We start from the raw sequence: 69,571 nt of genomic DNA on the forward strand, positions 1-69,571 counted from the left end.
GAGGGCTTCGGCTTACCCTGCGGGAAATCTTTATTTTCTTGGTGCACCCGTAGAACAAGTCTTCGAGGGAAAGGTAGAGATCCCGCTCGATCGGAGGATCCTGTTTTTTCACTCCACGCTCGCGGGCTTCAAAAACCATACGTTTCATTTCGGCAACGGATATTGTAGAATTCTAAGCAAGGGAAAAAATAGCGGAAGTCAGTTCGGAGCAGAGCGTTTCTCTCTTTGATTTTAAAGACGTACCAAAAAATCATGTAAGGGTCCAACCGTATGTTTGGTTTTTTTGCACATTCATTTTTATTATTGCTTAATAAACATACATAACAGCATAAAAAAAAGCATATAGTTAGTTACATAATCTAGTTTACATCTAAATAATTACACAAAGTGGGAGCATTCATAGATTTCGGTTTGTTCCGTGTCTAACTATAGAAATTCGGAGGCTATCACTTCAAAACTTATCATTTATTTGATATATATGGCAACATTTCTAGCTGATTATTATCCTCCGGACCATTGTTCAGTTTTTATGTTCAGTCAGGCTATCTAATACTGGAAAAAAAGAAAATTATAGACTAATTCCATGATAATTCTACTATTAATGTTAAAGATAAACCATTTTTCATTCGTAATCAATTGGACAAAAAACAACTTCAAGGGTCCAACCGTGTGTTAACGCTATTTACAGGTTTGCTCGGCATCTGTTGAAGGGCCTGCAGAACAGAGGGGTGCCGACAGTTTCATGTTGGAACTGAATTCCCGTGAGCATTGGGGGTTTGATTAGGATCAGGTTGAAGAAATGGGGTTTCTTTGTATCCTCCACCATACCGTGTTTCCCCTAAAATAAGACAGCGTCTTATATTAATTTTTGCTCCCAAAGATGCGCTATGTCTTATTTTCAGGGGATGTCTTATTTTTCTGTGTTCTGTTAAAGGCCGGCATGCTTCCAAACAAAAACTTTGCTATGTCTTACTTTCAGGGGATGCCTTATATTTCGCACTTCAGCAAAACCTCTACTACGTCTTATTTACTGGGGATAATAGCAGCAATTGACCATGCCACTTTGGCAGAGGCTGTTGATAAAATTATGGTCCTGTTTATCTAGATTTCCAAGGGTTCGCCACCACTGCCCTATAAGCATCTGATGAAGGGGATTCCAGTCTACATAGGCTTGCCAGCCTGAAAATGTGTTACTCTTTCAGCGGGGGAAGAAGAAGAGTTTGAATTTATACCCCACCTTTCTCTCCTGTAATGAGTCTTAAGGTGGGGGTATAAACCCTCCTCCTCCATCTCCCCCCCTCCCCCTCCCCTACCGCTGGCTACCGGGCCGAAAGCTTCAGGCTGGGCCGCTGAATACATGACGACCCCAAGCTCGTGTTGCTCAGGCCTACCATTAAAGGGGTTGTCTCCTCCAAAGAACTCCCGGAAAACTTTGTCAGGATTCCCGTGGAACACATAGCCATCTGTCCAGGGGGTGTCTTTCCCAAATTCCAATGGGATCCCTCCTTTGGGCCTTAGCCTCCAAACTTAAGGTGGCTTTGGCAAAAGCCCTTCTTCAGTGCTAAGGAAGAGACGAGATGACATCAAGGTTTTTTGATCTGGTTGCGTTGGTGCATAACTTATTGACACATTTCTATCCCGCCTTTCCTTCCAGTTCAAGGTAGCTGACGATAACCATGAAAACACCCCTAGCTAAAACCAAAAAGAAAATAGCAAACCCCAAATCTCCCTCCCCTTCCCCGCTGTAAAATATGCCCACAATCTCCTCGAAGGCTCTGACAAAGCTCTGACAAATCTCCTCAAAAGCTCCGGCAGCGCTTCTCGGCAAAATGAACTGAGAACCTGCCTCCATACGAAGCAGAGGCAGCACTTCCATAGAGATCTCCAAAGAGGGGCACAACACCTCTTGGGGTCAGCCATTTTACTTGCAAAGGCAGGAGCCACATGGAAAAAAGGTCTGTCTGACGGTAGCTGATGCACTGCGACATATGGAAGCATGGACGTAGGTATGGGGGGGTTCTCGGGTTTGAACCCGCCCTATTCATGTCCGAAGTTCCGCCCCTCCGTTTGTGGGTTTTAAAAACATTTTAGTGCTTTTTTGGTTTTTGGTCTGCAGGGGGCGCATTTTTGGGGCTAGCAGCACCAAACTTTCAGGGATTGTTTGGGGGACTCTCCTGATGATACTACCTGAGATTGGTGAGGTTTGGTTCAGGGGGTCCAACGTTATGGGCTCCCAAAGGGGGTGCCCACATCCTCCATTGTGAGGTGGGTGGGGCTGTGCGGTGGGTAGGGCTGAGAGAGCCCCGAGAAGCTGTGACTAGCCCGAGGTCCCCCAGCTGGCGTGTGTGGGAGTGCACAGGCTATCCCCAGATCAGCCTCCACAGCTCAAGCGGGAGAGCAGGGAATCAAACCCGGTTCCTCCAGATTAGAATGCACCTGCTCTTAACCACTACGCCACATTGAAAGTGATGCTGTTTCAGGGTGGGGGATGAAATACACTTTAAAAACAGCATCACTTTCAATGTTGCTTAACTAGGGACCCCAGATTCTCCCTTTAAGGTGGATTTAAAAGGAGAATTTGGGCTCTCTGGTTTAAACACCATTGAAAGTGATGCTGTTTGGGGGTGGATTCCAGCATCACAGCAGCTGCTGGGGGGGGGCGCAAAACTCAGATTTTGCACCAGGCTCCATTTTCCCTTTATGCCTCTGCCCAGAGGGGAGGGGCAGGGGAGGGCAGGGGAGTCTGCCATCCCCGGCCTCGGAGAGCTACTTTTATAAGCGCTAGGCCAGGGGCGGGGCTTGGGGAGGCGTGGCCATGCCCTAGGGGTGGGTGGGGGTGTGGCCCCATCCCCCGAACCCCTCCCCCATAAAAAATCTATACCTATGTCCCTGTATGGAAGGAAAGAGACCTTCAATATGTGAGTCCCAGATCAAGAAGGTCTTTAAAGCTCATAACCAGCACCATGAACTGAACTTGGAAACAAACTGGCAGCCAATGTAGCTATTTCAAAATGGGCAGCATAATATAATCTAGACCGGCCGGGGCCTATGGCAGACCACAAAGGTTGACAGGTAAAGCAGAGGGATGTTTACCTTCCAGGTGCACAACTACATGTGTTCACCTTCCTCTCTTCTCCTTTCCTTCTGTTCTCCCTCCTCATCCAACCCAATGTTATTTATTTTATTAATTCAGAAGATTTAGACCCTGCCTGTCAGCTCCACCGAAGCCACCGAGGAGGCTAACAGTAGCACGAAGCATTATAAAAGAAATTCAAAGGCAGAACTGGTGACTTCTTAGGGTTTCCATTTGGGTGCCAGAGCATTTGCTCGAGTTCCCGAGTTCGATTCCTGCCATCCCCAGTTAAGGGAAATGGTAGAAGTTGAGGTGAACTCTCTCTTGAAACTCTGGAGAGCCATTTTGTGAGCCTGCGGGCACCTTTGGAATCCTGACACTGGGTGGTGGGCACAATCACAAAATGGCTGCCACAGGGGGTGGAGTCAGCCACACAATCCCAGGGCAAGAGGTCATACATAACTCTAACAGCAATTCTTTGACCTCTGAGGCAGAAGCTCAGTTTAACAGGCTGACTTCTAAAATGAACATATTGTATTCTCTTAGTGTGGTGAGAACCGCAAAGGATTGCGAAGAGCTCCAAGCAGACCTTGATAAGTTAGGTGAGTGGGCTAAGAAATGGCAAATGCAGTTCAAGGTAGCAAAATGTAAAGTGATGCACATAGGGGCAAAAAATCCAAACTTCACATACACGCTACAAGGGTCAGCGCTATCAGTCACAGACCAGGGAAGGGATTTGGGCGTCTGAGTTGATAGTTCCATGGGAATGTCAACTCAATGCATGGCAGCTGTGAAAAAGGCAAACTCTATGCTGGGGATCATTAGGAAAGGAATTGAGAATAAAACTGCAAAGATTGTCATGCCCTTATATAAAGCCGTGGTGCGACCACACTTGGAGTACTGTGTTCAGTTCTGGTCGCCACATCTCAAAAGGGATATTGAAGAGATAGAAAAAGTGCAGAGAAGGGCAACGAGGATGATTGAAGGATTGGAGCACCTTCCTTATGAAGAGAGGCTGCAGCATTTGGGACTCTTTCGTTTGGAGAGGAGACGTCTGAGGGGGGATATGATTGAAGTCTATAAAATTATGCATGGGGTAGAAAATGTTGACAGAGAGAAATTTTTCTCTCTTTCTCACAATACTAGAACCAGGGGGCATCCATTGAAAATGCTGGGGGGAAGAATTAGGACTAATCTATTAGGTCGATCTATGGCTACCAATCTTGATCCTCCTTGATCTGAGATTGCAAATGCCTTAACAGTCCAGGTGCTCAGGAGCAGCAGCAGCAGCAGCAGCAGAAGGCCATTGCTTTCACATCCTGCTTGTGAGCTCCCAAAGGCACCTGGTGGGCCACCGCGAGTAGCAGAGAGCTGGACTAGATGGACTCTGGTCTGATCCAGCTGGCTTGTTCTTATGTTCTTATGTTCTCTTGCATACACGCAGCTTATTTTCATTCATACAATGAAGATATCTTACATATCTGCACAGCCAACTAGAAGCCCTGCTAGTCACCCACAAGCATTTGGTTGGCACCCGGAAAGGTATCTCAAGGGCACCACGTTGGGGAAACCCTGAAGTAGCCGACACCAGAGGTGGGATGCAGCCTATTCGCACCTATTCGGTAGAACCGGTTACTAAAATTTTCTCAGTTCGGAGAACCGGTTATTAATGATTAACTCCACTAGGGACAAGGGGGTAATCTCTGTCCCTGGGTACAACAAATCTCGTCAAGTGGGAGATGCAAAATCGCCCCCCAGGCCTCCCATGGCACCCCCCACGTGTGTATGAACTGTATGAAATAATACAATATATAGTAATTCTATTTTTTTTTGTTCATTTGGTATAAAGGTGGAGAAAGTATTATAGGTAAAATATTTTTCATTTCCTTTTTTCCCCTTGAAATTTATATTGGAAAGAGAGGCGTTTAAACTACTCTTTTAGATTAAGGATTTTGGATCTCTCCCTCTGTTAGTTTTCTTTCAAGTGGAAGAGATAAAGTAGTTATAGGAATCTGAAGGGGAAGTAGAAAGTAGGGAGGGAGGGAAATATGGGAAGGAGGGAAGCAGTATAGGATGTTTTAGTTGGGGGGTTGAGAGAGATCGACAATTAGGTAGGTTTGTAATATGTTAACAATTGTAAACAGTTTTTGGTTTCTCTCCTTACTTATGTTATTATTTAAAATCAATCAATATATATAAAAAAGAAATAATACACTACCTTTCGGTCTATTGCTTTTTTACTACTTTAAACAATCATTATTTGAATCTAGAGGCGGGGTGAAGGGGAACTGCATCTGGGGTGTGTGCGCCCTGCATCCTTGCCACTGGCATAATGCCCATTGGGAAAGGTGGGCAGCTGCCCAGGGCATCACCTTGTGGAGGGCATCAAAATGCTGGGTTCGTTTTTGGGTATTTTTAGTGGTTTTCCATTTTTGGCCTGCAGGGGGGGGAGGAACAGGCTAGCAGCACCAAAAAATTTCAGCATATCATCAGGGGAAGACTGTCCTTATGCTACTAGAGTTCAAGCGAGAGTTTGGTTCAGGGAGTCCAAAGTTATGGACTCCCCGAAGGGATTTGCTCCCCATTATTGACTTCAATGAGAGCTAATAGGAGAGATGGGGCTACGGTTTTGAGGGTACCTGCTTTGATACCCCTGAACCAAACTGCACCAAACTTGGGGGGAATCGTTAGGGTAGTCTTCTGATGAGACCCTGAAAGTTTTGAGACTGTGCCTTCAAAAACGTCCCCCCCCCCCGCCTGCAAACCCCATTGAAAGCAATGCAGAAAACTCAATGCAGAACAAAGATTCTTGGGCAAATTTCGGGATGTTCTTGCAGGGAGGGCATTCTTAGACGTATCATCACCAGAATTTCAGGGTATCATCTGGAGACTGTCATGATGGCACCCCCAAGGTTTGGTGCAGTTTGGTTCAGGGGGGCCAAAGTTATGGACCCTCAAAAGGGAAGCCCCCATCTCCTTAGCAAAGTAGCCAGGATGGGGTACCCCCTTTGAGGGTCCATAACTTTGGACCCCCTAGACTAAGCTGCACCAACAGAAATTCTGGGGGTACCAGGAGTGGAACAGTGGAAAATACCCTGAAGTAAGATACATCTACAAATACGCCCCCTGCAGGAACATCCCAGAAATTTGCCCAAGAATCTTTGTTCACATTGAGTTTTCTACTGTATTGCTGTCTGGGGGGGGGGGTGTGGTGGGGGCGGGTTGTGGGGTGTGGGGGGGGGGCGGGGGGGGGGGGGGGGTGGCGGGGGGGGGGGGTGGGGAAGGGGGGGGGGGTGGGGGGGGGGGGGGGTCGGGGGATGAATCCGGGGGGGGGGGGGGGGGGGGGGCGGGAGGGGGGGGTGGTGGGGGGGGGGGGGGGTGGGGGGGGGGGGGGGTTTGGGGGGGGGGGGGTGGGGGGGGGGGGGGGTGGGGGGGGGGGGGGGTGGGGGGGGGGGGGGGGGGGGGGGGGGGGGGGTGGTGGGGGGGGGGGGGGGGGGGGGGGGGGGGGGGGGGGGGGGGGGGGGGGGGGGGGGGGGGGGTGGGGGGGGCGGGGGGGGGGGGGGGGGGGGGTGGGGGGGGGGGGCTGGGGGGGGCGGGGGGGGGGGTGGGCAGCCCCTGCCAGCAAGGCCAATTGGCCATGCTGGCAGGGGCTGATGGGAATTGTAGTCCATAACATCTGGAGTGCCAAAGGTTTGCCACCACTGTTCTAGAGGATTCAGAAAAAAAATCAATGGCCTGCAGGAACAAATTAATTTAATTTTTAAAAAGGACGGCTTGAGATCAAAGCAGCTGTATCTTAAACTCAAAACGGGCCCAATGTTTGCTGAGAGAAGTACTTCGGAAATGCAATTCTGTAGGAAGGCAAGAAATGAAAAAATAATCCAGGCAGGCTTTACTAAAAGCATCCCTTTATTGAGGATTGCTGGCTTCAACTTTCCACCTCTAGGAACAGACAAGGTCGCAAGATGGATAAGCAAGCAAACTTTTGCCGATTCTAAAAAGGGACCTTAAGTGCCAACCCTCTTGCTGAGCTGCACACGGACAACAGATTGGCGCAAACTTCCAAACCCGTTTTTGTTATTCAGGTCTCCTTCCCAGGTAGTTAGCCGAGGATTTTTCTCTTGACGTGGCTGCTGGGCCTCGCACACACCTGTGCGTTCTGTTCACATTACTGCGCAAGGAGCTGGATACGTGGCACTGGCGTCTCTTCTCACAAAAAGCGTTTTTTCGTGCAGTCCCCGAACTATATCCTGCGTTCATCATCCGATGTTTGCGGTCCAGGACTGGCGGCTCCGATCCAGTTAGAGGTCCGAAAGATGGTACCTCCTCACCAAACCATCCCGGCAACAGGTGTAGATCTGCTTCTCCCAGGTAGCCACCTAGAAAGATCGTAGCAAAAGAGGTATCAGGAAAGAGTCAAGCTGCCTCCATTTCCGATGGGGGAGAAAGAAGAAGAGAAAAAGAGTTCGGATTTATTTCCCCCCCCCCCCCCCCACTCCCGTAGGAGACTCAAAGGGGCTGACAATCTCCTTTTCCTTCCCGCCTCCCCCCCAACAAACACCCTGTGAGGTGGGTGGGGCTGAGAGAGCTCTGTAGAGCTGTGACTAGCCCAAAGTCACTCAGCTGGCATGTGTGGAGTGCACAAGCTAATCTGGTTCACCAGATAAGCCTCCACAGCTCAAGTGGCAGAGAGAGGAATCAAACCCGGTTCTCCAGATTAGAGTGCACCTGCTCTTAACCACTACACCTCGCTGGCTCCCTTCATTGGGGTATCTTAGCTTTGAATTTAGACAGCTCACCCTCTGGAAATCTCACTGGTTTCCAACATGGTACTGGACTTCAATCTTGTTCTGCTACTGATTCCCACCTAAAACGGGCTTATGTAACAGGGCACTATTCTGCTTTTCTCTGGGTTGCACATGAGGAGTGTGGGTTCTACAGCCACTTTGCGTCACTGTGATAAAATTCGGCAAGTAGAAGAGTTTGAAGAAGAAGAAGAGTTTGGATTTATATCCCCCCTTTCTCTCCTGTAGGAGACTCAAAGGGGCTGACAATCTCCTTGCCCTTCCCCCCTCTTGTCAAGAAGATGCACCCTGTTTTTCTCAACCCTGAAAGGTCTCAAAGCAGCTGACGAACTCCTTCCCTTCCTCTCCCCACAATGGGCATGGGGTGGGGTGCAGAGGACCAGGAAGGGGCTGGGAATGCTGACAGGGCTCTGTGGGGCTCACGATCACCCAACAGGTTTCCTGTGGAGGTCGGGGAAGCAAATGGCTGTTCACCAGGTGGGAGATGGGCTCAGTTATTGGAGTGGGGAATCAAACCCCGTTGTCCAGATCAGAGTCCACCATTCTTAACCACGACACTGTGCTGGCTCTCCTCTTTGGCCAGATAATCGCCCAGAGGAAGGCTCTTGCGTTTTGGGCCAGCAGGAGAAACTGAAGGGGGTGGAATTGATGCCAAGCTGTGGTAATCCCTTGGAGATTCTGTGTGGCCAGCCATCCTATTGACACTGCCGGTAGTCTGACATAATTTCCAACTCTGAAGCTGCTGGGGATGTGTACACTCTCCCTCCAGCTGTCCGGGCCCTGCGGGATCTTGGCGATTTCCGCAGGGCCTGTAAGACTGAGTTGTTCCACCGGGCCTTTGGAAAGACCAGTCGCTGAATTGTGCCCCCTCTGTTCTCCTGTGAGGGTCCCTTTACATCTTTGGGACCCACCATGCCCCTCCCTCTTCCCTCGTTAGGAGGATTTTTAAGTAAGGGTTTTGCGGGACGCCAATTTCATGTAGCAATCGCTGTTTTAAATTAAATTAATAATTTAGAGTTTATGGGGCTGAGTTCTTAATGTTAGGTATTTATTGGTTGTTATTTACTCACCCCCTTGTTATTGTATTTTATGTTGATGTTGTACACTGCCCAGAGCCCTCCAGGGATGGGGCGGTATACCAAATTGAATAAATAATAATAAATAATAATAATAAGGCCCCGTGGCTTCCCTAACCCTCATAGTGATTAGACTAAAGAATACTCTAGGGAGCAGCAGTGGCATAGTGGTTAAGAGCAGGTGCATTCTAATCTGGACAACCAGGTTTGATTCCCCTCTCTGCCACTTGAGCTGTGGAGGCTTATCTGGTGAACCAGATTAGCTTGTGCAACACATGCCAGCTGAGTGGCTTTGGGCTAGTCACAGCTCTACAGAGCTCTCTCAGCCCCACCCACCTCACAGGGTGTTTGTTGTGGCGGAGGGGGGGAGGGGGGAAGGAAAAGGAGATTGTAAGCCCCTTTGAGTCTCCTTACAGGAGAGAAAGGGGGGATATAAATCCAACTCTTCTTCTTCTTCCATTCATCCTTTTAGAGCTGAGCATCGTTTTTCCCCCTTTTGTTCTTGTTCAAAAGTACTTTTCTCGAGCGAAGATAACTGCTTTTTAAAACTGCACTGTACCTTGTAAACAGGGTCACAGTCTGCACCAGTGAACTCTATGATGTGGTCGAGATCTTGCTGTATAATGAAACAGGTTCCGTCACCTGGAAACAGGCACAGGGAAAGGCCGCAGTTTAAAAACGTTAAGATTCTTCTGTGGTTTGTGTCCAAAGCCTTACATTTTGCCCACCAAACATCCCGAGATCCACAGAAGCCGAATACCCAAAGCCCACTATATCCTTAAAAGAATCTGGCTTAAGCACCCCAAATTCACTGTCTCCCCCGGGGTCCTAACAGAGTCTTCTTCATACTAATAGAAAATCCACAGTGGAGGTATCTTTAAAAAACTTAATTGCTTTTAAACTGCAAGGAGTGAAGATAAAAAGGAGTGCTACCTTGGCTGGCAATAAATCCATCTTTGTACGGCAGCAGGGAAAGCACTGGGGCCCCAGATCTTTGAATGACCCGAACAGGAGCCCTACAGAGAAAAACGAAACGCATCCAGTTTTAGCCACACCTGCTTTGTCTTTGATTTGGCCTTCGAGACTCCTCTCCACTTGGAAGCGCTGTCAGTGATTTCACTCTGCAGGGATCTCAAGGGAGGGGGCTGCAAGAATGTTTGGGGAAGGGACAGAGGTGGGATCCAGCAGGTTCTCACAGGTTCCTGAGAGTACGTTACTAATTATTTGTGTGTGCCGAGAGGGGGTTACTAATTGGTGATTTTGCCACGTGATTTTTTACCTTGGTGCGCCCCTCCTCTCAGCAGCTTAGCCCAGCCAGAACTGGAAGCAGTCTAGCAGGAGGTGCACCGGCGTGCGTGGCAGCCTGCGCCTGCGTGCATTCGTTTCCTATCCAAGGACCGGCGCAGCGGCTGCATCCTTGCCACAGCCCCGCCCCAGGAATGGCCCGCCCCCAGAATGCCCGGCCACGCCCATCGTGCCCCGCCCAGCCCCATTGGCGCTATGCCACAGTTTGAATCCCACCACCATGGGAACCTGTTACTAAAAATTTTGGATCCCACCACTGGGAAGGCACACTGACCAACAAATGCTGTATTGGAACTCAGTTCCAGCAAAAGATGGCTGGTATTTGTTCGCAGGGCTCCTGTCCAATAAACCGATTTCTGCACAAGAGTCTGATTACTGCAGAGGGATCGACAGAACCTCTGATACCATATAAGTCTCTCTCCCTCTCCCCTGAATTACTTCAGTTCTCAAACAGACACAGATCAGACCAAAGTGACAAGGTGATACTGCCAAACAAGCCTTGAGGCCCACTCACTTGGTATTTCTGATGTCCAGCTGATATATGTTCCCGTCCTGAGCCCCTGCCAGGAGGTAGACGCTAGAGAGGAATGTACAGCAATTGAATGCATCGGAGCCAATGAAGAGGAAGACCTGCAAAGGAAAGAAAGGGGGCTGTGATTTCTTATCATAGAATCATAGAGTTGGAAGAGACCACAAGGGTCATCCAGTCCAACCCCCTGCCATCATCAAAGCACTCCCGACATATGATCTCTGTTAAAAAAACCTCCAAAGAAGGAGACTCCACTACTCTCCGAGACAATGAATGCCACTGTCGAACAGCCCTGACGGTCAGAAAGTTCTTCCTAATGTTTAGTGGAATCTCTTTTCCTGCACCTTGAATCCATTGCTGCTGAGTTTTAATGGGTCAACTTTTATGTTGTATTAATCTGCTGTTGGAAACAGCCGTGTTGTGAGCCGCCTCGAGCCCTTCGGGGATGAGGCGGCCTATAAATTTAATAGGCAGGCAGGCAGGCAGGCAGGCAGGCAGGCAGGCAGGCAGGCAGGCAGGCAGGCAGACAGACAGACAGACAGACAGACAGATAGATAACTCCTGGCCCTAGTCTCTGGAGAAGCAGAAAACAAGCTTGCTCCCTCACCAATACAACATCCCTTCAAATATTTAAACGTGGCTATCCTGTCACCTCTTAACCTTCTCTTCTCCAGACTAAACATCCCCAGCTCCCTGAATCTCTCCTCGTAGGGCATGGATTCCAGACCTTTGAACATTTTGGTTGCCCTCCTCTGGACCCGTTCCAGCTTGTCAATATCGTTCTTGAACTACGCTGCCCAGAACTGTACACAGTATTCCAGGTGAGGCAGCACAAAACACACATACAAAATGAAAAACCCTGGCTGCCCAGAAAAATCCCACTGGAAAAAATTATTTATGTCACTAGTTGTGGGCTTTCCGGTACTTAAAGCAGCAGTGGCGTAGGAGGTTAAGAGCTCGTGTATCTAATCTGGAGGAACCGGGTTTGATTCCCAGCTCTGCCGCCTGAGCTGTGGAGGCTTATCTGGGGAATTCAGATTAGCCTGTACACTCCCACGCATGCCAGCTGGGTGACCTTGGGCTAGTCACAGCTTCTCGGAGCTCTCTCAGCCCCACCTACCTCACAGGGTGTTTGTTGTGAGGGGGGAAGGGCAAGGAGATTGAAAGGGGGGATATAAATCGAAAAAACCCCTCCCCCCCTCTCCTCCCCCTCCCCCCCTTCTTCTTCTTCAAAACCCCAGAATCAAAGGCCAAAGGCATGCTAGGTTCATGGACAATGGACTCCACCCAGACACAGGATTTGCATTCCCTAATACTGTTGCTTCTGCAGGGAATGCAAATGCGAATAAATGGACTGAACCCCCACCCCCCCGCCCCCGGCAATACAATCCACTCAACCACACCTTTGCATAGCAAGTTCCACCCAAACACTTACTGATTGGTTCCCCACCCTGGGGCGTGGACAATATGTACCCCACTAAACTTTCCCTTCTCACTCAGACACAGTGTGCAACAGAATTCTCACTGTGATACACCTCTGAAGATGCCAGCCACAGATGCATGCGAAACATTAGGAACAAGATCTACCAGACCACGGCCACGCAGCCCAGAAAACCCACAATAACCAGAAGAAGAGTTTGGATTTATACCCCGCTTTGCTCAATGTAAGGAGTCTCAAAGCAGTTTACAATCTCCTTTCCCTTCTTCTCCCTACAACAGACGCTGTAGGCAAATCTAAGCGGGCAGTGACATCATTAATCACTTTAGTAATCTGAAAAGGTCCCACAAATCTCTTGCCAAGTTTGGAATATCTATGCACGTCTCTGAGATTTTTTGTAGATAAATACACCCAGGAGCCCACACGCAAAGGGAAATCCGAGCGGTGTTTATCCGCTTGCAGTTTTTGGGAGTCCTTGGCTTGTTGTAAGGCGGTCTGGACCAACTTCCATCCCTCGGCTAGGGATGAAATCCATTGTTGAAATTCTGGGGGGTCCAAAGCAGCTGCGGGCAGTTGTGGCAACGGCGGGAAGGAGCGACCAGACACAATTTCAAAGGGGGTTTTCTTTGTACTACTATGAACCGCATTGTTATAGGCGTACTCCGCAAACGGAATAAGCTCGCACCAATTGTCTTGGTGGTAGTTGGTGTAACAACGTAAATACTGCTCTAGGGTTCTGTTCGTTCTCTCCGTCTCGCCGTCACTTTGAACGTGGTAGGGGGCGGCGACGGCCGGGGCGGCCCCCAACAACCCTAAAAACGCCTTCCAGAACTTTGAGATGAATTGGGGGCCGCGGTCGGAGACCACCTTAACGGGGGCGGAATGGAGACGGTAAACATGTTGAATAAACAGCCGTGCCAACTTAGGAGCGGAGGGGATGGAAGCACATGGAATAAAATGGGCTTGCTTAGAGAATAAGTCTACCACCACCCATAAAACCGTATTGCCATGACTTTCGGGCAAATCTGTAATGAAATCCATGGAGATGACTTCCCAAGGGCGGGAAGCTACCGGGAGAGGCTTCAATAGTCCATGGGGCTTTCCCGGGATGGTTTTGGCTTCTGCACAAACCAAGCAGCCTTTAATGTATGCCTCAATGTCTTTGCGCATTGCGCGCCACCAGAACTGCCGGCGGGCTAAGTGCAGAGTTTTCAAAAAGCCAAAATGTCCAGCTGAACGGGCATCGTGGCAAGCTTCAAGAACTCGCTTGCGGAGGGGGGGAGGCACATACCAACATTCCCCCCTCCGCCAAACTCCATTCTCCAAACGCAATTGGGAGTCTCCCTCGGCTGCTGGAGGCTCACGCAGCCCCGCCTCCTCCAATTCCCGCAGGAAAGGAGAGACGAGACTGGGAACGGGGGGTGGAGGAGAAGTGGACGTTTGAGAACGGGTGACAGCCAACCCCAACTGGGAGGGGGTAAGAACAGTGCGTGGAATGTCTCGTAGGGCAGCTCCACCCCCCTCCCCGGGTAGGCGCGAGAGCGCGTCAGCCAGTTTGTTGGTTTTCCCAGGGAAAAAATGGACTGTAAAAGAGAAACGAGAAAAGAAATCGGCCCAACGAAGTTGTTTAGCGGACATCTTGAGGGGGGTGGAAAGAGCTGCCAGGTTTTTATGATCCGACCAAACTTGGAAGGGGTGCTTAGCCCCCTCCAGCCAGTGGCGCCAAGTGGAGAGTGCTGCTTTGATGGCCGCAGTCTCCTTGTCTCCCACAGTCCAGTTGAGTTCGGCACCAGAGAATTTTTTTGACAAATAAGCACACGGAACCAGTCTACCATCTTTATTTTTCTGTAACAGGGCTGCCCCAAGCGCTTTGTCCGAGGCGTCCACGTGAACCACAAACGGGAGATCCGGGTCAGGGTGCTTTAGGATCGGTTCGGTGGTAAACGCAGATTTTAACAGTTGAAAGGCTGTTTGACATTTCTCAGACCAAAAAAGGGGGGCCCCGGGCTTGGCGGACAGTGGATCTTTACCCTTAGTGCGTAAGAGGTCTGTGAGGGGGAGAGTCAGTTCAGCAAATTGGGGTATAAAATCACGATAGAAATTAGCAAAACCAAGAAACGACTGGAGTTCTTTGCGGTTGGTGGGGGCAGGCCATTGGAGGACTGCTTCAATTTTAGCAGGATCCATTGTTAAGCCCTCGGGCGAGATCCGGTAACCCAAATAGTCAATGGAGGTCTGATGAAAGCAGCATTTGGAGAGTTTGGCAAAGAGAGAGTTGTCAAGCAAGCGTTTCAATACTTCTCGAACCAATATTTCATGCTCTTCTATAGTTTGCGAGTAAATTAAAACGTCATCTAAGTATACAACCACTCCCTTGTACAGTAAATCATGGAGAACTTCGTTGATAAGGGCCATGAAAGCTCCGGGGGCCCCACTTAACCCGAATGGCATTATTAAATATTCAAACTGTCCAAACTTTGTGTTAAACGCAGTCAGGTGTTCATATCCTTCAGCAATTCTGACTCTGTAGTAAGCTTCTCTCAAGTCCAATTTGGTAAAAATGCGTCCTTTGCCGAGTGCATCTAAAAGGTCCTTGATCAAGGGCAAAGGATATTTATTGGACAGGGAGACCGCATTGAGACCTCGATAATCTGTGCAAAGCCGTAAAGACCCATCTTTCTTTTTGACAAACAAAACGGGAGCAGCGTGTGTGTGTTTGGTAGCCCGTCGTATGAAACCGCGAGCAAGGTTCTTATCTAAGAAGGCACGAAGTTCCTTCTCCTCATTGGGACTCATGCGGTAGATTCTACCCTTGGGTAGTTGTGCCCCTGGTTGTATGACAATTTTACAGTCAGTGTCTCTGTGGGGGGGCAACTGATCGCATTCCTGCTCCTGAAAAACTCTGGCTAGATCCTGATATGCAGGTGGGATGCCAATAGAATCGGGAGCAATCACTGAGGAAGCCAGAGAGGGGTGTGTGTCAGGAAACGTTGGGTTTTCTTCCCAGTTCATGTGTTCACCACAGGGAGGGTCAGTGAATTCTAGGATCCTCTCCTTCCAAATGAATTTTGGTTCATGTAACAATAACCAAGGCATGCCCAAAACTATGGAGTGTTTGGCCACTGGCGCCAAAATGAAACTAATTTTCTCCCAATGGTCGGCGCAACGGAGGAGAACCGGCTGTGTTTTGTACTGGGCCGGACCTTCGTTTCCGAGGGGGCTGCCGTCCATTTGGGTGAATGGTATGGGCTTAGCCAGGGGAATTCGGTCTAAACCGAGCTCCTCTGCCACCTGGGGCCGCATTAAGCAGTGGGAGCAGCCGGAATCCACAAGGGCCGAGGCTATAATGCGAGTGTGTTTAGCGGGGTTGGCCAGAAATGCTTGAACAGTAATGGGAGCGCTGCCTTCACTCACCGCGTCAGGAGTCGGGCCCATGTCCATGGGGGCTGAAGAAAGACAAACAGCTGCTTCCCCCTCCTCTGGGTCGCCTTCGGTCACCGCTTTAGACGAGCCAGTGGGAGGCGGCCCTGACCTGCGTGGTGGTTTGGCCGACGGAGTGCGCGGAGCTGGAGCGGTTGGTTTTTGCTTCTTGGGACAGTTGGCGGCTAGATGACCTGGCCCTCCGCAGTAAAGGCACAACCCAAGTCGGCGACGGCGTTCAGAGGTGGTTTCGGTAGGAGCGGCTGGGCTTGATTTGGTGGACACAGTAGTGGTTTTAGGGCGTGGGCGGCCTCCTTGACGAGCGTATTCCAAACGAGACGCCACTTGAGACCCCAACTGGATCCAATCTGCAATGGTACGAGGAACCCGAATTAAAAACACCGTTTCACGTAGTTTGCTGTCCACAGCATCCGAGAAGTATTCGCATTTCATGCGCTCAGGCCACTCAGGAGGAAGTCGAGCAGCCGCCGCACGAAATTCACGGACAAATTCTGCAAACGGGCGGTTGCCCTGCTGGATGGTTTTGATGGTGCGGATGGCTTCATTCTCAGCGCCTGGATCTTGAAAGCGCGCTCTTAAAGCTTGGAGGAATGCGGGCACTGTACGAGAGTCCTCATCCTGCAAATCCAAAACAGTCACGAACCAGTCGGCTGCTGCCCCATCCAGGACTGAGCCGATGTCCCGTATTTTTTCGCGTTCAGACCGGTATAGATCATCATAGTCTTCCAAGTGGGCATTGAGTTGCAAGATGAAGTAGGGAAGTTTGGAAGCGGTCCCATCAAAACGGGCTGGTATCGGAGGCCGATAGTAGCCCCGTTCGACGGCTCTTGGCGCCTGCTGGGGAGGTGGTTGCACGGGTTGAGCAGGTTGGGCAGGCAGCTGTTGTACGGGGGGAGCCGGAATCGGGGGCGCTGGCGGTGCCGCTGGCGTTTGGGTGGCAGGACCCAGGTACGTGGCCCCCCTGGCACCGGCATGATCAGTAACAGCATAGACTCCAACTTGGGTCCTCCCGGTCTGCTGCCTCCTTAGTTCCCTCTCCAGCGCAGCCAGATCCCTCTCCTTGCGAGCCAATGCATCCTGGTGCGCATGCAAAGCAGCTTTTTCTCGTTCCAATTTAGCCAGTTCGTCCCGTTTAAGGGCTTCAGTGAGCTCACTTTGCGTGCGCAGAGCCTGAACGCTTTCGCGTTGTCGTTGTAAATCCAGTCTGGAATGTTCCAGGACTTTATCATGGACTGACCGATTCTGGGCATATTGTCGTTGGAGCGCGTCTTTGGCACGGTCCAACTCGAGCTGGACTTCTTTGCGTTGCTGTTCCCGGTCCCTCTGCAGGTTTTCGCGCTCTTGCTGCAACTGTGCCCGTTCCTCCTCCCATAGCTGGCGTTCACGGTTCCATGCCGCTTGGGCATCTCGCAGTCGTCCCACTTCCTCATCCCAGTCCTCTCTCGATGGGAGAGGAAACCGGTCCGGCTGGGAAGGCAAGCTTTCCTCGGACTCTTCGTCGTCTGGAAGCGAGGCATCGGAGGCACCGTAGCCGCCGTAGCCACCGGTGGCTCCCCGAGGCACCTCCGGTGCGGTTGCTGGCCCGGGATTAGGGGGGTCCGATTGGGAAGCAGTACGGATACCCCTCCCAATTCCCGGTTTAGTCCCGGTGTCCTTTGGACGGGCCCCAGTGCTGTGCCACGGTGGTTCTTTGGGAGCATCACCAAAATACGAGTCCAGGAATCGTTCAATGGACTCCTGGGTTGCCGCATGAAAGGTGGTCAAGCCCGTCTCCTCCATGACAGGTTGCATCTGAGGTTTGTAATCCACACGAGAACGGGTAGAGATCCGATCCACAGGCGCTCGATCCATGGACAGCGCCCCAAACGACTCATGTAAGTCCCCATGGTCGTCGTCACGTCCCTCGTTCCAACGGAGTAAAGGAAGACTCGTGCTGATACGAGGACGGGAAAGAGCCACCAGCGAGGCCCGTTCTCCTGCTGGTTCCTCCAGATCCAGAAGGGAAAGGTCGGAGCCCTCTTTGGGGGCTACCGCACCTTCCGCAGTAAAATTCAACCTCTCCATCGCAAGACAAGAGGTCCACTGCACAGGAATATAGATGAATTAGGTTTCCTGCCACAATGTAAGGAATTCCATAGAAGCAGAAATAAAAGGCTTTGGGGGTAAAAGTCCATTTATTAAGACATCTTAGAAAGCTCAAGTACACGCAGTGGCAGGAATGACACTTCCCGCCAGAAGCACAGGTTATAATACCAGTCACCCCATCCCCCCTTCCTGCTTCCCATGGGAACAGAGGCTTCATCTCCCGCGCAAAGATAAAGTCTCCGCCGATGCATCTGGCCCATCGCCCGGGCTGTGGAATGCACTCAAGGTTACTTCACCATCAACACCATTGAATCCTTTACAGACGCCTTGTGAGGCAGGTGGGGCTGAGAGAGTTTGGAGAGAACTGTGACTGGCCTAAGGTCACCCAGCAGGAATGTAGGAGTGTGGAAACACACCTGGTTCACCAGGTAAGCCTTTGCCACTCAGGTGGAGAAGTGAGGAATCAAACCCGGTTCTCCAGATTAGAATCCACCTGCTTTAACCACTACACCACGCTGGCCCAAAAAAAGAGATGACTTACCGGCTGCCGAGTTTGCAGCCCGATCCCCTGAAACTTCTTGTCTTCCCGCGCCAGCAGCAGCAGCTTCCCCTCCGTTCCCACTTCCCGTTCACCTGTTTTGGAGAGAAGAACGGCCAACGTCAGCAGCTGTTCCCCTTGCAGGCCAGAGCGTCAGTTGAGGATCTGAGAGATTCGGGTTCGAATCCCCATTTAGCTAGCAAACTCACAGGATGGACATGGCCCAGTTGCTTCTTCTTGTCTTAACTTATCCCACAGGGTAGTTGTGACAATAAAATGGAACCGGGGAGAACCATGTCTGCTAAGTCCCCATATGTCTTTGCTCGGCCTCTGCGTTCGGCAGAAGCTAACTTGCTGGTGGTCCCGGGCCCCTCCATGATCCGGCTGGCCTCCATCTGGGCCAGGGCCTTCAGTGCCCTGGCCCCTACCTGGTGGAACAACCTCCCCCCTACCATCAGGGCCCTGCGGGACCTAGAACAGTTCCGCAGGGCCTGCAAGTCAGAGTTGTTCTGCCGGGCTTTTGGGGAAGCCAGCCGCTGAGGTGCCGTCCCTCGTATTCCGTCTCTCCTATTCCATTTTAATCCTAATCCTGCGGACAACAGACCTGAAATGTCACCCTTATGGAGCGAGGGAGACACTTGGCTGATGTTACTTACTAGGCATTGTTTCCAGAGATCCCAGATTTACGGTGTTGTCTGAGTCCCCCAAGGCAATCCCGTTGATGGGGGAGCCGCAGTCTGCCACGATCCCCAGGCAAGCGGATCTCCCACAATCCCAGAGGCGGGCAGTGCCGTCCCGGCTGCTGGAGACCACGTTCCTTCCTCGATCCACAATGGCCAAGTCCAGGATTCCTGCAGCGGAGGAAAGGAACCGTTCGTGAGAAGAAAACGAATCTCGCCATGAGAGTCTGGTAACTATTCTAATTGCCGGGGAAACCGGCAACACAAAAGGATGCGCCAAGTTTACAAAAGCGATCCAAGTGGTTAGAACTTGACTTAAATAAGACTCACACTTTTAAAAGAGCCATAATAATATTTTGCTAAAGTGTAAAACGGATCATAGAGTTATGTCTTCACTTTTTAAATTATTATTATTATTAATTTTATATACTGCCCTCCCCAAGGGCTCAGGGCGGTTCACAACCAGGTTAAAACATACATTAAAACATAATTTAAATACCAATTACATAAAAACAGAACCCATTTAAAAATGTGGATGGCATCTGGCTACCCCCCTCCCCTCCTCTTGTGCCCACGGGAGGCCAGATGACATGGTAGATGTATTTTTAACCAGGCTGGCCAAACGCCTGGCGGAACATGTCCGTCTTGCAGGCCCTGCAGAAACTCTGTAAGTCCCGCAGGGCCCTGGTCTCCCTAGGGAGCCTGTTCCACCAGGTAGGGGCCAGGGCTGAAAAGGCCCTGCCCCTCGTCAAGGCCAGCCTGATCATTTTTCGCCTCTGCTGTCATATTTATTTCCAAAAAGACTGAGAGAGTCAATGACATCTGGTCATATGTGGAGGTACCAGATCCCTTGTTTTTGAGCGGCTGTTCCAAGACCCAGGATGCTGTATCACACTGTACTTCACAAGTACAGATTTGAAGCTGGAACGCAGGTGCTAACAACAACACACAACAACCTTTATTAGGCATATTAAAATAGGCTCCAGAGTGTTACAGACATTTCTGAGGCACAAATCAAACGTACATTCAAAACACAGACAGATAAACTGTATCTAGCACTGGACATTACTTAGAAAGTTCTGTTACTTGTAAAAGAAATTTTGCTACTTTTTTCAAGAGCACGGCCTCTATTATTTAAGAAAAGCTCCACAACAGAGCTGTCAGAGTCTCTTTCAGATTTGTCTAAGACCCGCCCAGGAGAGAAATTCCTAATACCCACATATCTCGGACAGTCAAGTATAATGTGAGTAAGAGTCTCCACTTGGTTTTTACAGTGTGGACAGACCCAATCCTGGAGAGGGATAGATAGGTAGCGACCCTTTGCAATGGCCGATGGGAAAGTATTGCATTTGGCCCTGGTAATAATCCATCTCTGTTGGGGTTCAGTTAAAAGTTCAAGATATTTGGCTATGTGCCCCTGTTCTGGTACTAATCCAACAGAAAAGGGTGAGCATGATTTATTTGCTTGCCCCAACAAGATATGGTATTCCTGTTCTAGAAGTCTGCTTTTTAAGGTTTGCAGAATCTCTCTGGGTGACAGCATACAGAGATCTTCAATTATTAAACCTAGAGAGTAGATTTTTGATTCAAGAAATTGATACCATTTGGAGGCAAATAGGACTGGGCGCACAATAAATGTTAAACTGCGCTCATCAGAGTTAAAACATAGTTTGATCCAATACTTGAATGTATTCAGCCATGCTCTGGTTTCAAGTAGGTGCTAGACACCTGAGACTTTCCGCAGGTTGAAGTCTTCCCATCACCTCCTGCTCGGTCCTTTTAACAGGAGGTGCTGGGGATCAAACCTGTGACATTCTCCATACCAAGCTGACGCTCTATAACTGAGCCGCAGCTCCTCCCAAATGTGGACGTGAACCCATGAAGCTGCCTTATATTGAGGCAGACTGTTGGTCCATTGAGATCAGAATTGTCTCCTGCCAGATGCTCTCAAGTTGAGGTGTCTCATGTCACTTCTTATCTGGTCCTTTTCACTGGAGAGGCTGGCGGCTGAACCTGGCAATTTCTGCATGCAAAATTTAGGCTCTTCCGTTGAGCCATATCCTCACCCCCCTCGGCGGCACAGTCGGGAAGGGCAGGATAAAAATACAGTAATAACTTTTAAAGAAATAAAGAACCACCATAAACCATCTAAATCAGTGGTGGCGAACCTATGGCACAGGTGCCAGAGGTGGCACTCAGAGCCCTCTCTGTGGGCACACGCAAACAGAGTCGCCCCCCTTCCCCACACATCTAGGCTGGCCTGGGCCGCTGGGATCGATTATTTTGTTGTGCGATTGTAAATTTCGTTGTGCGTGCACAATGACAATAAAAATGCTTAAATGCTTATGCTTATCAGCATTAAACCTAAGATCTAGTTTTGGGGAAGCAGAGTAGGTAACCCTGTTAAGCGCTGTTAAACCCCACTGATTTTCATGCGAAGAACTAAAGCACAATCCTTCACCTGGGAGTAAGCTTGGTTGCTGTCAATGGGGCTTGCTTCTGAGTAAACCCGCCTAGGGTCGTAATTCACCCATTGGAGGAGTTGCACGGTTGCTTCAAAGCAAAGCCTCGGAGCCAACCATTTTTTCTAAACTAAAACCTCAGCATTCAGGTTAAATTGCCGTGTTGGCACTTTGCGATAAATAAGTGGGTTTGGGGTTGCAATTTGGGCACTCGGTCTCAAAAAGGTTCGCCATCACTGATCTAAATCCTTCTGTGCTGAAGGCAACAGCCAGATAGTAGACTTGAAATGCTTTATTACTTCCCGTTCTCAGTACCTGCTTTGTGACCTTGAAAGGTTGCAACGCAGCTGCCGTTTTCCGCTGACCAGATTTTCAGCTGGGCATCCATTCCGCCGCTTAGGACCACAATGCCGGAAGGGAAAAACTTGCAGCAGTTCACGTCGTACACGTGGCCTTCCAATCGTCTCTGGAAAGGCAATTAAATTTGGCGTTAGGGCCTTTGCCAGGAGATTCACATCATCCTTTATGAAGCATTAAATAGTGACCTATGTCTACTTATTTGGTAACTCTTTTTTTAATAGCAAGCCTTTATTGGCATAGACAACAGTACAACAATAATAAAAAACGGATTAAAAAGCATATACAATACAGGAAATAAATGTTAGGTCGAAGGAAATCTACTGGCGTTTAGTAATTTCCAGGACAAAGTCTGCCACTATCATACAGAGAGAAGGATCAGGATTGTCCAACAAGTAGTGTAATCTAATTAAATTGGGGAGATGGGGTAAATGTAAAGGAGTAAGATTCACATACTTGGATCTGATTTCCTTGAATCTGAGACAGTGTAGTAATTGGTGGGCCAGAGATTCAACTGAGCCATCGTTACATGGGCACAATCTTTTAGCCTTTTCTTGCTTATTAAATCTGCCATGTAACAAGGCAGAAGGCATAACATTAAACCTGGCGAGCATTGTGGCTCTCCTTTGAGCAGGGTTTATTAAGCAATACAGGTAGAGTGCCAAGTGGCCCCGTTCAAATGGGAGAGAAAAGTACAGGGGGGAGCACGTTTTCTTGGCTGCGGTGATTAGGGTAGAGAATTCTCTATCCAATAGTTGACCTTTTAATTTTCTATAAGCTTCTGAATAGGACAAAGGGCAAAGTGAATCCACTGACAGTCCAATAGAGGCCATTTTTTCTTCAATTATGGAAAACCAGGGGTTGGAATGGGTGTCAGAGAGTAGACGGTGGACCAGGGAATTACAGTCCGAGAGAAAATATTTGGCAACTCAAAAACCCATGGCTGGACTTTCTTCATAGCAACAGGGACTGGCATATCTTGGGTTCCTTCCGCACATGCAGAATAATACACATTTAATCCACTTTCTCAATTGTTTGAAAGTAGATTTTGCTATTGCGCAAAGTAAAATCCAGCTTCAAAGTGCACTGAAAGTGGATTGAAAGTCCATTATTCTGCATGTACGGAAGGGGCCTTCGTCTCTTAAGCTTTGTAACAGAAACAACCAGGGAGGTTCCAGCAACAAAGATCACACTGAAAATGCCTATGGCCAGGATCCTCAAACCCTTTGAGCCTGTGGGCACCTCTGGAATTCTGACACTGCATGGTGGGTGTATCCATCAAACGCTGCAGCAAGGAAGGGAGCCAACCACAAAATGGCTGTCACAAGGGGAGGAGCCAACCACAAAAGGATTCCTTCAAGGGGAGGAGCCAACCACAAAACGTCATGGCGTGAGGTTATACATAGCTTGAATAGCAGCTCTTCGGCATTTCAGGCAGACACTCTGTTTAACAGGATGACTTGAACATGTTGCACACATACAGAGCTTATCTTCCATAATACAGCAAAGATCCGTATGGTGTGTTGGCAGCCACCGCTGATGCAACTTCTTAAAAGCCTACACAGCCAATTAAGTATCCAGTGGCCCATCAGAAACCCCACTTGGCCCTGCTTTCCTTTAAGAATATTCGGCAATATTCGGCATGTAGCAGGAACAGTGCCCGTGGGCACCATGATAGGGAACTCTAGCCTAGGCCAAGGGCAAGGGAGGCCTGTGCCAAGCATGAGAGCAGAAATGGGCACCATTGGGCATGCCACAAAGGAACACGGATGAGTTCAATCAGAAGGTGAAGATACTGGCTCCGAACGTCAGCCTTGCAGCTGCTGCTTTGCTGAACGCAAATTCAAGGCCCCACTCGAAAGGATCTGGTTCTTACTCGGATTTCTCCATTAGCAGCCTGCCAGATTTTCATAGTCCCGTCAGAGCTGGTTGATACTCCAAGCCCACCACCGCTGGAAATGTCAAGACAGGTGACCTGAAATTGAGAGAGGAAATGTATTGTCGAAGGCTTTCACGGCTGGAATCACTTGGGTGCTGTGTGGTTTCCGGGCTGTATGGCCGTGTTCTAGCAGCATTCTCTCCTGACGTTTCGCCTGCATCTGTGGCTGGCATCTTCAGAGGATCCTCTGAAGATGCCAGCCACAGATGCAGGCGAAACGTCAGGAGAGAATGCTGCTAGAACACGACCATACAGCCCAGAAACCACACAGCACCCATGAGAGAGGAAACCTCAATGTACAGCCCCACATGAGTGCAACATGGCTATCTAATATCAAATCTATCTATCTTTCTATCTGTCTGTCTTTGTCTGTCCATCCATTTGTCTGTTTTACATTTTTATCCCGTCCAATTCTCCACAGGGCGGGCAGGCAGACGGGCAGCGGGTTGTCTGTCTGGCTATTTTATATTTGTATCCCGCCCATTCCCCACAGGGCTCAGGGCAGCGTGCAATCACTTAAAAATAGAATACATTTAAAACAACAATGAAATAGTTAAATACAATAAAACATGGTATAATAAACAACTTCATTTTGTTTACATTCCACTTATAGCCCCATATTGCACCAAAAAAGGGCCTAATTATTAGTAATAAGGTCCTTCTCTGTAGTAAAGCAGATATAAAGTGGGCAGTACCAGGTCAGCCTGCAGAGCAAATGGAGCAATTTAAGTATGTAGGAGTTGTATTTCAAGTTAACCTTTCTTGTAAGGTGCATTTGAACTCTGTTATAAGAACAAGCATGATCACTGGGAATGGTGTTTGGAGATGTTATGATTGCTTTGGGGGACAATAACGTTTCAGGGCAGTTGGGATCATAGAATTGGAAGAGACTCCAAAGGCCATCAAGTCCAACCCCCTGCCATGCAGGAACACACAATCAAAGCACTCCCGACATATGATCATCCAGCCTCTCTTTAAAAACTTTCAAGGAAGGAGACTCCACCACTCTCCGAGGCAGTGCATTCCACTGTCCAACAGCCCTGACAGTCAGTTAGAACATAAGAACAAGCCAGCTGGATCAGACCAGAGTCCATCTAGTCCAGCTCTCTGCTACTCGCAGTGGCCCACCAGGTGCCTTTGGGAGCTCACATGCAGGGTGTGAAAGCAATGGCCTGCTGCTGCTGCTGCTGCTGCTGCTCCCAATCACCTGGTCTGCTAAGGCATCTGCAATCTCAGATCAAAGAGGATCAAGATTGGTAGCCAGAGATCGACTTCTCCTCCATAAATCTGTCCAAGCCCCTTTTAAAGCAATCCAGGTGAGTGGCCATCACCACCTCCTGTGGCAGCATATTCCAAACACCAATCACATGTTGTGTGAAGAAGTGTTTCCTTTTATTAGTCATAATTCTTCCCCCCAGCATTTTCAATGAATGCCCCCTGGTTCTAGTATTGTGAGAAAGAGAGAAAAATTTCTCTCTGTCAACATTTTCTACCCCATGCATCATTTTATAGACTTCAATCATATCCCCCCTCAGACGTCTCCTCTCCAAAATAAAGAGTCCCAAACGCTGCAGCCTCTCCTCATAAGGAAGGTGCTCCAGTCCCTCAATCATCCTTGTTGCCCTTCTCTGCACTTTATCTATCTCCTCGATATCCTTTTTGAGATGCGGCGACCAGAACTGGACACAGTACTCCAAATGCGGTCACACCACTGCTTTATATAAGGGCATGACAATCTTTGCAGTTTTATTATCAATTCCTTTCCTAATGATCCCCAGCATAGAGTTTGCCTTTTTCACAGCTACCATGCATTGAGTTGACATTCCCATGGAACTATCAACTAAGATGCCCAAATCCCTTTCCTGGTCTGTGACTGATAGCACTGACCCCTGTAGCGTGTATGTGAAGTTTGGATTTTTTGCGGTACAGTTGTTGTGTGCTGTAGGGTTTGGATTAGTGCGGTAAGAGATAATACTGACAGACTGTTACTAAGATTTTATACAATATCATGGGAACTCTGTGACGTGTGGCAGGAGTAGTGAGTGCCAAGATTGGGGGATATCTTCTGAAGTAAAGGTTTAGTGGAGAGTGTTTACTCCGAAAATGAGGACATCAAAAGTGAATTCAGAATCAGGTCTTTTCGGATTAGTTACGCTGGATCATCATATTTCAGCGTCGCTTGAACAAAGTCATTACGGACTTGTCAAAGGAACTCCTGCCTCTGAAGCCCCTTCGTTTAAAACCCGCAGTTCCAAAACGACTTACGCTTTTCTGGTGGATTCGACAAAAGGCTGTGTAGGGGGCCCGAAATCTGGTGGAGGCATTTTCACGAGGGCAAGAGACAAGCAGACTTTTCTGTGGCAGGTGAGAAAAAAGAGAAGGAATGTTACAACTGATCAGACAGCAAATGGCAGAGACTCACGGTGGATTACACCAAGTTAATGCAAGCAAAAAAATGGGACATTTAACAATCTAACACATTTGGATTGTAGAACTCTAGAACTTCCAGAAAGAACTAAAGTACAGGGTAAATATCGACACATGAAGCAGTACAGAAAGTACATAAGTTGGATCCTGCTTACAATAAAGTATACACAGAAACAATGATCTCCTTAAAACGCTATAAAGATGGGTTCTAGTTTGTGGCTTTTTATCATATGTAATATATATCTTCAACCTTGTATATTATGTTGTAGATAATTCTATTGTTTGGGTTTTAAGTGATCTGCTTTACTGCACTGTATCAGTTTTATGGCTCAAGACCTTTGGTCAAACAAAGCACACTGAGAAAAGGAAAGATAGGCTGTTTCCGCACGGCCATGATGGGGGGTGCGTCGGTGTATACAACGCCAACACCCACCCACCTCCGGGACCGTTCACACGAACGGTCCCGGTAGGGGCAGAGAAGACAGCGCAGCGCTGTGCCGTTGCCCGATCGACGTACCTTCCCTGCGACCTTCCAGCGCTTCGTCGAGGCCAAGGGACACGCCCCCCTGCCCTGCGCGACAGCTCTGGAGTCACAGGGCAGGGGGGGCGTGTCCCCTGGCCTGGGCGACACGCCAGAAGGTTGCAGGGAAGGTACGTCGATTGGGAAAGGGGGGGGGGTGCCTTCCAGCCGCTGCTGTTCGCACGGCAGCGGCTGGAAGCCGCTCTTTCCAGAAAAACAGCGGCTTCACGCCACTGGGGAAGAGCAAGGGCGGCGCGGCTGCGATGCAGCTGTACCCCCCATGCGAAAAGCTCCATAGGGACGGCGTTTTTGCCGTCCCTAGGGCGCTGTAAATGGCCCGTGCGGAAAGGGCCAGAGACTCCTTGATCTGTAAGAAAGAAAAGTTGTTAAAAGAAAAAATCCCCAAGATTTTAAAAGGCAGTAACTTGCTTTGAGGATCCCCAAACAGTCAAAATGACAATATTTAAACCTACAGAAGAGTCCCAGATGCCACAAAGTGAGGGGTGTGGACAAAAATGCAGCAAGAATAGCATAGCGTAGTGGGTTAGGAGCGGTGTACTCTAATCTGGAGAACCAGGTTTGACTCCCCACTCTTCCACATGAGCAGCAGACTCTTATCTGGTGAAGTGAATTTAATTCCTGCTCCTACACATGAAGCCTGCAGGGTGACTGTGGACCAGTCTCAGTTCTCTCAGAACTCTCTCAGTCCCTCTTACCTCACAAGGTGTCTGCTATGGGAAGAGGAAGGGAAAGGTGTTTATAAGCCACCCTGAGTCTCCTTATAGGAGAGCAATCCAAATTCTTCCTCTATGAATGAGACTATATTCCAAAGTTGAGTTCATAAATCAATACCTGAAGGGTTAGGATGACTTTACTACCAGCTGCTTTTCTCTCTCTGCTACCTCGGTCTACCCTTCAACCAGAAAGACTGAGAAGAGACAATACCTTTGTTATTTCTTTTACAATAAACCCTTCAGAGGCCGTGATTTCAGGAATTCCATCTGAGCCAACCCCCTGACAAGTCAGAGTCCCGTACAAAGTAGATTTTCCTGGGGGACAAAAAGAGCAGAAAACAAGTTTATTACTCTACCAAAGCTGTGATCATTATTCAGTTTCTATAAAGTTTAGTCTAAAATTTCATTTGCAGTGTTACAACTTTAGTGAATCCTAAGAGTTCATCATTCCTATTTGTGCAGATGAGAAGCACCATTTCCACTTAGTTCTCTATATATTTTCCAATCTTTTTGTTTTAAAAAAAGTTATTTCCAAAAAAAGAAAAAAGGGGAAAAACTCAAAACCCAGTAACTAGTTTAAAAACAAACAAGTTTCTCTTCAGATCATATCAATCTTTAACTTTTTACTAATTTCCTTGGAGGGAGATGTACTTTTCAATAGTAATCAAAAGGGGCTTCATACACAATGACCTTTACAACAGCCCTGTGAGGTAGGCCAATGCTACAGACGGAGAGAGTGGGAAGCTTGCTTAAGATCGCCATAGTCCAGCTTCTACAACAGCTTTCAAAGCTGAAAGTCATGACCTTGAGAAATAAGAATTGAGGAAACACTCGGAAGTAGATTCAAAAAGATGAACAGAAAGAAAAACACAACAAATGTCCAGGAAACAAAACTGGGTTCCTGTCCTTTCGTTCGCATCCTCTGGAGCCATAAGAGCAACCTAATTTACAGAGGTTTCTCTTTTCAAACTCCCATGATAAGAGAAGATTCGCTTGCTAAATTACAAACAAAGGAGCAGGGACTTTTAAGGCTGCGGAAAGATAACCAGGGGGGGGGGGGGTCAGGCAGAACACTTAATGCTACATGTTTTGTTTTTCTTCGCATATAACTTTTATTAAAACTTTTTAAGAGACGGATTCAAGGCGGGGGGGGCAAACTCATTTCTGGAGCTGGCGCAGCCTTGCCCCAGCGTGAGTGCCCACCACGCTGGCGCAAAAGCACTGGCAGAGGGCACCTAGGAGACATGCAGCTCCACAGTGCCTGACCCCACAAAGGGCTGCCATGTCCCAGTCCCGTCAGCACAGGTCACTTGGCCAGCATGGCAGGCGGTATTCCTGGGGATGGAGCAGGCCTTACTCGGCTTCCACCCAGGATCTGGAGCCAGAAGCACAGCCAGTGGTGGGATCCAAAAATTTTAGTAACAGGTTCCCATGGTGGTGCGATTCAAACAGTGGCGCTCATGCCTAATGGGGCTTAAGGCACTGGCGCACAGCGGGGGCGTGGCCAGGCATTCCAGGGCGGGGCATTAATAATTTCTCTGTTTCTGTAAAAAACTCTTACTGTAAAAAAAAAAGTTCCTAATTTCCAGCTGGTATCTTTCTGTCCATCATTTAAACTCATTCTAGCAAGTCCTATCATCTACTGCCAACAGAAACAACTACTTCTCCTCTAATTGACTGCCTGTCAAATACTTAATGCTTTCAAATACTTAATTTTGTTTCTAGAAATCAAAAGAAGGAGACTTTCCTTAAACAAGGAACTTGACCATATTTCTAAAACATGTTTTTAAAACAGCCCAACGGGGAGAATTATCCCATTTTCTACCTTCACTAACCAGCCACATAGGAAACAAGAGGACTTTATGATTTTTGGACCTAATGGAATTTCTAATGGAAAAGCAGACCCAATTAGTAACCCGCTCTCGGCACACACAAATAATTAGTAACCCACTTTTGGGAACTGGTGAGAACCTGCTGGATCCCATCTCTGAGCACAGCTTGAATGGTATTATTGTGTCTTCTTACACAGAAACAGTATGAAGAAAGGGGTTTCATTAAAAGGTGCTAGTATGGAGCCTTGGTACCCAGAAGGACCTGGGGTTTTGTGCTCACCTGGGCTCCTGCAGCTCAGCCAGGCTTCCCCCTCGTTCTTCCTACAAAGACAAACAAATAAATAAGTACCAGTTAGTATTAAAGGGGGTGACAGAAGGAGACATTGACATGGTCCCACTGAATGGTAGGTCAGTCTACATTTTTGCCTGCTTTATGACATCCTGAACCAGACTACGGAAAGCAAATTAAGCACACAGCATAACGTCCGCCATTATCTTATGGAACGAAAGGTCAGCAGCACCCATTTTTCTCTCAAAACAATCGCAATGGTCCGGGAAACCAGTGAATTGGGAAGACTGAAGGGTGGGATGTGTAGGGGAAAGGGCTGCCAACTGTGGCGTGGGACATTCTTGGAAATCTGGAAGAAAGGAACCTGAGTTGGGGATATGGTATTATAAATTCCACTCTGGGAAGCTGCCATTTCCTTCGGGGAAACTGATTTCTGTAGTCTGGAGATCAGCGGTAATTCTGGGAGAACTCTGGAGGATCCGCAGGTCCCACCTGGAGGTTGGCATTCCTAGATTTTGGCTTGCTTCAGACGTAGGGCCCAGAGTGAAATGTTGACTACATACTTTCCTTCTCCCTCTTTCTTACTCTGACTTCATACACGTGCAATTCTCACTGCTTGATTTGTCTTTCCAGTGGAAAGTTGCTCATGTTGTCAATCCCAGGTTGAGAAATTCTTGGCAGAGCTTGCGGGGGGGGGGGGGCGCATATTGGTGAGCAGAAAGAGCTCAGCATGGAGGCAGCTAGCTCTCCAGTGCAGCCATTTTCTTCCAGGGGAAGCGATCTCTGTCGTCTGAACATCGATTGTAATTCTGGGAAATCTGGAGGTGGCCATAATACTATTGGGGTAGGCGCACTAAAGGTAAAACCAAAGCCACTCGGCACCAAATGCGTAAAGATCTATCAAAACTTTTCAATACGTTTATGCTACAACAGCTTAAAAAAACTCTTCCGTTCTTCTTTTCCAAATACCAATAAACAATTTGGCAACTCAGAAGACTGTATCTCAAGGTACTTAAATAAACATCTCAATAAGCATAAAGTGAGATAAATAAGGGTCATATTATGACCTATATCAGTGGTGGCGAACCTATGGCACGGGTGCCAGAGGTGGCACTCAGAGCCCTCTCTGTGGGCACGAGCAAATCTAGGCTGGCCTGGGTCGCTGGGCTCAATTATTAGCATGAAACCTAAGACCTAGTTTTGGGGAAGCAGTGTAGGTAACCCTGTTAAGCGCTGTTAAACCCCACTGATTTTCATGCAAAGAACTAAAGCGTGATCCTTTACCTGAGCGTAAGCTCGGTTGCTGGAAACGGGGCTTGATTCTGAGTAAACCCTGCTAGGGTCGTGATTCACCTGTTGGAAGAGTTGCACGGTTGCTTCAAAGCAAAGTCACCGACTACCACCAAGCTTACTCCCGAGTAACGCACACCTCGGCGCCAACCGTTTTTTCTAAACTAAAACCTCAGTATTCAGGTTAAATTGCCGGGTTGGCACTTTGCGATAAATAAACGGGTTTTGGGTTGCCGTTTGGGCCCTCGGTCTCGAAAAGGTTCGCCATCACTGACCTATATTATTTCACTTCACGCTGATGAAGATTTTTCTGTACCTATTGTAGAGCCCGGCGTTTGTAAGAGGCTTCTTTCTCTCTGATCTATGACAGTCCTGTTGACAATAATATACAACCAAAGAGGGTTTTTATTTCCCGTAAATATTATTTAAGTACATGGAGGCACAGTCTTCTGAGTAGTCAAGCCGTTTACTGCTACCTGGAAAACAAACACAAAAGAGCATTGAAGCTATTATAGCATAACAGCATTCACAGGTTTGACAGACTTTATGCACCTGGTGCAGAGTGGCCTCGGTTTTACCAACCTGGAAGATGGCCTCTCTGCCTGCTTAGATCCTGGCCCCCAACCCTGAAATTGCAGGTGACCCCCACAAGAGGGGAGGGACTTCAGGTCAATACCTGAACACCAGGGAGGGGGGGGGGGAGTCCCTCTTTGGGGAAACTGAGGAAGGCTGAAATCTCTCAAGGCGGGAGGAAGAAGGCACCGACACCTATTTTGGGGGGCACAGGTATCTATGGGGGGGGGGGTCCGCAGGGGCAACTAAGGGGGCGTTCCCAGAGGCCCGAGTGGGCGTGGCCTGCCCCCCACCTCAACACCTGGTCCCAGTCGCTCTGGATTCGCACCACCGCTTCCGTCGCCATCTTGGCTCCTCCCCGGAAGCCGCCTCCCGCTTCTTCGGCTGCTCAGGAACCGGCAGCCCCCACCCCCCCGCCAGGGAAGCCCTCCGGCCGCCGCCTGCCTCGCCCGGCCAGCCCTGCAGGGCCCGTCGGAGCGGGGGGAGTCGCGGGCCCAGGTGGGCAGGGGAGGGGCGGGGACGGCTCGGGGGGCGGGGCTTGTTTTGCCTGCGTGACGCGGTGGGCGGGGCGTCCGGCGCGGCTGGGAAGCTAAGCAGGAGCGGTCGCGGTGAGGATTGGGATGGGCGACCGGGAGGGTAAAATAAGAGGGGGATGCTTACTTCTCAGCGCCGTCGACAGTGAACCACAAGCAGCCCTTCTGTTGGAGCAGCTATTCTATATGCTTATGTATAGTCTGTGTAGATATTTATAGACTGCCAGTGTGGGGTAGTGGTTAAGAGCAGTGGGCTCCGATCTGAAGGACTGGGTTTGATACCTCACTCCTCTACATGAGCGGCAGACTTAATCTGATGAGCTGCATGGGTTTCCTTGCTCCAACACATGAAGCCTGCTGGGGGACTTTGAATCTGTCATAGTTCTCTCCTGTCAGAGTTGTTTGAACCTAGAACATAAGAATTAGCCTGCTGGATCAGACCAGAGTCCATCTAGTCCAGCACTCTGCTACTCGCAGTGGCCCACCAGGTGCCTTTGGGAGCTCACCTGCAGGAGGTGAAAGCAATGGCCTTCTGCGGCTGCTGCTCCCAAGCACTTGGTCTGCTAAGGCATTTGCAATCGCAGATCAAGGAGGATCAAGATTGGTAGCCAGAGATTGACTTCTCCTCCATAAATCTGTCCAAGCCCTTTTAAAAGCTATCCAGGTTAATAAGAACCTGTCATAGTTCTCTCTACCCTGCCTACACACAAGGGGTCTGTTGTGCGGAGAAGAAGAATAGTTTGGATTTATATTTATTTATTTGTTTGTTTATTTATTGTTTGGACTTTTATACCGCCCCATCCCCAAAGGGCTTCCTCTCTCTCTTTCAAGGAGACTCAAAGCGGCTTACAATCTCCTTTCCCTCCCCCACCCCACAACAAACACCCTGTGAGCTGGGTGGGGTTGAGAGAATTCCGAAGAACTGACTAGCCCAAGGTCACCCAGCTGGCACATGTTGCAGTGCACAAGCTAATCTGGTTCACCAGATAAGCCTCCACAGCTCAAGTGGCAGAGCAGGGAATCAAACCCGGTTCTCCAGATTAGAGTGCACCTGTTCTTAACCACTACACCACTCTCTGGGGATCTCTGGGCCAGTCGTAGTTCTCTCCAAACGCTCTCCACCCCACCTACCACACAAGGAGTCTGTTGTGGGGAGAGAAATCAAAGGTGATTGTAAGTGGCTTTGAGAAAAGCGGGGTATAAACCCAAACTCCTCCTCTTCCAAATACAGTTACAAATATTTCTCAGGCTCCACATGGCTAGTTTTTATCCCTTCTTTCAGATCCCGGAAGATGTCCAGTGCCCGCCCCTCCGGTCACAACTGGAGCCGGAACCCCAGTCCAGAGGAGGAAGAGGACCCCCTCGACCAAATGATCTCCCGCACCGGCTGCGCGGCTTTCCACTACGCCGTGCAGGAGTGCATGGCCGAGCACCAGGACTGGCGCAAATGCCAGCCGCAGGTGCAGAGCTTCAAGGACTGCATGTATGAGTGGGGCCATCAGATGAAGCGGGCGGAAGTGGAGGCTGCGCAAGGTTTTTTCAGGCCTCGAAGCTGATGGTGAAAGCTTTTGAGCATCAAAAGGCTGCCACCTTCCGTGGCTCGAGCCAAAATCAATCCAAAGCAGGCATCCGTGGCCTTCTAGGGGCCTGGCCTGTTTCCGAGGAGGAGTCTACTCTCCCCGTGGCCTGTGGAGGAACCAGTGGCCGTGGTGATGTACTCAGGGCACCAAGTTCTTGCTTTTAAAACCGGAAGAATAAATTACATTTTCTCCCCTTGTCTTTTTTGTTTAAAACTTTTGGCATGTTCTTGCAACTCAGTGGTAGAGCACCAGCTTGGCATACAGAAGGTCCCAAGTTCTGGCCCCGGCATCCCTGCCTAAGAACATAAGAACAAGCCAGCTGGATCAGACCAGAGTCCATTTAGTCCAGCTCTCTGCTACTCGCAGTGGCCCACCAGGTGCCTTTGGGAGCTCACATGCAGGATGTGAAAGCAATGGCCTGCTGCTGCTGCTGCTGCTGCTGCTCCCAATCACCTGGTCAAGGCATTTGCAATCTCAGATCAAAGAGGATCAAGATTGGTAGCCAGAGATCGACTTCTCCTCCATAAATCTGTCCAAGCCCCTTTTAAAGCAATCCAGGTGAGTGGCCATCACCACCTCCTGTGGCAGCATATTCCAAACACCAATCACACGTTGCGTGAAGAAGTGTTTCTTTTTATTAGTTCTATTTCTTCCCCCCAGCATTTTCAATGAATGCCCCCTGGTTCTAGTATTGTGAGAAAGAGAGAAAAATTTCTCTCTGTCATCATTTTCTACCCCATGCATAATTTTATAGACTTCAATCATATCCCCCCTCAGCCGTCTCCTCTCCAAACTGAAGAGTCCCAAACGCTGCAGCCTCTCCTCATAAGGAAGGTGCTCCAGTCCCTCAATCATCCTTGTTGCCCTTCTCTGCACTTTTTCTATCTCCTCAATATCCTTTTTGAGATGCGGCGATCAGAACTGGACACAGGACTCCAAGTGCGGTCGCACCACTGCTTTATATAAGGATACGAAGTCCCCACGAATTATTGTTTCAAAATTAAGTGCAGACTTGGTATCCTCATGTCTTTTTTCTTCAAAACGTTTGGCACATTCCAGCATTTGGGGAGGGGCTTTAGCTCAGTGGTATAGAGTCTGCTTGGTATGCAAAAGATCCCAGGTTCGGTTCTCAGCATCTCCAGTTAATAGGTCAGGAAGTGGGTGGTGGGAAAGGACTTGGTTTGAAATAAAGCCGTGGTGCGACCGCACTTGGAGTCCTGTGTTCAGTTCCAGTTGCCACATCTCAAAAAGGATATCGAAGAGATAGAAAAAATGCAGAGAAGGGCAACAAGGATGATTGAGGGACTGGAGCACCTTCCTTATGAGGAGAGGCTGCAGCGTTTGGGACTCTTTAGTTTGGAGAGGAGACATCTGAGGGGGGATAGGATTGAAGTCTATAAAATTAGGCATGGGGTAGAAAATGTTGACAGAGAGAAATTTTTCTCTCTCACAATAGTAGAACCAGGGGGGGCATACATTGAAAATGCTGGGGGGAAGAATTAGGACTAATAAAAGGAAACACTTCTTCACGCAATGGGTGATTGGTGGGTTGGAATATGCTGCCACAGGAGGTGGTGATGGCCACTAACCTGGATAGCTTTAAAAGGGGCTTGGATAGATTTATGGAGGAGAAGTCGATCTCTGGCTACCAATCTTGATCCTCCTTGATCTGAGTTTGCAAATGCCTTAGCAGACCAGGTGCTCGGGAGCAGCAGCAGCAGCAGGCCATTGCTTTCACATCCTGCATGTGAGTTCCCAAAGGCACCTGGTGGGCCACTGCGAGTAGCAGAGTGTTGGACTGGATGGACTCTGGTCTGATCCAGAAGGCTTTTCCTTATGAAATCCTACAGCAGTTGCCAGACTGAGTAGTCAGTGTTGGCAGTGGTAGGCTAAGAGTCTGATTCAGTAGAAGACTAGTTCAAGATCGAGGGATGTAATCGTATCTCTCTATTCTGCACCTGGAATATTGTGTACGGTTCTGGGCACCGCAATTCAAGAAGGATATTGAAATGGGTCCAGAGGAGGGCAACCAAAATGGTCAAAGGTCTGGAATCCATATGCCCTACGAGGACAGATTTAGGGAGCTTGCAGATGTTTACTTTGATTAAGGGAAGATTAAGAGGTGACATGACAGCCATGTTTAGATATTTGTATGATCTACTAAGAACATAAGAACTAGCCTGCTGGATCAGACCAGAGTCCATCTAGTCCAGCTCTCTGCTACTCGCAGAGACATGGTGGAATGAGGAGAACCAGTGGGATGCTGTTATCCCAGGTTATTTCTACTATTAGCATAGAGACACTTGTATACTCTGTCTCTGTTCCTAACCTGGGGTTTATGTGTTTTGCCCTCTAGCCTTTTGTAGACACTATCACCTATCACATTGCTATGCTCCTCACTTGTATGTGGTTGATTTAGAAAAACCTCCCTCCCTGTCTGCATCCCCATGGACGCTGTATTCCGAACCAAAGTCACCTCAGCACCTGTCGGCTTTCCCCCAAAGATCAGTTTAAAAGCTGTTCTGCCACCTTTTTAATGTTGAGCACCAGCAGCCTGGTCTTGCCTTTCTCTAGCGTTCAAAGTGGGTTGTGTTATTGCATCTCTGCTGCTTTTTAAGCGAAGCCATTTGCCAGGAAAGTGGCAAGAGCCGGTAGTGTGTTCTGTCTCGCTTTTGCAAAGAGGGACCACATCCTTACATGATACCATTTTTTAATTTATTCAAAAATCGCTTGCTTGGGAGAGGCCGATATGTAAGACGTCGTCATCCCCAAATCTGCACGAAGGCCACTTCAGCTAGTGGCGCCCATCTGCGCCAGCGGCATCCTCTCTCTCGGGTTCCATCTCGCATTGCTGGATGCCGCAGCGCACGGCTGAAATTTAAACTTGTGACGATTAAAATAAGACCAGTAGCAGCACGGGAAACGTGGCTAGCGGGCAGAGTTTGCACACCGGTTTGTTTCCACAGAGTCAGCACGGAAAGAACCCAGAGGGGGCTGCGGAGTTGACCTTCTTGACGAGAAGAAGCAATGGGCTCAGCTCAACTCATCTGGGAAAGCAGCTCTTCGAGTTCCGGGCGAGCCTTCAGCCGAACCTTGAAGTCATCTTCAGTATGCTAAAGGGAAGAGACGGAGAGCAGGATTGGGGTCAGAAGAGAGAGACGAAGAAGAGTTTTGGATTTATACCCCCCTTCCTTTCCTGTAAGACTGAAAGGGGCTTACAACCTCCTTTCTCTTCCCCCACCCCCAACAAACACCCTGTGAGGTGGGTGGGGCTGAGAGAGCTCCGAAGAACTGTGACTAACCGAAGGTCACCCAGCTGGAGTGCACAAGCTAATCTGGTTCACTAGATAAGCTTCCACAGCTCAAGTGGCAGAGCAGGGAATCAAACCCGGTTCTCCAGATTAGAGTGCACCTGCTCTGAACCACTACACCACGCTGGCTCTCAGATGCTCTACCACATTAGCATCTCCCAGATAATATCTGGTTCACCAGACAAACTTCCACAGCTCAAGTGGCAGAACGGGGAATCAAACCCGGTTCTCCAGATTAGAGTGGACCTGCTCTTAACCACTACACCACGCTGGCTGTAAGAGCAGCCTAGAACCGCACTAGGACTCCAAGCCCTTATTTATTTTTTGGTTGGGTTTATATAACACCCTCCCCCGGAGGGCTCAGGGCGGTGAACAAAATATGATATAGAGCACATACATCAGATTAAAATTCATTAAATATCAGTTAATATAGGGTCTAATAAAATAAACCCCACCCCATTAAAATGCAGCATTATTAAGATCAACATAAAAGATGGCAACTGCTATCCATTCCCTTAAAACCAGAAGGAAGGGGCGGCAGGATCCACTTGATGCTATAAGGAGGGGGGGCCCATCAGCAGCTGGTCTCCCCAAAGGCCCAGCGGAACAGCTCAGTCTTACAGGCTCTGCGGAACTCACTAAGGTCCCGCAGGGCCTGGACAGCTGATGGAAGAGTGTTCCACCAGGCCGGGGCCAGAGCTGTAAAGGCTCTGGCCCGGGTGGAGGCCAACCGCATCATTGAGGGGCCAGGGATCACCAGTAGATTGGCCTCTGCTGAGCGCAGAGACCGATTCGGGACATACGGGGTAAGACAGTCCCGCAGGTACGGCGGTCCCAGGCCGCGCAAGGCCTTAAAGGCCTTATAAACAGGGGCAGCTGTGGGTTCCAAAACGGTAGCAATGCTCAGCCGCTCCGTTCCCAGCACTGCTACGGCCAAACAACCTCCTGTGTCTTAAAGATTTTTATTGTATCTTTATCTTTATTAACCTTTAATAGGCATAGATAGATCAGGATTTACACAGACACAATCTGCAGTCTCAAATATAGTTCAATAGCAAGAAAACAGTCCACATAACTTGATGGTTGACCAAGGGATTCAGATCACTTCAGATTTTTTTAAAAAAAGAAATAACCAGAGCAAATGACAGTAAATACCCCTACACAGCAATGTAAAAAATACAATCTAATATAAAATTGCAATATAAATAGATCTGTTTAGCAAGTGAAAAGCAAAATAATACAGCAATAGGTATCCTACCATGCCTAAATATTAGACAGTGTGGATCAGTTAAATTGGAGAAGATACCTATCTTTTATAAGAAGTTCTACATTTGTTTTATGTATCATATTTGATATTTAAAGATTTGATTCTGTGCCAAATAATAATGAACCAATTTGGTTTAGTGTACTGGTATAGTATATTTTAAAAAAACCACACAGTTAAAAGTAATAAAATAGGAATAAGTTAGCACTTTAAAATGGTTGTCAGATATAGAGCTACCGTACGTGTTGTATGAGCATTGTAATCTCCAAGAAGAGAACGTATGGCAACAGTAGGGTTAGAAATTTTCCTCGCCACTAATAAAGGGTGGATTAATCTGAGACGCGCATCTGCATTTATTTGGCACTCTAGGAGGACATGGGTAAGAGAGTCAATAGAGCCACAGCGACAGTGTCTTTGTTGTTTTGGAATTTGGGGATACCTTCCGTTGGTAGAGGCTGCTACAGCCAAACAACCTCCTGTGTCTTAAAGATTTTTATTACAAAAACTGTAAAAGTTTAGAAACAAAAAAATAGTAAGAAGGAAAGCACAGAAAATACATTTAACTTCAGGGCCACCAATTTCATCTGTACTACTACTCGCTCTAACTAGTTTTATAAAATTAATCCCTGATTATTATTCCTAATATGTTTCACATTTTTCTCTGCTTTTTTCCTTAATCTTCTATTCATCAAATCCACAAACTGCCTTAGAGCCCACGGGTACCATGCTGGATTTAGATCCTTTGCAGGCATCGGGAATCATACAGTTGGGGAGAGACCACAAAGGTCATCAAGCCCAACCCCCTGTCATGCAGGAACACACAATCAATTGCGGTGATCAGAACTGAACACAGGACTCTAGGTAAAGTCTGACCAATGCAGAGTAGAGGAGGAATATAGACACTTTATTCCTATTGATACAGCCCAGAATCGCAGATTATTTCTTGGCCGCCGCATCACACTGCTGACTCATGTTCAGTTTGTGGTCTACTAAGACTCCCTTTCGCATGTAGTGTTGTCAAGCCAGGTGTCACCCATCCTATATCTGTGCATTTCATTTTTGCTGCCCAAGTGTAGAATCTTATATTTATCTCTGAATGAACAACAGAACAGAAGCAAACGGCCACTCTAAATCTGCACATTTCTGAAAGAATCTACGTACCTCTTTCACTAACAGGTGAACGCCTTCTGGCTGGTTACTCTGAATCATTTCCAAGAGGATGGGCGCAAACGTGGCCCTCACACCGCTGATCTGGGGTTGGGGTGGAAAAAATCAAGTGAAATCATTGTAGGGGGGGGAAACATGCGAAATGCAAACTTTTAACAACAAGAAGTTCCCCAGGAGGGTAAGATGCCAGAATTCACACAAATCATCACTGTTTGGCTAAGTCATTTCCTTGCTCTGAGGAGATTGCTGGTTTTTACTGATATAGTATCATTTTTCTGCGTTTTATCTGTACTCTGTATCATGTCCAATATGCTATGCTTATTCTCGTTGATGTAACGTTAGTTCATTTGGGTGCTGTGTGGTTTCCGGGCTGTATGGCCGTGTTCTAGCAGCATTCTCTCCTGACGTTTTGCCTGCATCTGTGGCTGGCATCTTCAGAGGATCATTTTGAAAGTCCTTTTGGCTGCAAGAAATGATGGGATAGTACCGGTGTCTCTGAAGCGTAGAAGAAACGTTAGAGAACACAGTAAGTGTGCTTTCCTGAGCCGTAGTTTTTCCAATCTCCGTGCGTCTTGGAACAATTTCTCCCCGTAGAGATGTTCAATGTATTGTCGACGGCTTTTCACGGCCGGAATCGCTGGGGTGCTGTGTGGTTTCCGGGCTGTATGGCCGTGTTCTAGCAACATTCTCTCCTGACGTTTCGCCTGCATCTGTGGCTGGCATCTTCAGAGGATCTGAAGTTAGTTCATTGCTTTGGTTTACAGTTTAGAAGTTAAGCAGGGTCCGGCCTGGTTAGGACTTGGATGGGAGACCACCAAGGAAGTCCGGGGCTGCTACACAAAGGCTAGCAGTGGTAAACCAACTCTGTTCCTCTCTTCGCTGAAAACTGTAGGGCCGTAGGGTCACCATAAGTCTCTTGCAACTTAATGGCACACAAGTATTGTCAGCCTCAGTCAGAAAGCCTAATGACAATTACTAAGTGCCTTTAAGTCGAAACTGATTCATAAGAACATAAGAACAAGCCAGCTGGATCAGACCAGAGTCCATCTAGTCCAGCTCTCTGCTACTCGCAGTGGCCCACCAGGTGCCTTTGGGAGCTCACCTGCAGGAGGTGAAAGCAATGGCCTTCTGCAGCTGTTGCTCCCGAGCACCTGGTCTGTTAAGGCATTTGCAATCTCAGATCAAAGAGGATCAAGATTGGTAGCCATAAATCGACTTCTCCTCCATCAATCTGTCCAAGCCCCTTTTAAAGCTATCCAGGTTAGTGGCCATCACCACCTCCTGTGGCAGCATATTCCAAACACCAATCCCACGTTGTGTGAAGAAGTGTTTCCTTTTATTAGTCCTAATTCTTCCCCCCCAGCATTTTCAATGAATGCCCCCTGGTTCTAGTATTGTGAAAAAGAGAGAAAAATTTCTCTCTGTCCACATTTTCTACCCCATGCATCATTTTATAGACTTCAATCATATCACCCCTCAGCTGTCTCCTCTCCAAACTAAAGAGTCCCAAACGCTGCAGCCTCTCCTCATAAGGAAGGTGCTCCAGTCCCTCAATCAATTCATGTCGACCTCGTTCACAGGGCATTCAGACAAGAGACAGGGAGGGGTGGTTTGCCTTCTGCATATCCACCACGTCTTCTTTGGTGGTCTTCCATGCAAGCACTAACCAGGACTGACGGGTTAGCTTCCAAACTCTGTCAAGCTCCAGCAAGCCAGGGCTATTCAGATCACAGCGTAGAGAATAAATACAGTAGTGTAGTGGTTAAGGGCAGGTGGATTCTAATCTGGAGAACTGGGTTTGATTCCCTGCTCCTCCACCTGAGTGGCAAGGGCTTATCTGGTGAACCAGGTGTGTCTGCTCTCCTACATTTCTGCTGGGTGACCTTGGGCTGAGTTCTCTCAGAACTCTCTCAGCCCCACCTACCTCATAAGGTGTCTTTTGTGGAGAGAGGAAGGGAAAGGAGTTTGTAAGCCACCAAGAGTCTCCTTACAGAAAAAGAAGAAGAGTTTGGATTTATATCCCCCCTTTCTCTCCTGTAGGAGACTCAAAGGGGCTTACAATCTCCTTGCCCTTCCCCCTCACAACAAACACCCTGTGAGGTAGGTGGGGCTGAGAGAGCTCCGAGAAGCTGTGACTAGCCCAAGGTCACCCAGCTGGCGTGTGTGGGAGTGCACAGGCTAACCTGAATTCCCCAGATAAGCCTCCACAGCTCAGGCGGCAGAGCTGAGAATCAAACCCGGTTCCTCCAGATTAGATGCACGAGCTCTTAACCTCCTACGCCACTGCTGCTTCAGGAGAGAAAGGAGGGATATAAATCCAAACTCCTCCTCTTCTCCTTCTACATAAATAAGAATCTCAATGGAAAAATGGGTCTGTCACGAGCTTTATAGCTGTCTGGGACTTTGACCCAATGTGCTACTGCAGTTACACCAACAGACTGAGGAAGGCCTGGGTTTGAATCCTGACAGCGCTGGAGTTTGCTGATCTAGCCCTCACTGCTGGGCCCCAACAAGGAGGCTGTGACCTAGAAACACAGCACCTCTCGGCTGTACGATGACACGGTTGCATTTCAGAAGCATGGAGTCTCCTACCTGGACGATGCGCTGGTGGGTGGTAAGGACGGCGTCCGGGTACATCTTGGAGCCCTGCTGCTGCATCTGCATCACCTCCATGGTTTTTGTGGGCATGGCGTAGCTGCAGAAACAAAAGGTGAGCGAGCCATCAGCGTTCCAGAGGAAGAAGGGGGGGGGGGGGGCGGAAGCAGAGGTGGGATCCAGCAGGTTCTCACAGGTTCCCGAGAGTAGGTTACTCATTATTTGTGTGTGCCAAGAGGGGGTTACTAATGGGTGATTTTGCCACGTGATTTTTGCCTTAGTTACGCCCCTCCTCTCAGCAGTAGCGCGCAGAACTTGAAGCAGTCTAGCAGGTGGTGCACCGGTGTGCGTGGCAGCCTGCACCTGCATGCATTTGTTTCCCGCCCAAGGACCGGCGCAGCGGCTGCGTCCTTGCCACAGCCCCGCCCAGGAATGCCACGCCCCCGGAATGCCTGTCCACACCCCCGTCATGCCCCGCCCAGCCCCATTTGGCACTACGCCACAGTTTGAATCCCACCACCATGGGAACCTGTTACTACAATTTTTGGATCCCACCACTGGGGGGAAGCCTCCTCTGCTCTGTTCACCAGTAAGAAACTAACTGTGATGGAAAGATGCTATCGCTGAAGCAAAGGAACTCACAGATAACTGTAAAAAGGATCTCTGATCTCCTACATGGAGAACAGGAAGCTCGATACAAAGGTGCCAGGATGCACTTCAAAGGCCTAAATTACCTCGTGGGCGGAACAGTTTTCCTGAGAAACAAAGGATTTTAGATTCCAGCTGGAGCCTTGCTCAGAAAAGCATCTCTGGGCTATGAGTTCATAAGAACATAAGAACAAGCCAGCTGGATCAGACCAGAGTCCATCTAGTCCAGCTCTCTGCTACTCACAGCGGCCCACCAGGTGCCTTTGGGAGCTCACGTGCAGGATGTGAGAGCAACGGCTTTCTGCGGCTTTTGCTCCCGAGCACCTGGTCTGTTAAGACATTTGAAATCTCAGATCAAAGAGGATCAAGATTGGTAGCCAGAGATCGACTTCTCCTCCATAAATCTGTCCAAGCCCCTTTTAAAGCTATCCAGATGAGTGGCCATCACCACCTCCTGTGGCAGCATATTCCAAACACCAATCACACGTTGCGTGAAGAAGTGTTTCCTTTGATTAGTCCTAATTCTTCCCCCTCCCAGCATTTTCAATGAATGCCCCCTGGTTCTAGTATGGTGAGAAAGAGAGAAAAATTTCTCTCTGTCAACATTTTCTATCCCCTCAGTTCCCAGAATGGAGGCAAAGGAATCCAAAAGGAATGTGCCTAGCTGAGAAATCTCTGTAACCAAAGTTTGTTTCATTCCTTTGTTTTGAATTTTTTTCAATAAAAAATCTTTGAGAACTCAGCTGGAGTGGGGTTTGGAAGCAAAGAACCCAGATCTTATGGAAGCAAGCTCCCCCCCACCCCCCCACCCCAACGCGGGCTTGGCATCGCACTAACTTTCGACCCAAAGGAACAAGAAGAAGAAGAAGAGTTTGGATTTATATCCTCCCTGTGAGGTGGGTGGGGCTGAGAGAGCTCCGAGAAGCTGTGACTAGCCCAAGGTCACCCAGCTGGTGTGTGTGGGAGTGCACAGGCTAATCTGAATTCCCCAGATAAGCCTCCACAGCTCAGGTGGCAGAGCTGGGAATCAAACCCGGTTCCTCCAGATTAGATACATGAGCTCTTAACCTCCTACGCCACTGCTGCTCCTTTCATGAAGATGCCTTCATGAAGATGCCTTCATGAAAAATTAGCCAGGCAAAAGAGATCTGCCATTGGGGAGGGGAGACGGCTCACTGCAGGAGTCTTTGCTTGGCTTGCAGACGGCTGCAGGTTCAATCCCCGTCATCTCCAGTTAAAAAGGACGAGGCAGCAAGTCATGTGAAAGAGCTCCGCCTGCGACCCTGGAGCGCGGCTGCCGGTTGAGTCGGCAACACTGACATTGATGGACTGAGGGTGTAATTTAGTATAAGGCGGCTTGACAGGTGGTTCATTATAGTAGTTTTCTGTGTGCAGGAAATGAGCGGGGGCAGGGCAGGAGGCAAGTGGAACACATACAGCAGGGGTCTGCCACCTGCGGCGCTCCAGATGTTCATGGACTACGATTCCCATCAGCCCCTGCCAGCACGGCCAATTGTTGTGAGCGGAGGAGAAATTTACAGATGCCGCCCTTACACTGAGTAAAAGTAGCGGAGGGAGGATGACTGTGAAGGCAATGAGCAACCTGGACGGAAAAGCGTGGCCTTTTAAATGGAGTGGGATGTTATGGAATGCACGTCTGCAATCTGTGGCCATGCTGGCAGGGGGTGATAGGAATTGTAGACCATGAACATCTGGAGAGCCGCAGGTTGCAGACCCCTGACATACAGGAAAATGCATCTTGGTCCTCACAGCTGTGGCGTAGGAGGTTAAGAGCTCGTGTATCTAATCTGGAGGAACCGGGTTTGATTCCCAGCTCTGCCGCCTGAGCTGTGGAGGCTTCTCTGGGGAATTCAGATTAGCCTGTATACTCCCACACACGCCAGCTGAGGCTTATCTGGGGAATTCAGATTAGCCTGGGCACTCCCACACACACCAGCTGGGTGACCTTGGGCTAGTCACAGCTTCTCGGAGCTCTCTCAGCCCCACCTACCTCACAGGGTGAGGGGGGAAGGGCAAGGAGATTGTCAGCCCCTTTGAGTCTCCTGCAGGAGAGAAAGGGGGGATATAAACCCAAATTCTTCTTCTTCTTCAACCTGGAGATCGAAGCTGGACGGTCCAGGAAGTCGCGCGTCACGTGAGCCTGTGGCACGCATGCGCCAGCGCTCAAACGCCGATGCTGCGTGGGTTTTGTACACAACAAGACGGCACCATGTGATACAAGCCACGGGGTCCTACCTTTCCTCCACTCTGACCGACAGCCGGTTGCAGAGCTTGTGGATGTACCGCGCGTAGTGCTCCACGAGGCTCATGTCGTAGGCGGTCATCACGATGTTCAGGAAGCCGTAGGTGTGCTCCGTCCCGGGGTCGATCTCCTTCATCTGCACTCTGTCCCGCCTCTTTTTGGAAACCTGACGGGAGAAGAATGGACTGGAGCAGATGGGACTGGAGCAGGTGAACCGACCGTTCAGGCCAGAACATCATGCGAAGGGCAGCCAGTACGGTGCAGGCAAACCTTTTTGCCTCGGAAATGTACTGTCTACCTATGAAGATATTGGTGTGTGGGCATAGGGATGAACTCAGAGGTGGGATCCAGCAGCTTCTCACAGGTTCCCGAGAGTAGGTTACTAATTGTTTGCGTGTGCCGAGAGGGGGTTACTCATTGGTGATTTTGCCACGTGATTTTTGCCTTAGTTACGCCCCTCCTCTCAGCAGTAGCGCGCAGAACTTGAAGCAGTCTAGCAGGAGGTGCACCGGTGCGTGCGTGGCAGCCTGAACCTGCGTGCATTCGTTTACCGCCCAAGGACCGGCGCAGCGGCTGCGTCCTTGCCACAGCCCCACCCAGGAATGCCCCGCCCCTGGAATGCCCAGCCGCGCCCCCGTCGTGCCCCGCCCAGCCCCATTGGCGCTACGCCACAGTTTGAATCCCACCACCAGGGGTACCTGTTGCTAAAATTTTTGGATCCCACCACTGGGTGAACTCATCTTTGAAACCGCGGAATAGGGATACCCTACAGCAGTGGTGGCGAACCTATGGCACGGGTGCCAGAGGTGGCACTCAGAGCCCTCTCTGTGGGCACACGCACACAGAGTTCATCATGTGGGGGGCGGAAAATCACCCCCCACATCTAGGCTGGCCTGGGCCACTGGACTTGATGTGCGTGCACCTCAGTGAGCAGGGAGGACTTGGCTGGTGGGCCTGGTGCCTGTGCTCCAGGTGGCTGCTCCCGGGAGGGGGGGGGCAGAGGCAGCAGAGATGCTAGAGAGGCACAGAGTGGTGCATGTTGGACTTGCTGGAGGCTACAGCAGGCTGGTCACTGCTCGAGGGGGTTATTCGGGTTAAATTGCCACGTTTGCCCTTTGCGATAAATAAGTCGGTTTTGGGTTGCAATTTGGGCACCCGGTCTCGAAAAGGTTCGCCATCACTGCCCTATGGGGTGTCTTTGGGTGTTCTGGCACCTGGCCATACCTTTCTGGGCACCCACCAACCCTATTTAGAAAGTGGGCGGGGTTCTTGCCCAACAGGGATTCTGATTTGCTACTGAACATTGGAACGGCCGTGCAGATTAAAACAACGTTGTTTCAGTAGCGGCTGCAACCACAGTGATTGGTTTATTCTCTCTCACTGCACTTTCCCAGTGTATTTTTAAATACCCCCCCCCCTTCTCCCCTCCCCTTGAGCGTCCTCTGTGTGTATAGCTCCGCCTCCCACAGCAGCCATTTTGGGGCTGGCTCCGCCTCCTGCGGCAGCCATTACGTGACTGCAACCATTGCTCTGTTTCAGGATTCCAAATGGGGCCACAGGGTCCAAAAGGTTGGGGAACTCTCCTGTAGAAGGGCACTGAAACCAAAATGCCACCTCTTCTTGAGTTGTGTAATTTGTAGTTGCCGATACTTTCCTGGGCCCCGTTCCTGGCCTTCTCTGCTTGCCAACCTGCTCTGCTTTCTTCTTCAATGCCAACTGCCGCCCCGCCCTCAGTAACCCAAACACTTCCCGGTGGGACTGCCAGATCACTTTGAGATTGTCAGTAGGCTCACCCATGTGGATCCACCATAATAATCAAGGCGGGTGTACAACAGGTGAAGACCAAATTAAGCCAAACAAAGACAGAATTGTATTCCAATTTAAATATTACTGGGGTGCTGTGTGGTTTCCGGGCTGTATGGCCGTCTTCTAGTAGCATTCTCTCCTGACGTTTCGCCTGCATCTGTGGCTGGCATCTTCAGAGGATCTGATGGTAGGAATGGAAAGCAAGTGGAGTACATATACTGTGAGGTCAAGAGGTGAGGCCCTCTGAATAGAGTAGCCTGGCATGTGAGTCACAAAGAAGTCTGTAGCCTGGGAGTATCAATGAAGATAGAAAGGTCAATAGGTAAATGCATCTGAATAGAAGTATCCTGGTATTGACCTTGCTATCTTCATTGTTACTCCCAGGCTGCAGACTTCTTTGTGACTCACATACCAGGCTACTCTATTCAGAGGGCCTCACCTTTTGCCCTCACAGTATATAGACTCCACTTGCTTTCCATTCCTACCATCAGATCCTCTGAAGAGGCTGCCAGCCACAGATGCAGGCGAAACGTCAGGAGAGAATGCTGCTAGAATGCGGCCATGGAGCCCGGAAACCACACAACACCCCAGTGATTCCGGCCATGAAAGCCTTTGACAATACATTAAATATTACTCATTTTATGAGTATAAGTGCACACTGGTGTGATTACTTCGGTCTTTACTTGGCTTGCCCAGGCATCCAACCCGGACCCTACTAGGATCTGCACATCGGGCTATTTTTGAAAACAAAAGACCTCACCACAATTAAAAGGCCTTTCTGCCTCAAAGACCCTGACAAGATAGGACAAATGGCTCCTATTTTAACTCCTGCCTTCGAGGCACCCTGCCCGGATGAATTACGGGCTCATTATCTTCCCAAATTGCAAGAGGCCCCCTATTTCGGGATCCCGCATCATATCGACGTCTCAGAACAGTTCCTTCCTGGCCTTAGCTCAGAAGTTTGGGGTTCAAGTGGAGCATCATTAACCGCTTACAGCAGCTGGAAGAACTTCAGGGTGGTCTGCACAACAGAATGGACAGGTTGTGAAGGAGAAGAGTTGGATTGACATCCCCCCTTTCTCTCCTGCAAGGAGACTCAAAGGGGCTTACAAACTCCTTGCCCTTCCCCCCTCACAACAAACACCCTGTGACTAGCCCAAGGTCACCCAGCTGGCATGTGCTGGAGTGCACAGGCTAATCTAGTTCTCCAGATAAGCCTCCACAGCTCAAGTGGCAGAGCAGGGAATCAAACCTGGTTCTCCAGATTGGACTGCACCTGCTCTTAACCACTGCACCACACTGATGGTTTAAACATTTCAGCAAAGTACATTAAAATTTCTCCAATGAACCTTACCTGACCTTTGAGCTGAATGAGCTGTGAATGCTTTCAGAGACCCAGTGGGCTGGAATGCATAGTCCATAAAACATGGGACAGGGTGACCCGGGTTCAAATGTGTGCCCGACCCTGAATCTTATTGGATAGTTTTTGCATTTGCTGGCATGTGCTGGAGTGCACAGGCTAATCTAGTTCCCCAGATAAGCCTCCACAGCTCAAGTGGCAGAGTGGGGAATCAAACCCAGTTCCTCCAGATTACAGTACACCTGCTCTTAACCACTACGCCACTGCTGCCAGGGGGGGGGGGGAATAGCAGCCTGCTAGCAGGGACTCAGCTCACTTTTCAGGGGGTTACGGACCTTTGTGAGCCTGCAAGCACCTTTGGAATCTTGACACAAAATGGCTTCTGTAGCAGGTGGAGTCAATCACAAAAAGATTGTCGCAGATTAATGCATTGATGAAGGCTTTCACGGCGGGAATCACAGGAATGTTGTGTGGTTTCCGGGCTGTATGGCCGTGTTCCAGTAGCATTATCTCCTGACGTTTCGCCTGCATCTGTGACTGGCATCTTCAGAGGATCCTGGCATTATTTCGGTGGTCTGCCTTGAGCTAGGAGTTCTGGAGCTAGGAGTTCTGGAGGTCTAAGTTGCTACCACCGAGAAGGCCCCGCTGTGGCTCCGACTTATGTTACAGATTACTTTCAGAAGCGGTTAAGATCCTTGTACGATGATAGCCGCTGCAGCCAAAGCAGCCTTTTAAACAATCTGACAGCCAATGGCCAATCAAAAAGCATAAGCTCCACCTGGCCTGGTTTATGTTCTAAAAACATTTGGCAGGTGCCAGAATAGCTGCTGAAGGTTGGGAGGATCCTGCCTGAACCGTTGGCCTAAATCGTTCGCACTGAGAAAGGTGCCGGAAGGGCAAGTCCCATTGCCCCTTGCAGGTGAAGGAGAAGAAGAAAAAGAGTTTGGATTTATACACCTCCTTTCGTTCCTGTAAGGAGACTCAAGGTGGCTTACAAGCTCCTTCCCCTTCCTCTCCCCACAACAGACACCTTGAGAGGCAGGTTGGGCTGAGAGAGTTCAGAGAGAACTGTGACTAACCCAGAGGTGGGATCCAGCAGGTTCTCACAGGCTCCCGAGAGTAGGTTACTAATTATTTGTGTGTGCCAAGAGGGGGTTACTAATGGGTGATTTTGCCACGAGATTTCTGCCTGACGCCCCTCCTCTCAGCAGTAGCGCGCAGAACTTGAAGCAGTCTAGCAGGAGGTGCACCGGCGTGCGTGGCAGCCTGCGCCTGCATGCATTCGTTTCCCACCCAAGGACCGGCGCAGTGGCTGCATCCTTGCCACAGCCCTACCCAGGAATGCCCCACACCCGGAATGCCCGGCCACGCCCCCTTGTGCCCCATTGGCGCTACGTCACAGTTTGAATCCCACCACCATGGGAACCTGTTCCTAAAATTTTTGGATCCCACCACTCTGTAGTTCCTTCTAGCTCCAGCCCTGCCGGCTTTGCTTAGCTTCTGAGATCTGATGAGATTGGATTACCGTGTGCATCCAGATCTGGGCATGACAGTTATATGGAAGTCGTTTTTAAAGGGCACTGCAGTTTAGGGGCAAAGTTTTTGGATCCCACCACTGGACTAACCCAAGGTCACCCAGCAGGAATGTAGGAGTACGGAAACACATCTGGTTCACCGCATAAGCCTCCGCCGCTCAAGTGGAGGAGTGGGGAATCAAACCCTATTCTCCAGATTAGAATCCACCTGCTCTTACCCTCTACACCGCAGCAGGGCCTTCTTGGTGGTAGCAACTTAGACCTTCAGAACTCCTGGCTCAAGGGTGACCACTGAAATAATGCCAAAAAGCAGTTTCAGCTTATAGCTTTTCTGGTTTTGATTAGTTAGCATCAGTTCCTTTACAGTGTGCTGCTTTTCCGTCAGTCTCTGGAAACGTATCTCTCAGAAGCGGAGGAATCAAAAAACTTTGGAAATGCTTACCTCTGGTAAGAGATGTTTGTACCGGCCGATGCCATGGGCTGGATGAGACCGGTAATGCCTGACACAGGTCAGCAGTTGGTTACCTGTAGGAAACAGAACACACCTGTAGTACCTGAACACACATAAGGCTGCCTTCTACTGAATCAGACCATCGGCTAATCCAGGGGTCTGCAACCTGCGGAGGGATTTGTAGTCCATGAACATCTGGAGAGCCGCAGGTTGCAGACCCCTGGGCTAATCAAAGTCAATGTAGCAAAATGCAAAGTGATGCACATGGGGGCAAAAAATTCCAAACTTCACATACATGCTATGAGGGTCGGTGTGGTACGCAGAGTCAGGCAATGAATGGCTTTCTTCTCTTACCTCGATAACCCTGTGGGGTGGCCATAGGTCAGCTGTGACTTGAAGGCCCTTTACACACACAGCTGTATCTCCAGGGTCCAAACTAGCCTGAGCTTATCAGATCTAAGAAGCTAGGTATGGTTGGTTTTGGTAGGAAGCCCACCAAGGAAGTCCAGGGTCAACAGAGGCCGTCAACAGCAAAGACACCTATGAGTGTCTCTTGACTTTCAAACCCTCTGGGGTCACCGTAAGATGGCTGTGACTCAACACACCTGTACGCACAAGCACACTACTGCTGAGGGGTTTGTTCATGTCAACATTACCAGGGTAAGTCTCCTTCTGCCCATTCATAGAGAGAAAAACAACCCCTTTCCAGACAGGAAAACCAACTAAGCACTACCAGGACATGGTCACTGGACACAACTCTCCTTCTGCTGATGACACGGAGGCTGTGTTTTGTTTTTTAATGTTCTTACCTGCAGAACAGACAGGATTCTTTCTGGATGGTTCAAAGGTAAGACTAGAGAGGGGGAAAGATAAAGTGCCATATTACAATCTGTTGATACTTCTATTAACTTGAGAAATAAGAACATAAGAACTAGCCTGCTGGATCAGACCAGAGTCCATCTAGTCCAGCACTCTGCTACTCGCAGTGGCCCACCAGGTGCCTTTGGGAGCTCACGTGCAGGCTGTGAAAGCAATGGCCTTCTGCTGCTGCTGCTCCTGAGCACCCAGTCTGCTAAGGCATTTGCAATCTCAGATCAAGGAGGATCAAGATTGGTAGCCAGAGAGCGACTTCTCCTCCACAAATCTGTCCAAGCCCCTTTTAAAAAGCTATCCAGGATGGTGGCCGTCACCACCTCGCAATGGCGGCATATCCCAGAAACACCAATCCAAGCGTTGGCGTGAAGAAGTGTTTCCTTTTGATAGTCCTAATTCTTCCCCCCAGCATTTTCAATGGATGCCCCCTGGTTCTAGTATTGTGAGAAAGAGAGAAAAATTTCTCTCTGTCAACATTTTCTACCCCATGCGTAATTTTATAGACTTCAATCATATCCCCCCTCAGACGTCTCCTCTCCAAACTAAAGAGCCCCAAACGCTGCAGCCTCTCCTCATAAGGAAGGTGCTCCAATCCTTCAATCATCCTCGTTGCCCTTCTCTGCACTTTTAACAATACCCTCGTGTAATTATTACTCGTTTTAAAGGGAGAAAAATAAAGTTTAACTGGTTTAAGTTAACTTGGAAGCTTGCAAGAGAAAAAATTAAGAAGGGTTTTGCATCAGGGCTACACAGACCTACGAGTTCAGGTATGTTAATTTGGGAGAAGTTAAAAAGGAAAGGGTTTGGAATTACATTCCACGTGGCAGTATTAAAATCCTTGAAAAGGTTAAGGGGCGGGGGGAGTGTTCTTTCTCAAACCATATTTGACCGCATAGCAAGAAAAGAGGCGTGGTCACAGTGATGTGGTAAACATCAAGTCATATTACCTGATAAGTCTTCTGGCTGCCATCTCTTTTACATAGGGTTCCCGTCCCAGGCAGAATAGCTAGTAAGGAAGAGAAGAAAACAGTAAATTCCCCTTTAAAATACAAGAAAGATGACCCAGAGTTTTCAAGAAAATGGGCTCCTCTCGGGCAATTAATTTTCGCCTACAGCTCCTACGTCAAGAGCTGTGAGTCTCCCGGCCACCAGCAACTATCCCAGAAAGTTATTAGAAGCCGTAAAGCCTGACTTTTTCGGGAGAAAGGCAGGAAGACAGATGACTGCAATTTCTCTCTTGCGCAATCCATCAAAAACACATGTGCATTCCAGCAGGCTAATATTCAGGGAGAGAAAAATGTTCACTTGGCTGCGTTCCTTCTTGATGCCCACACTTGTCTTCGGCTCAGAGGAACACACAAATACACCCTCAGCTCCATTGGGAACCTCCCCCCCTCCACAGTTCAGACTCAAAGAGTGTGTAAGGAAACCTGGGAAAGGAATGGAACATGGAACAATTCAAAAATTATCAAGACACTGAAACGTTCAGTTGGAGACCTGTTATCGCAGCGAGAAAATGAGAGAAGGAGAGAGAAGTTTATAAAATCCCAAATAAGAAAAAGAAGAGAGCACAAATGAATTGTTCAGTCCCTAGACAGGCTACCCAGCAAAGACACCAAGTGAAAGCGAGGGGCAGTTCATGACAAATAAATGAAATAAATTCAAACATTCACATGTTGAATTAGTGTGTCGAATCTAGCAACAGGGGGTGATGTACAAGTGGCCATTGGCAGGTAGCATTTCAAAGGACCAGATAAATACAGTATGCCTACTAAACACAGTGGCTTTATTGTGAGCTACTAAGCCTGGGACCTCAGGCTGTCAGAGACCAAGGGATTGGCTATCTCTATCCTACCCTGTCTGTGTGTGTTGGTATATGACTGCGGCCCCTTCCGCACACGCAAAATAATGCGTTTTCAAACCGCTTTCACAACTGTTTGCAAGTGGATTTTGCTATTCCGCACAGCTTCAAAGAGAACTGAAAGCAATTTGAAAGTGCATTATTCTGAAATAAAAGCGGAATGAGTTTTACCCATGTCCCTCTGAAAAGGACTTGGGGTAACGAAGTACTACAGAAAAATCGGAGCCCTCAACTACATAAGAAGAAATGAACATACAAGTTTCCGCAGCACAGGAACATATATATGGAGGTAGTTTTAGAAGGCAGACATGTTGGTCTGCCGTAGAACAACATGATTGCAGCTTGGAGACCAACAGGATTTTGGGGATATCAACTTTGGAGAGTCAACTCCAAGAAATGTATGCAAAGTTAACACTTCCAGAAACCAACCCCATGTTCACTACCGACACATATGAGCATGCAGAAACGAGTTTAATATACTACCCAAATGACTTTTGCAAGACTGCTTCTCCATCTGAAATGCAAAGAACCCTGTCACCTCTTGAAAGCCAACAAACTTAATGCAGATGCTCAAAATAAGTTGTTTGTCACAGTGTAATCCCATGCTGAGGATGCTCCAATTTAAACTCATTGAAACCAACAGTCTATGACAGTGATGGCAAACCTTTTCAAGACCGAGTGCCCAAATTGTGACCCAAGACCCACTTATTTATCGCAAAGTGCCAACACGGCAATTTAACCTGAATACTGAAGTTTTAGTTTAGAAAAAACGGTTGGCTCTGAGGCGTGCGTTACTCAGGAGTAACCTTGGTGGTAGTCGGTGGCTTTGCTTTGAAGCAACCATGCAACTCTTCAAACGGGTGAATCACGACCCTAGGAGGGTTTACTCAGAAGCAAGCCCCAATGCCAGCAACCGAGCTCACTCCCAGGTAAAGGATCATGCTTTAGTTCTTCGCATGAAAATCAGTGGGGTTTAACAGCACTTAACAGAGTTACCCACACTGCTTCCCCAAAACTAGGTCTTAGGTTTAATGCTAATAATCGAGCCCAGCGGCCCAGGCCAGCCTAGATGTGTGGGGGGTTGGGGTTGACTCTGTTTGCGCGTGCCCACAGAAAGGGCTCAAAGTGCCACCTCTGGCACCCGTGCCATAGGTTCGCCACCACTGGTCTATGACCAGAGTTGAATCTGCCCAGGAGGAAATTGATAAGGGATTGCAACTTCCCTTGTCAATTTCACTGATACCTAACAGACACATTGTATCTTCCTGGTAACATGAGTTGCTCATACAGGATAAAACTGACAGACCTGATACAATTGTCATGGCTCGTGTCTATTGCTAATGTGATAAGAGAATTTCTTTTAATGTCTTTTGATAATGGGAGGTAAGGCAAGGAGAAAATGGTGGAAGGGGACAGTTATTCTTCTGTGTCCCAGATGGCAACCTGCCATCATTACAAAAGACATTATGAAGATGAGTAAAAATTCTAAAAGTCTCTGTTGGAAATGCCAAGAAGACGTTGGGACATTTTTATCATATGTGCTGGACCTGCAAAAAAGGATTGGAGCACCTTCCTTATGAGGAGAGGCTGCAGCGTTTGGGACTCTTTAGTTTGGAGCGGAGGCGGCTGAGGGGGGATATGATCGAAGTCTATAAAATTATGCATGGGGTAGAAAATGTGGACAGAGAGAAATTTTTCTCTCTCTCTCACAATACTAGAACCAGGGGGCATCCATTGAAAATGCTGGGGGGAAGAATTAGGACTAATAAAAGGAAACACTTCTTCACGCAACGTGTGATTGGTGTTTGGAATATGCTGCCCCAGGAGGTGGTGATGGCCACTAACCTGGATAGCTTTAAAAGGGGCTTGGACAGATTGATGGAGAAGTCGATCTATGGCTCCCAATCTTGATCCTCCTTGATCTGAGATTGCAAATGCCTTAGCAGACCAGGTGCTCAGGAGCAGCAGCAGCAGAAGGCCATTGCTTTCACAGCCTGCACGTGAGCTCCCAAAGGCACCTGGTGGGCCACTGCGAGTAGCAGAGTGCTGGACAAGATGGACTCTGGTCTGATCCAGCAGGCTAGTTCTTATGTTCTTATGTTCTTCTTAATGCCCGTCAGCCTTACTTCAGGCAACAAGAGGGCAACTGTATTATGTTATGCTGCCATTTTGTGTGGCAGGAAGAAAGCTGATTCCTTTTTAATGTGGTGCTGGAAGATGGTGTTATAGATACCATGGGCTGCCAAAAAGACAAATCAATGAGTCCTACATCAAATCAAGTCTGAACTTTTCCTAGAAGCTAAAATGACTAAACTGAGGCTGTACAAGATGAGACTCCCCAGAAGAGACAATAATGCTAGGAAAAGTGGACAGCAGCAGGAGAATGGGCAGACAAACATGAGATGGACTGACTCTATAAAGCAAGCCACAGTGACCCTCAGCCTGCAAGACCTGAGCAAGCCTATTAACAATAGGACATTTTTGAGGAGTCACCAAAGGACTGAAGCAACTTGACAGCACTTAGAAGAGTTTGGATTTATATCCCCCCTTTCTCTCCTGCAGGAGACTCAAAGGGGCTGACAATCTCCTTGCCCTTCCTCCCTCACAACAAACACCCTGTGAGGTGGGTGGGGCTGAGAGAGCTCCAAGAAGCTGTGACTAGCCCAAGGTCACCCAGCTGGCGTGTGTGGGAGTGCCCAGGCTAATCTGAATTCCCCAGATAAGCCTCCACAGCTCAGGCGGCAGAGTGGGGAATCAAACCCGGTTCCTCCAGATTAGATACACATGTTGTTTAGAAGGACAATGTGGGGGAGAACCACCAGAATGCAGGCAGCGAAGGGTGAAATACAGCCATGTAACATTTCTGATTATATCTGAATTTTATGCATTTAGCCCCGCACTTCCTGCATTTAGTCCCTCTTCTTTTGCTAATTGCATTTAGCCTTTTACCTCCTGTTAATGCATTAAGCCCTATACTTTCTGCGTGTAGCCTCACACCTCCTGCTAAATGAATTTAGCCCTACCCTTCCTTTAGCCCTATGCTTCCTGCTAAAAGCATTTAGCCCTATACTTCCTGAATTTAGCCCCATACCTCTTGCTAAATGCATTTAGCCCTATACTTCCTGCATTTAGCCCCACAACTCCTGCTAAATGCATTTAGCCCTATACGTCCTGCATTTAGCCCCACACCTCCTGCTAAATGCATTTAGCCCTATACTTCCGGCATTTAGCCCCACAACTCCTGCTAAATGCATTTAGCCCTATACGTCCTGCATTTTATTTACACCTCCATGCTAAATGCATTTTAGCCTCTTCAGCCCCAGCTCCTGCTAAATGCATTTTAGCCTCACGTCCCTTGCATTTGGCCACACTGCTCCCTGCTAAATGCATTTGGCCTTCGACCATTAGCCCTGCGCTCCTGTCACGGGCTGGCCCTCCATCAAGTCCCTCGTTTAAGCCCCTGCGCTCCTGCTTTCATCCGTTTGGCCTCCGTGGGGCCCTGCAGTGCATTTTGGCCCTGCTTCAGGCGTTTGGCCCCATGCTCCTGCTAAAGGCGTTTTGGCCCTATGCTCCTGCCTTTGGGATGGGGTGCCTGGGATTAAATAAATGTGCATCCAAAATAAGTAGTAATAATGAATTTGGCCCACAACTCCTGCTAAAATGCATTTTAGCCTCTCCTTCCTGCATTTGGCTACCTCCTGCTAAAAGCATTTAGCCCTATACTTCCTGCCTTCGGGGGATCGGGCGGTATACAAATTAAATAAATAATAAAATAATAATAATATGGAACGGCCTAGCTCCTATACTAAATGCATTTCCAGCCCTATCTTCGACATTTATTTCCACCCTTTTCCTGCTTCAAAGCAGTTTTAGCCCTATAAGCTGCTGCAGGAGGATCCGGGTGCTGGGGTCAAATAAATAATAAAATAAATAATAATAATAATGAATTTGGCCCTCCTGCTAAATGCGTTTTGGCTATACTTCTTGTTTATTTCCTCCTGCTAAAACATTTTGGCTATGCCTTTCGGGGGATCGGGCGGTATACAAATTAAATAAATAATAATAAAATAATAATAATAATAATTTAGCCCCACAACTCCTGCTAAAAGCATTTAGCCCTATACTTCCTGCCTTTAGCCCCACACCTCCGCTAAATCCATTTAGCCCTATACTTCCTGCATCTCGTGACTCTCTTCTAGACCCCATTTTCATATTCAAAAGCAGGAGGAAAGTTATCCCGCGCCATTTTAGGCTGCGATGCAATCTGGCTGGAGGTCACAGGACTCTTTTTTATTGCTCCAGGCGGCTATTCCCACAGATGGCCCCGATTCCCAAGGCAGCCGCCAAAGATTCTGGGGACAGCCCCCCCATGCACGGCATCCAGGGGAAAAGCATGGTGGGAACAGCAAAAGACACCGCAAGGGCACCGCCTGCGCTTCCCCCTCCCCTGGCACCCCTCTTCCCACCCATGGGGTACATACTCTGCCCAAAGCCGGCCTCATGCTCCCCCGCGGGTCTCAGCAAACCTCCTGGGGGGTAACCACGGCAACGCGGGCAGAAGAACCCGAACGCTAATGGGTTCGCCGCCTGTGCGCGTCCCCCTATACTCTGAGGTCCGACGCGAAAATATGTCCCCCCAGCCCCGCGACTCCATCACATACAGTTCCGCTTTCTCCCTTCCCTGCCATCTCTGGGTTGGGGGAACACTTGGGAGATTTGGGAGCGGGGGTGGAGGCTGGGGAGGGTTTGGAGAGGGGAAGGACCTCCGCAAGGAACCATTGATGCCATGCAGTCCACCCACCAAAGTGGCCATTTTCCCCAGGGGGGACTCATCTCTGTCGCCTGGAGATCTGTTGCAATTCCCAGCAGATCTCCAGTCACTGCCTGGAGGGTTGGTAACCCCAGAGGGCACAACACAGCTTCTGCTGTGGTTGCGATATGAACACATAGTGTATAATGTTTTAAGCCATATATTTAATCATATAAAGTATATTAGAGGTAATTTATAAAAGATCAGTAAGATGCTGTTAGGCTGATTCCTCATGGGCCAAAAACAGCAGTGTGAAAACAGTGTGAAAATGGTGTAAAAGGGTTTAAAACGGTGTAAAGGGGTTTATACTGTTTTCACACCATTTTCACACCGCTGTTTTAGGCCCATGCGGAATCAGCCTTAGTTAAACAAAGAACTGCAATTTCATTAGTAGAGAGGCTTTGCTTGGAAGAAGGGCGGGGGGAGATTTCTGCACTTTTCAGTAAAGTCTGATACACATGCTGTGGAATTTGGGTACGGCCTCTCACCAGAAAGATAAAGGAGACAAAGCGTACAGAAAAACACAGATAAGGGCGAAGTAAAACTGGGTTGATATAGCAACCAAGATCTCTGAATGGGGCAAGATGACATAAAGGATACACGCCCAATTGTGGAAAGCAAGGTGGGCTTTGGAGAGGAGTGGAGATTCAAATGGCAATGTATTCCAAATCTAGCCAATGGTCAGAAGACAACGAGGGATGTTTGTATAACATTATGGTATAGAAATTATATTACGCCAAGCAACAGCCCCTTTGAACCTCCTCCCTGTTACTAACAGAGGAGAGTTCCCCTCTTCTGCGCCAGAATTGAATGAAAACAATAAAATCTCTGAACACTGAAGAAGCTTTTGGATGGTATTTTTTTGTAACCGGTCAGAGCTTTTGCTCTGTGGACAAGGGCCTTTGCCCTTGTGCCTATCAGTTGCTTAAGGATGGAGAGCTGGAGTGGAGAAAGGGGACGTGGCGGAACAGATTCTCTGATCCCATCCAAATCATTCATTTGCAGCAAAATTTCCTTAAAGCTGGCCAGCTGCATCACCCTACATGCAACATTTCGATGCTTGCAATACCTAAGTGATTTCTTTTGCCTGAGGGCCCCATAAATCACGTATTTGCTGATCTCGTGCCAGGAATGAGGGCACCTTAATTTAATTTATTAGACTCAATCAGCCACCCCTTCCCTTTCCGGCTCAGGGCAGCTTACAACATAATTTAAATTCATATAACTGACCATCTAAAATGATTTAAACGTTCCAGCAACCAATCATTTCATGTCATAATCCTACTGAGGTATAGAATACATCAGTATCCCAGCAAGTGGGGAAATAAAGTGAAAAGGAGAGGACGTGTATATCAAATGGAAAAGGGAGTGGAAGGGGGAGTGTGGGAGTGGAAGGAAAGGAGAAAGGAAAGAGGGAAAAAAAAAAAAAAAAAAAGGGGAGGAATGAGGAGGATCTAACCAAAAAATGCTTCAAGTAGGTTTTACAAAATCAAGACTTCAATCTCCTTATTTAAGACACAAAGGTAGGCCTGTGCTCAGAGCTAAGCTCTGCATCGATTCACTCAGAAATAACCAAATCAAAGCTTCTTTAAAGTGTTCAGAGTTTTATTGTTGTTTCAATTCTGCTTGAAGGAGCTCCGGGCCTCTCCTCTAATAATTTCAGACAGAGAGCGGTTAGGCTGCCTGTATGGCTTGCATAATTTATAGTTACAAAACATACCTCCCGCTCCTTGCTCATTTAGGTTGGAGTCAAGTAGGCATTACCAGACCTGGTCATCATATCCCACCTCTTACCCACACCTTTCCATCTCCTTAATTTTTTAATATGGCTTGAGTCAAAACACCTCATGTACAAAGTTTCTATAGTAATCAAAGTCTTCTGCTAGCGCCAGGGGGTAAAGGGAACCTCGCGGCTCTCCAGATGTTCAGGAACTACAATTCCCATCAGCCTCTGTCAGCGGCCCGGTGGCCCATGCTGGTAGAAATGGGAGGCTCCTGTGAGCTGGCTACCTGAGTTCATGCTCTATTTGTGAATTCTGAAAGCTAACTCCTCCTCTCTCCTGAGGGAGGCCTGGGTTTCTCTCTTAGCAGACTCTGTCCAGGCATGGCACCTCCGCATTCCTCTGTGTTTACCTGATTTTGGGCTTTCCGAGGGGGATGTTAGCTAAGATATTGTTGATTTATGCTAACTTTTAAGGCTGCCTATATGTGTCTATATGGCTTAAAACACTATAACTATATATGTGTACATATCATCCTCAGATACTGTCAGCTGCATTGCTGGACTCTGCACATGAAGTACAACAGCATCTAGTTCCTGAGCATCGCAATTCAAGGAGGATATTCACAAGCTGTAATGGAGTCATAGGAGCACTTAACCAAAATGGGTGAAGGATTTGAATGCCCTCTGAGGAGACTTAGGGAGCTGGGCATGTTTGGATTTGATGAAGAAGGTTAAGGTGACATGGTAAAGCCTGTTTAGATATTTGAAGGGATGTCATGTTGGTGAAGCACCTGCAGCTCAGAGACTAGGGACCCAGGGTAGTGTATATAACCTCAGCTTATTAAGGTTCTAATAGGGCGATACTGGAAGGTTGCAACAGCAATTTTTAAACAACAAAATGGTTTACTTTTCTTTACAATTAACACTTTTAAAACATCCAACATTTAGCGTTACAATTCAAGGTCTGTTCAGGTTGCATTTCAAAGTCCTTCTATTTGCGATCACTGATATTGCCAGAGTCCAAATTCTTCTTTGGAAGTTGGCTGGCTCCTGAGGAACTCAGGGCTTGATGAACTAGGTTCACAACATCGATTAAGGTCTCCAGGAGAACTCTCACCCATTACAACCACAAAGAAAACCTGAAACAATAAGCTCCAGCATTTGGCTTTTTCATAAAAAACAACAACTACCTTCCCAGTAGTTCCCAACAATATTACATTTATGCTTTCTATAAGGTGTAGGGCTTATAGAAATCCAGTCGAGTCTAGTACCTTGTCTTCTGCAAAGAGCTCAAACTGCTACTGCTCCTAGTCCTCACCCATGAGTCAACTCATTCTGGGCCAATCCATTCTGGGCATGGGGGTTACAGAAAGCTTTAAAAGGGAATTAAGAAAGATTCATTGGGAATAAGTGGCTACTAACCATGATAGCAAGGCAAACATCAGGGGAAGAAATGACCTCAGCAGCATGCCCTGTATTTGGACCTCAAGAAGAACTGGCCTTGTCACAGGACAGGATGCTGGACTAGATGAGCTTACTCCTGGTCCTGATCCAGCAAGGGGCTCTTTGGAAATTCCCTATAAAGGGAAGGCCTCCTGTTGTTGTTGGATGTTGTTGGAGGAACTGGTTGGCCCCTGTGTGAGACAGGGTGCTGGTCACGAGGAACCACTTTTCTGATCCAGACTCTTATGCTTATTTGACCTTAATAGTGAAAAATGTCCATAGCACAGTGATAGGCACAAGGCAAAGGCCCTGTCCACAGAGCAAAAGATCTGACCGGTTACAAAAATAACCATCCAAAAGCTTCTTCAGTGTTCAGAGATTTATTGTTTTCTTTCAATTCTGCAGAAGAAGGAACTCTCCTCTGTTAGCAGCAGGAAGTTCAAAGGGGCTGTTGCTTAAACAATTTTCCCTCTGCAAGGCATCCCTCCTTGTCTTCTGACCATTGGCTAGATTTGGAATCGTACACATTGCCATTTTGAATCTCCCTCCTCTCAAAGCCCACCTTGACCACAATGAGTGTATTCTTTATGTCATCTTGCCCCGTTCAGAGATCTTGGTTGCTATATCAACCCAGTTTTACTTCGCCCTTATCCAAGCAAAACCTCTCTACTAATGAAATTACAGTTCTTTGTTTTAACTAACAGCATCTTACTGATCTTTTATAAATTACCTCTAATATACTTTTCTTATCACAGGTGTCAAACTGGTAGCCTCAGATATTATGGACTACAGTTCCCATCGCACCTGCCAACATGGTGCTGGCAGGGTGAAGAATGAGGCTGTAATCCATCTGGAGAACATTGACTTACTATACTATATGATTAAATATATGGCTTAAAACATTATATGTTCATATCAACAGCTGGAGGCAAACAAGAGTTCACTAGACAGAAAGCCTGTAATCATGATTACAAAACCATAGGAGATTAATTTCTCTTTAAGAGCCAGAACTGAATAGAGGCCTTAAAATTTTAATCAGTAGGCTCGTCCTGTTTTGTCTTCTTACCAAGTGACCCCTGTACTTTTCGACAGGAGCATATCTTTATGTAGAAAGCTGAGGAGGAATAACGGCTTAAACACCCACCCACGCATGCTATCCTGAGCCCTTTGGGTGGGCTATAGATCTAAGTCATGCCTGCCCAGTGGTGGGATCAAAATTTTAGTCACAAGTTCCCCATGGTGGTGGGATTCAAACAGTGGTAAAGGCGCCAATGGAAGGGCTGGAAGCGGGGGGCTTGCGGCCAGTATTAGCTTGGTATTCAGGGCGGGGACATTAGAATTTCTCTGTTACTGTAAAAAACTCTTGTGGCACTGTAAAAAAAAAAAGTTCCTAATTTCAGCCTGGTCTCTTTCGCATCATTTTAAACTCATTCTAGCAAGTCCCCTGCTCGTCTGCTGCCAAACAGAAATATGACTTCTCCTCTATTAATGGACACCTGTCGAATACTTAATACTTTCAAATGCCAACTTTGTTTCTAGAAATCCAAAAGGAGACTTTCCTGAAACAAAGACGACCATATTTCACAAAGCGTATTTTAAAACAGCCGGGGAGAATGATCCGTTTTCTACCTTAAGCTCACCGGCGACAAGGACTTCATGATTTTTTGGACCTAATAGGAATTTCTCGCAGGAAAAAAGCGGGGACCCAGAAATTAAAATAACCCTACCCGGTACACAAATAATTAGTAACCCACTCTCGGGAACTGGTGAGAACCTGCTGGATCCCGCCTCTGTGCCTGCCTGCCTGCCTGAGTCATGTCTTTCTCAGCCATTTCTTTATATGCCATTAAAGGTTTTGTATTTGTATTTGTCTTTCTCAGCGACATGTGGAAGTATGGGTGGCGAGGATCAAGCATCACAGAGGTTAATTTCTCTCTTCAGGGCGAAAACCAGACGAGAAATCTTCCAGCTCTCCAGGTTCTTTTAAAAGCCCTGTTTGGCTACAGGTGAAACTCTTTAGTAAACTGGCCAAGGCTGTGGGTAGAGGGCATAAACCTCCAGATAGAGCGCCTTGAGCTAAGGAAACCGGTCCATTTCTCTCTCCTCCGTGATTTACAGCATCACCTTAGATGCTAATTGACCTATTGAAAGAGGGATGCAGGGAGTGATTCACAGCAAATGCAAGCAGTGTTGGAAACAGATCCAGTGAGTCAGCAGCTGCCTTTCGAGCTGCTCCACCACCCATTCGCAGGGCCTTTTGCACCCCTTCACACGAGGCACCGGCAGCCAGCGTGCTGGAATTTTGGCGGTACAGAAGAGTAGACAGAGGAGACGCACAGGGAAGTGCTTGGCTATTGCGGTGCAGCTGAATGCCAGAGAGGAGGGCAGATTGGCACAGCCCCACCCCTCGTCCACTACAATTGGATTCAGCTGCAGCTTCTGTCATCAGTTTGCAAAAGCAACAGTCGGGACAAAGGCTGTACATCCCTGCATATGAGTCCTTTGGGGTAAAAGCAAACAGATGAGGTCAAAGCCAGGAGCTTCTACGGTCCGTGGTGGCGAACCTATGGCACTCCAGATGTTCGTGGACTACAATTCCCATCGTAGCCCTGCCAGCATGGTAATTGTGCATGCTGGCGAACAATCGGATGATCCATAATTTTATCTGGAATACCAGAATACCACCACGTAAATTTCAGATTGGTTTCCTGACGCCTACAGTTGCCGTTGGGTATTATCGTTAGGAGGATTTTTATCCTCGTTAGGAGGATTTTTCAGTAAGGTTTTGCGGGATGCTGTTTTTAATGTGTCAATCGCTGTTTTAAATTAGTATTTTGGCGTTTACGGGGCAGCAGGCCTAATGTTAGGTATTGTTTATTGGTTGTTGCTCACTTGCCCCTCTTGTTATTTGTATTTTATGATGATTATGTTGTACAACGCCCAGAGCCCTTTGGGGATGGGGTGGTATACCGAAATTGAATCAATCAATAAAAATATATATCAGCAGAGTAGAACAGAAGAGACAGATTCTCAATTGCTTTTTATAAATGAGTTTACTAACCATAAGTTTTGTTGGATGCCGCTGTAACTTATTTAATTCGCTGTTTTAATTGGGATTTTAATGTTATTGTTGTGATGATTGTGTTGTTTCGCCAAGAGCCCAGCCCATGCGGAGCGATATCATTAGTTATAAATAAATAAATAAATAAACAGGAGGGTTACATGAGATAAAATAAAGAGATCCTTTTGTATGGGAGGCTTTCACGGCCGGAATCACTGGGGTGCTGTGTGGTTTCCGGGCTGTATGGCCGTGTTCTAGCAGCATTCTCTCCTGACGTTTCGCCTGCATCTGTGGCTGGCATCTTCAGAGGATCTGATGGTAGGAATGGAAAGCAAGCAGGCGAAACATCAGGAGAGAATGCTGCTAGAAGACGCGATAACCACAGCCGAATACCTAACAGAAAGATATCAACCTCTTCCTGCTTCTGATGTATTATTAACTTCACTAACAAGGTCGGAGTAGTAGGTCTGACTGACCAATGGCTAATCAATAAATCAAACCATAAACAGTGACTTCAGCAACTTGTTTACTGAATAAAACCGGTTAACCCTTTTATAGCTTTTTTTTAAAATATTTTATTGATATTTGAATTGGTAGTTTATAATGCTATTGCTTTATGCGCCATCCTCCATATCTTTTTCCACGCGCCCTCCACCTCCTTCTTCTTCTCTTCTTTAGATCGCGGCAACAGGTCCATTCTTGCCTCAATCTTCTTGTCCATTTTTCTTCTGTAATTCCCATTCGTTTTAGCCAGTCTTTGGAGTTCCATCCAAATCTCCCTCATGTCCTTTTGTTTTTCTTGCCATATTTGATTTCTTGACGGTATTAATGAAAATTTCCTAGTGTATTTGCTCATATATATTCAACCATTTCACCCATTTGTCAGATTTTTTTTGTCCTTCCACCCCAATACTTCTATTACAAAATTTGGGCAGCTCTGATCATGAATTGAAAAGTTTTCTTTTCTTTGTTCTATTAATAATATGATCCACTATACCCACCATAAATGGCGAAATCTATATTTATCTTTATTTTTACCTTTACATATTTTTTCTATAACCATTTTTCTCACATTTTCCACATCGGCCACTTTTGCTTCACCAGCTACGTTCCAGCATAGCAGGTGCTCCTGCTGTTTTATCTCCTGAAAGTACCAACATTTCGGACTGAGTCCACTTATCATATATGCCAACTGTTTCGGTGTTAACCCTTTTATAACTGAATTGTGACAGACCCTTGGAAAATTCCAACAGTTGCCAACTGCCAGTTGGGATCTCCTGGAATTATAACTAATTATAACTAATCTACATCTTACAGAGAAATTGGCTGTTTTGGAGGGAGGACTCTATGTTTTGTCAGCTCTGAGTTGGGACTGAGAGAGTTGCATGTTTCTGCCAGGGGAAATGTGAAAATTTCCTCCTTGGGATGGGAAGAAAATTAGAACTTCGGTTCATTTCCCTCTTTGCGAATTATTTAAAATTCATCACCCGATTGAAACCATCAGTTCAGTTCACGGCCTGAAATAGCTATTGAAGGCCCAGTTAGTTACATCAGTGAAAACAGCGCTGAAATGGTCAAAAATAGAGAGGCCTATCCATCTAGAACAGGGGTAGGGAACCTGCAGCTCGAGAGCCGCATGCGGCTCTTCTGCCCTTGCACTGTGGCTCCACGAGCCGAGCCACTGGCTTCATCCTTGCCCGCCCTGCAAGCTGCAGGGCGGGAGCACAAAGACCATACCGCAGACGGCTGGAGCACCAAGCGGCGCCCGTGAGCTTCCCCTCTCGCGCCGCCTTGTTCGAGCGGGGCCGAAGATTGCTCTGGTGGCCCGGCAAGGCAGAGCAGCTAAGCCCCATCCTTGCTACCGATGCGAGCGGCAGGGCGGACACATCCATGCACTTCTCAGAATGAGTGTAGTAAAAGGTAAAAAAGCCCAATATGTACAGTGTTGTCTTTATTTTAAACATCAAAAATTATTTGTGGCTCCAGGTGTTTTCTTTTCTTGTGGAAAATGGGTCCAAATGGCTCTTTGAATGTTAAAGGTTCCCTACCCCTGATCTAGAAGAAGAAAAAGAAGAGTTTGGATTTATATCCCCCCTTTCTCTCCTGCAGGAGACTCAAAGGGGCTGACAATCTCCTTACCCTTCCCCCCTCACAACAAACACCCTGTATAAGATTGGTGAGACTGGGAGAGCTCCGAGAAGCTGGCATTTAGCCCGAAAGATTACCCAGCGGCTGGGCGTTATTATTAGAATTGCCAGACTGAAATCCTGAATTCCCCAGATAAGCCTCCACGAAACAAGAAGCAAAGGGCTGGGAATCAAACCCGGTTCCTCCAGATTAGATACACGAGCTCTTAACCTCCTACGCCACTGCTGCTCAGTTTCCAGTTCTCTTCCTCCACTTTTAAAGAGCAGTAAGATCAGCAAGCAGGCAAGGTTCCTGTAAGTGTAACAGAACATTCACTACTTTCTCCTTATTAATAATGTCAACAAAATGTAGACATTAATGAAGAAACCTTATAAAAAACACGCTCAAAGCCCTCCAGCAGCTGCCTTGAGGAGGCTTGCAAATTCAGCTACAGAATCCTGGAGTGGTTTGAATTAATTACTTGCATTTGATCCAAATTAGAAAGTGTGGCTATTTCGATTCTGTACGACAAGCCGGCTGCTTTGAAATGTATTTGACTTGGTTGTCGTAGCGATGATCTGTTTTGCTGTAATTAGCATTCTTTATTAGATGCCCAGGGTACCTGTCAAAGAAGAAAGGAATGGTTTGGATTTTCTAAAACTGAATAAATTAAGATTGTCAGATTACAAGCTCAAACAAAGGCACAAGATTCGGACCAAGGGGACTCCACTGGCTGGCCCCTCACAGGATCTCTCTACCGAATTTCTATTTCTCTCCTGTGGTGCGATAAAGATTAGAAGAGCAGGGCTGCAGGTGTCGCCTAAAGGGGACATCACACACGTACCCCAAACTTCACGCTACCCACGTGCTACCTACATTTACTGAATCAGTAACCACAACCTTATGCCAACATGAGCCAGCGTGGTGTAGTGGTTAAGAGCAGGTGCACTGCAATCTGTGGAACCGGGTTTGATTCCCTGCTCTGCCACTTGAGCTGTGGAGGCTTATCTGGTGAACCAGATTAGCTTGTGCACTCCAACACATGCCGGCTGGGTGACCTTGGGCTAGTCACAGTTCTTCTGAACATATATAAAATTTTATCCACCCCTCTGGGATACTTGCTTGGCCGGGGAGGGAGATTATGACACGCTTCAGGTCGCCTTACAGGTGAGAAAGGGTGGGGTGTACATATCCAAACTCTTCTTCTATGCAAGTCCCACAAACAAACAGTTTTGCCAACTCTAGTTTGGGAAATACCTTGAAATAGCAGAGCCCTCAGGGGATGGGGCGGTCTACAAATATAATAATAAATATAAATAAATAAATAAATAAATAAATAAATAAATAAATAAATAAATAAATAAATAAATAAATAAATTTGGAGGTGTTCCTTGGCCTGGCAGAGCTTAGGGATTGGATGAAGCTTAGGGGAAATTTGTTGCCATAGATACCTCTGATTCCATGTGGAAAATCCATAGAAAGGAGCTGTCATGAGTCAGTCCCAGGACCACGGACATGAATCTGAGGAAGAAAAAGCAGTCCTGACAGAAACCCAGCAAAGAGGAGACAAAGAAGCAGGAGGAAGCATTGCCAAAACCTCTTCAGCCTTTCCTGCCTCACAGTCAGGCACCTGCTGAGGGAACTCAGGCCCTTCGCTCCCCACACTCACCTGCAGAATGATGCCGGCAGCCACGGAGGAATGAATCGCAAATTAAAAGACGCAGCGTCAGGCTCTTGCAGAAAAAAAACACATTTGCTTCAAAATAGCGAGTCATTGCTGGATGGAAGCTAATCTGCCCAATCAGCTACAAAAGGATGCCAGTTCAGCAGGGAAACGGTGGATGTGATAGCGGCTGATGACGCACCATGTGTGCTCGCTGCGTGGAGAGAGCAAATGTCCATCGCAGCAAGATTTCAAGACCTGTTTCCTCAAGCCCCGCTTTCACTTTCTATTCACTTCGGGGCAAGAGCAGAGGTGGGATCCAGCAGGTTCTCACAGGTTCCCGAGAGTAGGTTACTAATTATTGGTGTGTGCCGAGAGGGGGTTACTAATGGGTGATTTTGCCACGTGGTTTTTGCCTTAGTTACACCCCTCCTCTCAGCAGTAGCGCACAGAACTTGAAGCAGTCTAGCAGGAGGTGCACCGCCGTGCATGGCAGCCTGCGCCTGCGTGCATTCGTTTCCCGCTGGACCAAAGCAGCGGCATTTTCGTCGCTATACATAAGCCCCGCTTAGGAATGCTTGCAGCGATGCATTGCCCAGCCCCATTTGATACATACGGTTTGAATCCCACCACCATAGGAACGCATATCCGCTGGTGGTGGATCCCACCACTGGGCAAGAGAGACCACTTTTAGTATGACTTACCGATTTGCTTCACGCTGCTTGCAGCAGGAGACAGGTTACGCAACGGAAACAAGCTTTTGCCCTGGAGATCTTCCCTCTGCCCATACCCAGGCTCCGCTCTCCCAGTGAGGTGTAGTGGTTAAGAACAGGTGCACTCTAATCTGGCAAACTGGGTTTGATTCCCCGCTCTGCCACCTGAGCTGTGGAGGCTTACCTGATGAACTAGATTAGCTTGTGCACTCCAACACATGCCAGCTGAGTTACCTTGGACTAGTTACAGCTCTTTAGAGCTCTCTCAGCCCCACCTACCTCACAGGGTGTTTGCTGTGAGGGGGGAAGGGAAAGGAGATTGTAAGCCCCTTTGAGTCTCCTTACAGGAGAGAAACAGGGGATTTAAATTTTCTTCTTCTTCTTCTTCTTCTTCTTCTTCTTCTTCTTCTTCTTCTTCTTCTTCTTCTTCTTCTTCTTCTTCTTCTTCTTCTTCTTCTTCTTCTTCTTCTTCTTCTTCTTCTTCTTGCTGGTGGTGGTGGTGGTGGTGGTGGTGTTAAGGGGAGGAGGAGAGAATATCTGCTCTAGGATGGCCCCCGTTTTTAATCAGCCTGTGGTTCATGTGGTTGCCTCTTTCATTTTGGGGAGAGGGAGAATTACTTTTGAAACAGCAATATTGACGTTAAGTGCAGCTTAAAGGGCTAAGCCAGCAATATTGACTACTGGGTATAATGAGATCTGTGCGTTTAAGAATCACATGATGGGCAGAGTTAACAGAACCAGCCTGAAGACCTCTCTGCAGAATACCTCCATGGAAAGGAGAAAATGTCAGTTCAGTTCATGTGTAAACATAGTCAGTTCAGTTCATGTGTAAACATAGAAATGTGAGGAGAGCCCTCTGGAAGCAATGTGAGGAGGGCACTGTGCAGAGAAGAGTCCCAAGGTAATAGTTCCATGTGTAATGGGCCATTGTAAATTCCTGCAAGAAAAAAAATGATGTGGAGCAATTACGGCTCATTCCGCACATGCAGAATAATGCACTTTCAAACTGCTTTCAGTGCTCTTTAAAGCTGTGCGGAATAGCAAAACCCACTTGCAAACAGTTGTGAAAGTGGTTTGAAAACACATTATTTTGCGTGTGCGGAAGGGGCCTTAGATTGGATCTGTGAGACATTGCTCCTTAGCTTACCCTTGACAGTGTGACAACTGTTCTTGGAACCCCAGGCCTCCTGACAAACAGACAAAGCTTTTCTTTGAAGATCGAGCTGTAACAAGAGAAAGCAGTAGAAACCGCAGTCTGGGCAATATTGTATAATATTCCAAAAATAATAGAATGATGTCTATTGGAAACATGAATTTGTATAAGCACTGAAGATTTGCAGCTCGAAAACGTATCCTCAGTGTGCAGGCGTTCTGCGGCTGATACAGCTACG

At 48.0% G+C, this 69,571-nt stretch overlaps 4 protein-coding genes and 1 long non-coding RNA gene across 7 annotated transcripts in view; 1 reads left to right on the top strand and 4 right to left on the bottom strand.

The window, feature by feature from the left end:
• DNAJB13 (DnaJ heat shock protein family (Hsp40) member B13) overlaps positions 1–1,988 on the bottom strand; it is an 8,814-nt gene extending 6,826 nt beyond the window's left edge. The window contains 4 exon segments of the mRNA XM_048493001.1: positions 17–155; positions 157–172; positions 1,392–1,526; positions 1,847–1,988. Coding sequence (XP_048348958.1) covers positions 17–155; positions 157–172; positions 1,392–1,526; positions 1,847–1,988 — 432 coding nt within the window.
• A 4,976-nt stretch (positions 1,989–6,964) lies between these two features.
• Positions 6,965–31,825, bottom strand: PAAF1 (proteasomal ATPase associated factor 1). Its single transcript, XM_048495155.1, has 12 exons — positions 31,687–31,825; positions 29,522–29,562; positions 27,621–27,724; positions 25,994–26,083; positions 23,666–23,764; positions 21,748–21,898; positions 18,947–19,141; positions 18,294–18,385; positions 10,774–10,889; positions 9,888–9,970; positions 9,514–9,596; positions 6,965–7,452 (listed from the first exon to the last, which is right to left on the bottom strand). The coding sequence occupies exons 1-12, from the start codon at positions 31,737–31,739 to the stop codon at positions 7,375–7,377; spliced, it is 1,185 nt and encodes a 394-aa protein (XP_048351112.1). The 5' UTR covers positions 31,740–31,825; the 3' UTR covers positions 6,965–7,374.
• On the bottom strand, positions 30,844–31,680 carry LOC125431927. The gene is made up of 3 exons (XR_007244363.1): positions 31,497–31,680; positions 31,137–31,296; positions 30,844–30,883 (listed from the first exon to the last, which is right to left on the bottom strand). It is a non-coding gene; the product is annotated as an uncharacterized LOC125431927 (long non-coding RNA).
• On the top strand, positions 31,761–33,703 carry LOC125431926 (cytochrome c oxidase assembly factor 4 homolog, mitochondrial). Of its 3 annotated transcripts, none has more exons than XM_048495156.1 (2): positions 31,761–31,891; positions 33,209–33,703. In XM_048495156.1, exon 2 carries the CDS (start codon positions 33,219–33,221, stop codon positions 33,480–33,482), a length of 264 nt encoding a protein of 87 aa, XP_048351113.1. In that variant the 5' UTR covers positions 31,761–31,891; positions 33,209–33,218; the 3' UTR covers positions 33,483–33,703. The 3 variants fall into 3 exon arrangements, with proteins under 3 accessions (XP_048351113.1, XP_048351114.1, XP_048351115.1); XM_048495157.1 differs by having other exon boundaries at positions 31,795–31,899; XM_048495158.1 differs by lacking the exon at positions 31,761–31,891 and adding an exon at positions 31,892–32,001.
• A 2,496-nt stretch (positions 33,704–36,199) lies between these two features.
• MRPL48 (mitochondrial ribosomal protein L48) lies at positions 36,200–57,266 on the bottom strand. Its single transcript, XM_048492470.1, has 8 exons — positions 57,122–57,266; positions 51,727–51,785; positions 50,716–50,759; positions 49,898–49,980; positions 44,748–44,920; positions 41,841–41,943; positions 39,243–39,332; positions 36,200–36,619 (listed from the first exon to the last, which is right to left on the bottom strand). The coding sequence occupies exons 1-8, from the start codon at positions 57,140–57,142 to the stop codon at positions 36,545–36,547; spliced, it is 648 nt and encodes a 215-aa protein (XP_048348427.1). The 5' UTR covers positions 57,143–57,266; the 3' UTR covers positions 36,200–36,544.
• Positions 57,267–69,571: the final 12,305 nt, after the last annotated feature.

The sequence above is a fragment of the Sphaerodactylus townsendi genome, linkage group LG04 (assembly GCF_021028975.2).
Source record: "Sphaerodactylus townsendi isolate TG3544 linkage group LG04, MPM_Stown_v2.3, whole genome shotgun sequence".
Classification (NCBI taxonomy): Eukaryota; Metazoa; Chordata; class Lepidosauria; order Squamata; family Sphaerodactylidae; genus Sphaerodactylus; species Sphaerodactylus townsendi.

What these genes read in the sequence shown, in the direction of transcription:
- PAAF1 (XM_048495155.1), bottom strand. Translation starts at nt 31,739, where the DNA reads ATGGCGACGGAAGCGGTGGTGCGAATCCAGAGCGACTGGGACCAGGTG. An exon ending in TTGTAAAAGAAATAACAAAG is followed by an intron (nt 26,084 to 27,620) that starts GTATTGTCTCTT and finishes CACCTGCCACAG; the next exon opens with AAAAGTCTGCTTGTCTCTTG. An exon ending in TGGATTTATTGCCAGCCAAG is followed by an intron (nt 9,597 to 9,887) that starts GTAGCACTCCTT and finishes GCCTGTTTCCAG; the next exon opens with GTGACGGAACCTGTTTCATT.
- LOC125431926 (XM_048495156.1), top strand. Translation starts at nt 33,219, where the DNA reads ATGTCCAGTGCCCGCCCCTCCGGTCACAACTGGAGCCGGAACCCCAGT.
- MRPL48 (XM_048492470.1), bottom strand. Translation starts at nt 57,142, where the DNA reads ATGAGGCCGGCTTTGGGCAGA. An exon ending in TGAGGCCGGCTTTGGGCAGA is followed by an intron (nt 51,786 to 57,121) that starts GTATGTACCCCA and finishes CTTCCTTACTAG; the next exon opens with CTATTCTGCCTGGGACGGGA. An exon ending in TTCACCTGTTAGTGAAAGAG is followed by an intron (nt 36,620 to 39,242) that starts GTACGTAGATTC and finishes TCTTCCCTTTAG; the next exon opens with CATACTGAAGATGACTTCAA.